The following is a 65,507-nucleotide window of genomic DNA, read 5'->3' on the forward strand; positions in this document are numbered from 1 at the left end:
AAATAATGAACGAAAAATCCCCGTTCCAAGTAGCATTGCTGTCCAAAATGTTGGAAAAGCTTCTGCTATTTTGTTATTGAGAATGCGGGGGCCTTGGGCCAATCTGAATTTCTCCTCCCTTGTGGGATTCTCTGCTTGCATACCACCCACACTCTGCTCTTCTCTGAGAGTCCTTTTGTTTCTGTATGATTTGTGCTGGCAAAATCCAAGGACAAGAGCAGAGTCCTCACAAAATGCAAAACATGTTAATGAATGTGAAAATTACGGATGTTTCCCTGGCTCAATCATTTTCATTATGTCTTATTTCCCCTCTAACTCCTCATCAAAAGTTTTAAATCGAATAGACTATAAGGAAAGTTTTCAATGAGATTGTAATTAGGCATATAAAGCTTAAATAAATTAAACCAATAAAGCGTGATATCTTGAAGTCCACAGAAGATACCCACAGCTGTAGTCTCCTATAGTGATCCAAGTTCTGCCTCTGTTCTAGTTCGACCCTTGAAGTGCAAGGACATAAATTCTTGCTCCCAAAGCAAAGGTGCTAGAATGATATGGTGGTTGATTTTTTTGTGTCAGCTTGGCTTGGTCACAGTCCCAGATATTTAGTCAAACACTAGTTCTAAATGTAGTTGTAAAGTTATTTTTCATAGATGAGATTAACATTTTTTTTTTTTTTTGTATTGGGAATTGAACCCAGAAGTGCTTAACCACTGAGTCAGATCTGCAGCCCTTTTTTATAATTTATTTAGAGACAGGGTCTTGCTAAGTTGCTCAGGACCTCACTAAGTTGCTGAGGTTGACCTTGAACTCAATCCTCCTGCTGAGGCCTCCCAAACTACTGGTATTATAGGTATGCACCATCATGTTCTGCAAGATTAACATTTTGATCAGTAGAATTTGAGTAAAGTGGATCACTCTTCACGATGTGGGTGGGCCTCATGCATGCAGTTGAAGGCCTCTTAAGAGGAACAAAAACTGGAGGGCTCCAAAGAAAGAGGGACTTCTACCTCCAGACTGCCTTCAGACCCAAAGATGCAGAATCGACTCTTCCCTGGGTCTCCAGACTGCCAGCCTACTCTGCAAAGTTTGGACTTGGTTGTTCCCACAATTGCATGAACTAATTCTTAAAAATTACTCTATCTCCCCACTGTGGATACTGTTTCTCTGAAGAACCATGACTAACACAGATGAGTACTCATGTTAATTTTGGAGAGGAAACAATCTCTCCAAAAGAACTTGTCTAAATTTGGAATCACAGAAGGTGCCTTCAGCCTAAGAATGCTACATTTCCCCTGAAATTGTCTATGTACCTTGATGTCAGGCTAAGATTCACTGTAGACTGGGTGATCCACTCTGAAAGTTACATTCTATGTCCAACAGGTCCGAACAAGCTTCTTATCTTGATAGTGTCTGTGTAGCAATAACAGGAGTTTTTTCATGTTGTGAATATAACTTCTCATAAAAAGCCTTCAAAGTAAACTTCAGAAACAGATTAAAAAATGAATGTATCAATTACCTTGCATGAATGATTTTTAAATGTCCAATAATTACTTCCCTATCCTCTCTCATAGTGTCCAACAGAAATATTCCTGGAGCAGTTCTGGATGTCCCCAGAGTCAAATGAAATTCAGAAACTCCTTTATTGTGGGAAACAGGCCCACAGGGAATTAGGGTTGATTTCCAGTGCCCTCAAAGGCTCCACAGGCTGATCTGGACAGCCAACAATCCCTCCACTGCCTCACCCGAGGGGTCCACCCTCACCTCACTCCCCTGTGGCCACTCAGTCTTCCTGGCATGCTGGCCTCCCTCCTCCGCTTCACGTTCTCACTGAGCTACGTTCAGTGCCTTGAATGCGCTGCCCACTCAGCGTGGGCTGTGGACTGGGTCGTCAAACAGCAAAGGAGTATTGTGACCAACTTTGAAAGTCATTCTCCTTGGCAGTTTCTTTTTTTAGGAGGTATCAGTAGCAAGAGAGGCATTTTAATCCCTGAACTGGCTAGCTTCGTTCCTTCCATTGTCATAGTTGAGTTATCACTCAGTTTAAGATGTTCAGCTGTTCTGAGTCAATCAGAACAACGGTGCCAAGAATGTGTGTGTTGTAACCTCTGGCAACACTCTGACCATGTCTGTGTGTGGTGTAATTTCAGGGTTCAAAGCTCAGTGGGCCAAACACATCTGTTTACCATGGCTTGGGGTAATCTATGTCTGTGTTTCCCTAGGTGGTTCAGAACTGTTTGCTTTCTGTTGGTTCAAAGTACTAGCAGATGGTGAAACTGGGTGAGGAAATATGCCCACTGTGATTCTTTAAGTATTTGATAGAGTGAAGACTTTCTATAGACTGGGGTTTAGTACATTCTAGAATCTTAGAATAAAATGATCTGTTTCCATAAAAGCAATTCTTAGGCAGGGTTTTAAAGCAGGAACCTGACTGTTTTAAAAAATGGATTTCTATAATGAGTGGGTGTAGAGTCTTCCTTGATTGCATCCATGTACCAAATGGGATAAAGAAAGGTTTTATTCAGAAAAGTTCATGTCCAATCTAAATGTCGCCATCTAGGGTGATCTTATTTTGTTTTGTGTAAATTATCACCCATGTCTTTTAGCCAAGAAAGTATGCCAGAGACAGTTAATCAACTCACAAGAGATCCTGAGAGCAATCTTAGATAAATATTAATAGTTGGAACTGTAAATGTAGACACTAAAATCTAGCCAGTTGTTAGAGGTAAACCCCTCATTTTGACCCTTTGCTCTAAGCACAAGTGGATAGAAAGAGGGAAAATATTTACATTCTACACACGTTCACAAGTATATTTTACCTTCTCCCTTCCTATGGGGACCTGACCAGATGCAGCCATACAACCTCATGTAAATACTGAGCACAGAGAGGGGTGAGGGGCACTGATGAAGTACCTTTGAAGTTATATGTAGCATCCTTACAAAGTCTTGTGGATTTCTGCATCCTATTCCATAAAATGTCCAAGTTTGTTTTAGTATGAAAATAAAGGTTATGAATATCCACAGAAATAGTGTAGGAAGAACTGTTGAAAATTCCCTCCTCCATAAAAAACAATGAGAAACTGGCAACACTATCAGGACCAACTTTTTCGGAACGCTAGAATTGAACAAATCATGAGTACTTATTCAAGAAAAATGGCTGAATCTTGATAAGAACAATGAATTGTGTGGCATTTTGACTTCTCCTAATCCATTCCTCATTCATCAGTTCTACATTTGCTGTGAAAACCAGGAGTCTAGCAGCAACTGGAGTGAACAGTGAAGCTGGAGCTCTTTAAATGCTCATTCCCAAGAATTGTCATTAGCTGGTTCCCTGGAAGACCTACTTGAAAGGTTGGCTGGATTTGAATTGACTTGGAGCTTGCCTAGTGCAAATAGCTTCCTTGGTGTAATTGCTGGAAAACAATTGCAAACAATTAATTTACTTCACAACTTCCTGAGGTGGTGGATAAAACTTGTGGCAAATACTAGATTGATAAAAATGTTTAAAAAAAAAATTGAGAATGGGATGTCTATAGGGACTTTGGAAAGCTCCTGCAAGACATATTAGGGCTGTGTGCATGGCTGGAGCTGTACACACATTCAGGAAAGACTCAGTCTCTTACCATGGGCTGATCTTAAGGCTTTGCAGAAGCAGGAAGTGAAGGCTTAGACCAAGTTGGAAACTGCCTGCCTGAACACTGAAGGTATGCCCCGGCATGCACCATGAACCCATGGACTTACTGGTTTTGGTGTTTAGGGAAATCTCTGTCTAGTCATTAATTGGCCAAATATAAACAGATACCATAATAGCCACAAGTGACAAAAAATAGAGACTACAGAATTAGTTCAGAAAAGTCACTACACAAACAACATGGAAAACAAGTCTTGGAGAGTCAGAGGTCTCCAAAGTTGCCATATGATACGATTTAAAATACTGAGTATTCAACAAAAATGTATGATACGTGCAAAGAAACAAAAAATTATGATCCATATTCAAGAATAAAAGCAGAAAATAGAGGCCATAGTTGCACATACTAGACAGAAACTTTAAGTCAGTTATTTTTAAAATATTCAAAGAACTGAAGGAAAACTTATAGAGAGAATATTAAAGGAAAGTAAGACTGATGTTTCACCAAATAGAGAATATCAGAAAAAAGACAGAAATTTCACTGTTTGAAACAGAAGCATATAAAAATTCTAGAGTTGGAAAACACAATAAATGAAAGTTAAAAAAAAAATTCTCCAGAGTAGCCAAACAGCAGATTTGAGTAGGCAGAAGAAAGAATTAACAAAATTGAAAAGTCAGTTGAAATGATACATTCTGAGGAACAGAAAGGAAAACTCATGAGGAAAAATAAACAGACCCTCAGAGGCCTGTGGTACCTCCTGAAGCATACCAGATACATGCATAATGAGAATTCTAGGACAGGAGAGAGAAAAGGGCAGAAACACTATTTAAAAACATAATGACTGAAAGCTTTCCAAAGTTCCAAAGATGAAAAATGTTTGCCTACACATTCAAGAAGCTCAACAAAATCCAAGTAGGATAACCTGAAAACCTCAAAGGTGAGATACATTATGATGGAATTGTTGAAAGATAAAGACAAAATTAGAAGACATAAGAGATGAACAATTCATCCCTTACAGGAGATTCTCTATGATGTAGACAGCTGATTTATCATGAGAAACCATGGAGACCAGAAGGTACTGGGAGGACTCAGTCCTGAAAGTACTAAATGCAAAAACCTTCCAATCATTAATTCTATATCTGGAAAACTTACCCTTCATAACTCATGGAGGTCTATGTGGTGCGTGTGTGTATGTGTGTGTGTGTGTCTGTCTGCATTCATATTTCCATACAATAACAATGAACAATTTGGAAGTTAAATTAAGAAAATGATGCAATTTATAATGGTGCCAAAATAAATAAAATATGAAGTAATAACTTTTAACAAATGAAGCACAAAATTTGTACCCTGAAAACTACAAAATTTATTGAAAGAAATTTAAGAGGACCTAAATAGATGGAAGGACATGACATGTTCTTTGGAATTGGAAGTAATTAAAATTGTTAAGATGGCAAGACTTCCAAAATTGATCTACAGATTCAAGTCAATCCCTCTCAAAATTCCAGCTGCTTCCCCTATCATCCACCAGAAATCAACAAGCTGACTCTCAAATCATATGGAAATACAAACAATCCAGAATAGCTGAGCAATTTTGAAGAACAATAACTAAGTGGGAGGACTCAGATTTCTCAATATCAAATTTTATTGCAAAGCTATCATTATTGAGACTGTAGCACAGGAATGGGAGAGAGTTCTGAATGGGTCAGTTGATCTTCCACAAGGGTCTCAAGATAATTTAATGAGAGAAAGAAGAGTCTGTTTTACAAATGGTGCTGGGAAAACTAGATAGCTCCCATTTAAACAAAGTAAATTTGGTTCCCTACCTCACACTATATGTAACAACCCAAAGTGGATCAAAGACCTAAATACAAGAGTTAAAAATATAAAACTCTCAGAACAAAACTTAAGTATAAATCCTTGTGACCTTGCTCAATATTTGCCAAGAGCAGATCTTAAGTGTTCTTGCCACAGAAAAGTAACTCTGTGAAGAGATGGGTATGGTGATTAGTTTGCCTGTAGCATTCAATCCATTGTGTATATACATCAAGATGGGACAATGTACACTTTAAAGATATATAATTTTTATAAAAAATAACAAAGATAAATTAAAAAGATGAAATGTTCTGATTATAAAAACAGTATCTGCTAATTATGAAGTCCTTGAATATTTCTCCAAAGAAGATACACAAATCAATAGGTATATGAAAAGGTGCTCAGCATTACTAATAACCAGAGAAATGCAGATAAAAATAACAAAATAAAATATCACCTCATACCTGTTAGGATAGTTATTACAAAATATTTAAAAGATAAGTGTTGGAGATAATGTGTAGAAATTGAAACCCTTACACACTGTCAGTGGGAATCTAGAATGGTTCAGCCAGTATGGAAAACAGTATGGAAGCTTCTGAAAAAATAAAAATGTAACCACCATGTTATTTAGTCATCCCTCTTTGAGGCATACATTCAGAATATCTGAAATCTGGGTCTTGAAGAGATATCTGTAGTGTTATTCGCAATAACTAAGATATGGAAACAACCTAAATGCCCATCAATGACTGAATGAAGTGTGGTGCATGCATATACTGGAACATTATTCAACCTTTAGAGGGAAATTCTATTTATAACAATATGGATGAAACTAGAGGACATTATGCTAAGTGAAATTAACCAGTGACAAAAATATAAATATTATGATTCCATTTACATGAGGTATTTAAACTAGACTCCCAGGAGGGTACAATGGTGGTTACCAGGGACTAGAATGAGTTAAACAAGGGCAATTGTTGTTTGATGGGTATGAAATTTCAGTCATGCAAGATGGAAAAATTCTAGAGGTATGCTGTACAACATAGTACCTAAGGTTAACAATGTGGTGTTATACACTTTAAAACATGTTAAGATAGGACTCATCTTAGGTATTCTTACCACAAAAGAAACAAAAAGCAAAACAAAGAAAAACTCCACCCACAAAAGAATACAAGACATTTTTTAGAAGTGACAGATATGTTTAGTACCTTGATTCTGGTCATGGTATCATGTGTGTGTGTGTGTGTGTGTGTGTGTGTGTGTGTGTGTACTCATAAAAATGCATGTATTAAACATGTCCAACTTTTCCTATACCAGTTGTACCTTGATAAAGCTAAAAACCTTTCCATAACCATGAATTAGACAATAGATTTTAGATATGCCTTGTGAAGCATAAGCAATCGAAGGAAAATTTGACAAAATTTTATTAAAAATTAAGAAGTTCCAAGCTTCAAAAGGCACTACATTGGTTGATCCCTGATAGGATTAACTGAATGGTAACTGAATCTGGTGGGGTATGCCTGAAGGAGATAGGTCATTGGGGGTGTGTCTTTGGGGTCTATATTTTGTATCTGATAGATGGAGTCTCTCTCTCTCTCTCTGTGCTTTGTGATCATCATGTGAGCAGCTTCCCTCAACCACATTCTTCCACCATGATGTTCTCCCTCACCTTGAGGCCCAAGGAATGGAGTCAGCAGTCTATGACTGAGATCTCTGAAACCAGGAGATCATGAGCTCCCAAATAAACTCTTCCTCCTCTAAAATTGTTCTTGTCAGGTCTATTAATCACAGCAGCAAAAAAAAAAAAAAAAAAAAGCTGACTAAACCAATGGTCACTAAGCACATGGAGAGATACTCAGCATCATCCATCATTAGAGAAATGAAAATCAAAACCACACAATGTCTAAGAAAAGATGATACTTTACGGTAACAATCTGGTCTTTGAATGGTTTTCTGAATTATTGTACAATCTTGCAGTTGGGAGTTGGTCTGTCAGAGATAAAATAAGTGAAAGATTCTGTATGTACAGGAATGTATGCAATTACATAATAAGGAATCTTAATAGGTAAAAACTAAGTTAAATGCAAAAAGATGCTCCCTCTAATATTTGAGTATAGTAGGACAGCAAAGGATTTAAAAAACATTTTTTTTTTTCTTTTCAACCCAGTGCTAACAGTCTGAGTACTACTTCTCAGCCTGCTCCCAGGCACTGCAAATCATCTTGCTGTGACTTAGGGACACCAATCTTGAGATAAAAGAGAAAAACAGAATCCCAGGAAAGCGGCCTGGTCTATGGAGAAATGGGCAAAGAGGGCCTGGCTTCTACCCTGCTTTCCAGCCACTTTTTGCCCATGGGAATAAAATTGGAGTTTGAGAACAGGGCTTAATTTGCTGCTTCTGCAGATAAATGAAACCTATGTGAGCTATAGGACTCACTGATTTTCTTTCTGAATTCTTGTCTCATGGGTTCAAAGAATGAAATCCATGGATGATGACAGAGGACAAAAATAAAAGAAGTAAAATTAGTTTAGAACGAGAAGAAAAAAAGGAGGAACTCCGTGTGATGTGAGGGAGAAACTGGCGGAAAGCTTTTCCACTTGAGTATACTTGTTCAGGGACTTAGGCTTCTGGATAAAGACATCAATCAGATTCCATGCTTAACAGATAATAAAAGCATTAAGGCTAATTAGAATCTATGCAGTACAGATGTTGGGAAGATACCAAGACTTTTGGCTTAGCCTATGACTCTCTATTTGTGTGCTTTTAGTCCTTAAGTATGAATTTTTTGTAACCTCTATATGGGTCCATCCCCATTTCCACTTTCCCTCCACTCTGGGACAAAGACATGAACTGGAATGTTTCACCTCACAGGGTTGCCTTTACATTTGAAAAAACTTTATGGGGGACAGGCATTACACTCATTGTCTGAGGAGCCTATCTTAATGGGGATGAAAGATGAAACCTGCAAATCACAAGGAATGGAGCAATGGGTTCCAGTATTATTAAATTATAAGCTGGGAACAAAATAGTCTCTCCTTGTTAAGATCTACCCTATTTGGCCAGGGAACACTCCTGGGTGCAGCCCTCCTGTTGCTCACAGAGCTAAAATACAAAGTCCTCCTTGAATCCCCTTGAATTCAAGCACCTGTGTCTTGGCCCTGCTGATTTCTGGAGAGAGGTCCCTAACAATCTCTGTATGGTCCACTGACCTTCATTAGACAGAGTGCCCTACACACATAGGTATATAAAGAGTCTCTGGATACAATTGACAATGGAGAACTCAAAGTTGATGGCATTAAGATGATGATAAGGGAGACTGGTCAAAAATAACCTGTGTTCCAACCCCTTGAGTGCAAGGGGTTTATCCTCATATCAGATAAAGTGGACTTCAAACCTAAGTTAGTCAAAAGGAATAAAAAAGAACATTTCATACTGCTTCAGGGAACCATAAACCAGCAGACATAACGATTTAAAATAGTTATGCTCCAAACAGTGGAGCATCTATGTACATCAAACAAACCCTTCTCAATTTTGAGAATTGAATAGACCTCAACACAATAATACTGGGTGACTTTAACACACTGCTCTCACCACTGGATAGATCCTCCAAACAAAAACTGAACAAAGAAACTATAGAATTAAATAATGCAATCAATGATATAGACTTAATGGATATGTATAGAGTATTTCATCCATCATTAAGCAAATACACTTTGTTCTCAGCAGTTCATGATCCTTCTCCAAAATAGAGCACAAAGAAACCATTAGTAAATACAAAAAAAAAAAAGTAGAGATATACCTTGTATTCTATCAGACAATAATGGAATGCAAATAGAAATCAATGATAAAATAAAAAACAAAAACTACTCCAACACCTAGATACTAAATAATATGCTATTGAATGATGCAATGGTAACAGAAGATATCAGGGAGGAAATAAAAATTTTTTTCTCAAACTCTCTGGGACACTCTGAAAGCAGTACTAAGAGAAAAGTGCATTGCATTGAGTTCATACATTAAAAGAATAAAAACCCAACAACTAAATGACCTTGGGGACAAGGACGGAGCTTTCAGTTACACATGTATTAGAAACATAGGAATGACTCCATTAAAAAATATTTTTGTAATCAAATCCTCTCTTTCATCCCCCAAAATGTTGATGATCTATGTTTCATACTTTTAATTATTTCCATTGTCTCTCTCAGCAGACAATTTAACAAAGGATGTAGAGTGGGGCAGGTAGACTGTATGATTTACAGTACATTTTCAAATCAGAGATGGAAGATACCAAGCCGGGGCTGATGACTGAGCTAAGCCTCCCACGAGCCAAATAATGTGCATTTAACATCTTTTCTCTCTGACTATCACTATGCAACTTTAGTAGAGTGGTTCTGGGCTTTTCTCTGGTTTCTGAATGCATTTGGTTAGTAAGTTAGTGACCTAACACAGCCTGTTGTTTCTAGGTAGTTTCTTCCCCATGAACCCCAGGAATAGGAGAAAGGGAGGGAGCCAGGTGTGTTGAGTCAGGTCATCTAGGCCAACAACCCTTTGTAAAGCACATTGGTCCCTTCCTTTTCACAAAGGTTTCCAAACAGCAGGTCAAATAAAAGATCAAAGATCCTGGAGATCAAAGATAAGGATTTCCATACCCTCTCACCTATTATTTCCACAGTTACATAAAGTGGTTTTATGTAAATATTTTGAATGGAAGCTCTCAGACATGCTCAATACTTTCCTTTCCTGCTATTTAGTAGTGTATTTAAAAAAAAAATCAGTCTTTTCTTGAACTTTACTTTTAGCATTAGGCTCTAGTTGAAGATGGAATACATTTAGTAAAATACTGACATGCTGACAAAAGAAAAGTTAAAGAGAAATATATCTATATAGATCTATCTATATCTATGTGCTTTTCTTATAAATTTGTGGGAGAATTGTATTTGTTATATATATATATATATTTGTTATTTATATATAACTTTAAAATGTTAATGGGAATCTGTTTTATATTTTTCTGCATTTTGGTATAATTTTTGGAATAAGAATGTTGTCACTTGTCAGAACACTCAATATAGCTACTCCTTAAAAACTAACAGAGAAATTAAAATAACACAATTAGCCTTAAGAGAGAAAAAGCAAATGCTTTCTTGGCTGATGGCTTAGCAGAGAGATACAACTGTAATAAGAAAAACAATTGACCAGGATAGATGGTTGCCTATCCAACTTATAATTTCAATAAGCTTACCCGTGTCCAAAAATTCTTGCTTTGTCACTTTAGCAGGTGAAAAACTGTACCTCAGTCTGGCTTATAACTGTTATTTATAAGTGAAGTAGAACATATTTTCAAATGCTTCTTGATAAGTTGTACTTCTTCTTTTGTGAAAGCCTGTTGACATCATCTGCTTATTTTCCTATTGATTTGTTTATGTCTTTGACTTTTCTGTTTCAGTACTGGATATTGAACACGGGGGCATTCTACCACTGAGCCCTTTTTACTTTTTGTGACAGGGACTTGGTAATTTGCTGAGGTTGGCCTTGAACTTGCAGTCCTTCTGCCTCAGCCTCCCAAGTAGCTGGAATCATAGGCATGTACCATCATGTCCAGCACATCTTTTACTTTTTAAGAATTTTCAGTATATAGAGGAAATGGGTCCTTCATCTGTCATGTCATACCTGTTAGAGGTATTTTTTTCTAGATTACCGTCTTTTGACTCTGAATTGAATACTGTTTGCCTCGAAGGTTTTTTTTTTTTTTCTTTTATTTGCCACAATGCCACATTTCCTTTATATTTTCTGGGGTGTTAGACATTCTTTGAAAGGTCTCACCCATTCCAAGACCACTAAAAATCATTCATTCAAAATTCGTGAATTTCCTAATGTAAGGTTTCCCTCTCTCCCTTCTTTCCTTCCTTCCTTCCTCCCTTCCTCCTCCTTGAATTTCTCCTCCTTTCTTTCTCCTCCTCTTCCTCTCCCACCCCTTCTTCTTCTCCTTCTTCTTCTTCCTTGTATGTCCATGTATAGAATTGTCTGGTTCATAATTTTTGACTTACAGAAAAGTTGATAAAATAGTACAAAGAATTCTTTATGTGTATTACCCACCTTCCCCAATGTTACCATCATGATTGATTTTAAAAAGAAACTTTGAATATGACATGTGAAATTGTTGGTATTGCTAATTTTTCTGCTACCTTGAGAAGTTATTTTTGTGTTTATTAACCAATTGTATATTTCTCTAAATATTATATCCTGATAATTTCATCATCTTCAGACCTGATTTTCTTGTAAATTTGTATGAGAATTTTATTTAAATATGTTCATTTTTGTCACACATGAATTCAACTTGTTATCTTAAAAAGAGAGAGAGAAATGTTTGGGTCACTTTGATGTATGGATCAAGCTTTTACATTTGCCAGATGTTATCTCAATACTATTGATGGATGACTTAACTTCTCCCTAAAGGTCTGAAGAGGTACTTTTACCCTGTACTACATACTGTGTGCATCTGTGTCTGTCTCTGAATCTCATTTTGTTCCTGAGTTTTATTCTTTCTTCGGTACATTGACTCAGTTTTGTGCCAGTCAGTGCACTGATATTCTGCACTTTGCACATTGCAAGCCTCCCTGAAGGATGCGTGAAGTCACAGGTGGTGCACACTGTAACTGGCACCTCTTGGCTAGTGTTGCATAACCCACCCTACCAGCCTCGATGATGTCACATGACCGCCATTATTGCTCACACCTTTTTGGGCTATGATGGTCTGGTTCAGTGGGTGGCTCTGCTCCATGTGGTTTTCACTCCCTTCTCAGAGAAGCAGGTTGGGTTGGGAATGTGCTCCTCACAGCAGTGACAGAACACAAGAAGGTGATTGTGAGGACAAAGGCCACACAGGGCCCAGGTCTACTGATGTGCTGTCATCTCCACTGCACTTTACTGGTCAAAGACACATTACTGACCTACAATCAAGGGTTGAGTACATCCCCTCTGACCCTGATGAGACACGGCAAGGGTGCAGATGCAGCGAGGGTAAAGATTTGGGGCCATGGTCCCAACCTTCTGCAGAGGGAAAAGTTATTTAAATGAGAATGTTCCCATGGAAAATTCCAGGTCTCATATAATAATAAGGATTGAAGAGAACTGCTAAAATATATGTGAAACATTCAGAACACTGAAGTGCACAGAGAGGTATAAAGAGAACAGAACATCCATGTCTTTGTCTCCAATAATTAACAAATTACTATTTTTCCATATTTGCTTCTAATCTCTTTTCAGAAATAAAATGTTTTAGAGTTTAAATATTCTGTATATTCTCTACAGCTTCATTTCTCTCCCTTTTCAGAGGTGACTACTGTCCTAAAGTTAGTCTGTGAATATTTTTTTATTTACTGTACTTGCAACCTTTGTGAATATTAAAACTTTGTTATTGAAATTTAAATAAATGGCAGAATATAATATGTATATATAATACTAAAGCCACTTTTTAATTCAATTGTACATTTAGAGATAAAACTGTGCTAATAGATATAGATTGTTTTCATTTAAACTGGTACATATATTCCATTATATGACTATACCATAGTTCACGTATCTTTTCTACTACTGATAGATAGTTGGCATGTTGTATCCATCCATTACACAGATGAAATCTAACTGAGCTCATAATAAAAAAAAATAACCCTAAGGAATATACAGAAGAATATGTTATAAAGGGTCATACATTATTAATGATCAATTCTCTTCTGAAATATGTGCTACCCAAGACATGAATAAAAGATCTACAGATGCTAGTAAATAGGCTATTATTCACATATATATTCTCCTACCAACCACAGCCCCAAGACCTGCAATCTGCACCTAGTCTTATCATTTCCTGTTAATATTTAGTCAATATTTCCAATGAAGCTGGCTGCTTCTTCAGATCAAAGACTTTTATATAGGCCCTACGTGTGAGTCAAATCACTATCCATGGGATATTAGAATTTGACTTGTTCCATTCTATTTTCTGTGTCTCACACCAAATTAAAAGAAATGAGAGAGACAAAATTATAAGACTAAAGAGCCAGAAAATACTCTTTCAAACTTGAATATTCTTCAAAGAGAGCGTGGGGGCAATTCTAATTAGAGGAAGAAACATAAGGGAAGCAAAAGCCAGATGTTTTCCACAAGGGTCCTCCTTTCAGCGGCTTTGATTTCCACTGGTAAGTTCAAAGTACAATTTTAGAACCTTGGCTAATTTTTAAAAACTGATTTCCTGGGAAGATTTAAAAGTCATTAGTAGCACAATTGCAAGAGAAACTTGTATATTAGTTATTAAAAGTAGGATAGGAAAGATATGTTTTGGGTAGGGGGTTCTCAATGGTCTCTAATGTTCTGATTCTTTAATGAAGGAAAACAGAAGTGAGAGTGGGAAGATTTCAGAAAAGCGTTTCAGACTTGATCTGTGGTTTAACTGGTACAAAACAGAAAATGAAAAGTTTAAGAACCAGATTTAGAAAATTCCTGATATAAAGACTGGTGTGAATTGGTACAAAAACAATGAACCCTTAATGTTCATAGCAGGAAAGAAAGATGAACAGACTAATAATTGTCTAATATATGTCTCAATTCCCAAGGATAAATACTAGCTGTCAAAGTGATGGTATTATATATCTTGATCAGGGTGTTGAGTTGAAGCTTTAGCTCCAAGGTGGAAAACTTCTGATACCCAGGTTTTTAAAAGCATATATAAGTGGGGGATGGAGAAGAATGAAGGAATTTTGAATTGGGCAGAGGGGAGTAAGGGGAAGGGAGGGGGTTTGGGGGTGGGAAGAATGGTGGAATGAGACAGACATTATTACCCTATATACATGTATGATCACACTACAGTGTGACTCTGCACCATGTACAGCCAGAGGAATGAGAGGCTGTGCTCCATTTGTGTACAATGTGTCAAAATGCATTCTATAGTCATGCATAACTAATTAGAACAAATTTAAAAGGAGATAACATTCAAAGAAAAGTATCTTAAAACATTTATGGAAAGTATTCTGTAGCTTCTTTTCCTAGCACTTATACTAGTGAAAAGTAAAATGTCTTTAAAGAAAAGTCAATCATCAAATTTACAGGTTCTTGTTTTTGCTTCTGCTTCTGTTAGTTTTTCAAAGTGAAAGGCTGAGTTTGCTAACTGTAGCTCTGTGAATGCTAACATTAAAAAATCAGGAAACTTAATTCAATTGGCAATTTATCAAGTGCTTACTAAGAGACAAGTTGCACTTAGAGTTTGCCCAGAGTACACTGAAAGAAAATCCTATGTTTTTCTTTCTCAAAACTTTTCATATAGTTGCTTCTATTCCCACCCCCTCTTCTGACTTTGCTGTAGACAAAATTGATTTGACCTTTTAGATTACTTCTAGAATCTCCTTCTTCCATGTCCACAAATATAAAAGAGATTTATTTAGTGTTGAATAAACTTGGCTTATTTAAGTATGTTTTATCTTTAATTCAATCATTTGCTTGTATTTGATTATTAGAACTAACCATAAAGCAGCATTTCAAAGTTACTTTAGAATTTCCAAAGTTATTTCTTTGAGCTGTGCTATTTGATTACTTAAGTTAAACATAGCTGTCTGCATGCCAGGTAATGAGCAAGGAAAATCTGAAAAGCACAATTTATACCATTTCTTAGTAGATAATCTGAAACAATGTATAATGATGAAAATTAATGCTTATACATAAATAAATACCTTAGGTGCCACATAACAGAATTCTGTGACCAGGGAGAAAGTTAGTTTTACATATAAATCAGCTCACAAAATTCTATAAGGAAGACCCTCCCATAAACCATGGAAAGTCAGGCAAAAACTGTAGTGAAAAAAGACTTCTCAGGATTCCTGGGAGGACATAGGAAAATGAAGGCTGGAGAAGATACCTAAGGCTCTCACGTTTCTCCTTTTTAGCACTGGCTGGGCCATGGGCTAACCTATGTGCAGGCAAGCCTTCCAACGAGATCCGGAAATGTGACAGCCACGGTTGTGGACAGTACTCTGCTCAAAGGTACAAACAGGGTTGCAAACACCCACCAGCCTCTGGCTACTCACCTTATTTCTTAGTGCCCTTGATCCACGTTACCTTGAGGCCTTATGATTATCCCCCTTCAGACAGTGTAAAAACCCAGAGATGTGTGTAATATGACAGTCTCTGGAGCAACTTCTAAGAATTCTGCTTTAAGTAAGTGTTTTGAATTGGGGACAGATCACAATATAAGAAAGAGAGAAAGGAATAAACACAGTATTTCCCTCTCAACCCCTCTACACGTTGATTTTTCTCATCTAGTTTCCCAAGGGTGAAAATCAAACACTATTACTGCATTTTAAAGTTGAGGAAACGGAACTGAGGAACCAAAGGGCTAGTCCCATCAAACCCAGTTGGAGACAGTGAAGGCTCCACCTGCATTCAAGCTTTTGGATTCTTTTCCACCAATCCCATTGTAACTGACTCAGGCTCTGGAATTCGAATGTTAGAGTCTGATCCCAAGCAGGCAAGAAAGCTTCTCAATCCATTCCAGACAACAAGAAATTGAGCTGTGCTGTTTGTGAACTCATGAATGTTCAATAATGCACATCACTTTGGGAGAGGTGTCACTGTTTGAGATAATAGCCATGTGTCCAATTGTATTTGTGATCTCCATCCTAATAGGAGTGGAACTCTTACTTTTCTGGATGCTACTTCCAAAGCAACTTCAAATACCTGAAACAGGACTAAGATGGGAAATATGGAAAAATGGACTCTGGATTGCCAAAATTAAGATTCGGTTAGGTCGTATTCTAAAGTTTAAACACTGACCTACACAATAACTTCTTGGTTCTTCACTTGGATCAGTGTCACTTCACAGATAATTCTAACAATTCTAGTGAATCTGATTGCTTGGCAGTAGTCTTCTGGAAGGAGAAAAGCCTTGAGGGAGCAGGCATAGTGAGAGCAGTGAAAACCAGAGCTGAGAGATTGCTAGAGACAGACTCAGGCAACCTCACAATCTGGAATCATTTTGTGTTTGTGCTCCACACAGTTTAACAAACCCAGGAGGCATCAGTCACAGCACTAAAATACCACGTGCAATAAATGATATTTACAGAGACTTGTCACTGAGAGAAAAATAAGACAAGGGTAACATGTGATACTTTTATGATAGGTTCTCATAAAAAGACAACTCTTTTCTAAATGATCTTGAAGAGGTCAAGTCATAAAACCTACTTACATGTACTATCTCATTTCCCTAAAATGCCATATAACAATAACAGCTAATATTTGTTTAAGGCTCCCCATGCACCAAGTACTATTTTTAATGCTTTAATCTTTACAGCATGGTTATTATGACTTGCAGGGGGAGAGGTTAAAATTTGACTAAACAGAGTAAGGAATCTTGGAACATCCCAACATGTTCTGGCAGCTTCAATTTTTGATACCCTAGACTGAGAACAGTGTGCCGAAACCACGTTCCTGGGCAATAAAGTTTCCCAGGGCAGCTGCTCAATCTGCTCATTCTTCTTTACATCCTAGCAATCAGAGGCCTCACCAAGGTGTGGATGTCCTGTGCACTGATGGATCTACCGTGTATGCACCATTCACTGGAATGATCATGGGTCAGGAGAAACCTTATAAAAACAAAAATGTCATTAACAATGGCGTTCGGCTGTCTGGAAGAGGTAAAAGGGATGACCTGGGACACCTGCTGATGCTTATTTATTTAACGCAGATTTCATATATACAAGTTTTGTACTTCTTTCAAAATTATAAAACCTAGAACGTAAAGATATAACAAACCAAAACAGCTGATGCATTTCAAAGATGTTCTAGCACCTTCCCTGAAGTCTTCTGCCTTATGCACACACTCCACCAAACTCTATAGCTCATTGAAGGGGGGTTCCTTTCTGTGGCTCAAGTAGTTTTGCTTTAAAAAAAATTTATAAAAATCACTTTCAGTAATATTAATCTTAATGAATAGACACTTTCATTTACCAATATTTGTAGAAGTTGACATTTCTGTAAGACTTTAATGTGAAATATTTCCAGAGGTTTTCATGTTCTAGATAAAGTAGGTCTCCTGGTACTCTAGATATTGATTTGTTTTTTATTTTAAATCAAGGTTTAATATACATGCAAAAAAGTGCAAAACGCACAAGCATACAGCCCCATGAATTGTAAAGTCAGCACAGTGGGGAACCAGTGTCCACATCAAGACAGAACTGACCGGTCTCCCAGAAACCCCTGTGTTAGCTATCCTCAGTCACTACTCCCAGCAAAGGCAATTGCTACTCTGGTTTCTAGTTTTGCTATTTTAAAAGATTGCATAAACAGCTACTCAGGAGGTTGAGGTAGAAGGATCCCAAGTTCAAGGCCAGCCTAGACAACTTAGCAAGACATTGTTTCAAAATAAAACATAAATAAAGGGTTGGGATGCAGGTCAGTGGTGGAGGACCCCTGGGTTCAATCCCCAGCACAGTGGTAGGGAGCATTGAATTAAACAGTACGCACTATTTTCTGTGGAATTTCATTCTACATCATGCTTGTGAGATTTGTCTGTTTAAATCCACATTCACTCTTCCTGATGAGTGGCATTTCATTATATGCATATACTGGTAACTTCTCAACCATTCTTCTTTAGATGGGTCTTTGGGTATTTTTCTTTTAGGTGATTGTGAAAATTCTGCTAGAAACTTTCTTGTACCTTTTAATGAATGTACGTATGCATTCCTACTGGAGGTGGGTCCTGAGGGTATTCCCTCACCAAGGCTGTGAGAGAACCATATCTTCAATGAGCTATTTGGTGACTGTCCTCTGCAGGCCCCAAATGACAACAGAAGCAGTTGTCATTCAACTGGGTTCTCTGAAGAGGCGGCACTTAAGAGCCACATTTAAAGCCATCATGGTCACCTAACAGGCAGCAAAGATGAAGTAGTAATTAAGATTTGTCTGAATGTCAGAGATTTGTGGCATTGGCTCATTTATCATGGTGACCTTAGAACTGAATAGATGTGTAGCTTATTGGCTGTTTTGGTATAAGGAGAAAAGCTCTAGGTCTCATGAACAAAATTCTGGCTTTAATCATCACGACAGTGGGTTACAATCTCCAACCAATTCTCAGACTTGAGCCAGTTCAGTCCCAGACCCCCTTCAATGAAAGAGAGTAAGGAAGGGCCCTGCCACAAAGTCAAAGATTTGTTCTATGAACCATGCTTCTAGCCATCCGCAAAGGTAACTAAGCCACTTAGGATTACTGTACAGTGGGGAAGAAGAAATAATTAAGCTTTTTAGAGATTTTTGTATGCTTTCTCAAAAGTGTCGCTAACCCATGGAGATTTAAAAGGCCACTGTGGCCCACCAGTCAGATTGGGGCTTACAGGGCCAGCTAGTCTCTCACTATGATGGGCTCCATCATAGAGTGGGCTCAGTCAATCTCCACAGTTATCCTGTGACTTTCTCCCTGGTTCCAAAATGCACAATTGGAATCAACATACTCAGCAACTGGCAGGATGCTACGGAGTGGAATTGCTGTGTCACAAGGAATATGTGTTTCTTCAGCTACCATACACATTGACAGTTTCCAAAGTGGTTTTACCACTTTACGCTACTGCCACAAGTGTATGAAAGTCCTGGCTGCTCTATACACAATGGTCGGTATACTTATTTTTTTTTTTAATTTCAGTCATTCTGCTGGGTGTGATCTCACTGTGGTTTTAATTTGCATTTTCCTGATAGTTAATGAAATTGGCCCTTTTCTATGTTTATTGATATTAATATTATTATTATTAGTGGTGATGGTGATGGTGGTATTGGGGATTGAATCCAGGGCTGTTCTACCACAGGCCTTTTTATTTTTACTTTGATAGGGTCTTGCTAAGTTGCCCAGGCTGGTCTTGAACTTGTGATCCTCCTGCATTAGCCTCCTCAGGAGTTGGGTTTACAGGCATGTGCCACCATGCCCCCTCCAGATTTATTGAAAACATGGATATCATTTTTTGTAATGTGCCTATTCAAATAGTTTGCCCATTTTTTATTGGCTTGGTATCTCTTATTGATATGTGGGAGCATTTATATATTCTGGATATGAGCTTTCAGTAATGTAGACACACGTAATAACTGTTTTCCCATTTTGTGGACTGTCTTTGTACTTCCTTAATGATATACTTTCAATAGAAATTATTATTTTTTCTTATAGTGGGATATTCTTTTTTTAATTTGAAGGTCATTATAATCATACACAATAGTGGAATTCATTGTTACATAATATTTGTACATGTACATAACATAACAATAAAACTTGGTCAGTTTTGTCCCCCTAGTGCTTCCCTTTTCCCTCTCCATCTCCCTCCTCCTGGTGTCCTTCCTCTATTCTACTGGTCTCCCTTCTTTAGAAGTTCTTATTTTTAATGTAGCAAATTTAGTAAAAATTCCCTTTATTTTAACAGATTTTTGGCCTGTGTAAGACACGTTTGCCAACCCTGAAGACATCATGACAGCCATGTTTTTTTCTACAAGCTTTATGGTTTCATCCTTCATATTTAGATGAGTAATCCAACTACAAGTGACTTGTCTAGGAAATGAGATTTGGATCAGGATTTGTTTTCCCCCATACTGATTTCTAATTGACTCAGTACCATTAACGTAACAGGACTTTTTAATTTTTTCTCTACTTCTCTGAAACATCTTATGTGATAAATCAGGAATCTATGGATCTGTGGATCTCTTTCTGTATTGCTTCATCAAGTTGTTAATCTTGCACAAATATAACACTGTCTTAATTGCAATAGCTTTAAAATACACATTGATATCTGACAGCATAAGTTTTTCCAGTTTGTTCTTTCAGATTGCTTTGACAATTTTTGGCCATCTGCATTTCCAAATAAATTAGAGAACAAGTTTGCTAATTTCCACAAAAATCCTGCTAGCCTTTGATTGGGTTTGCAGTGAAAAATATAGATCAAATAGAAAAGAATGGATATCTTTAAACCTGAGTCTCCCAATCAAAGAACATATTACGTCCTCTGTTTATTTAGGTCTTCTTTCATTGTCACATTAATAACTAGTGATTTTCAGTTTAGAGATCTTTGCACATCTTTTATTTAATAGATGTTAATAAAACCTACCTTGTGGAGTTTAGATCTACAGTACTATTGTCCCATAGAAATATAATACAAGTTATATACATAATTTTAAATTTTTTAGTAGCCTTATTAAAAAACTAAAAAAGGAACATGTGAAACTAATTTAATATTATTTCCAACCCAGTATTTCCAAAATATTATTTTGTTTGTAATTAATATAAACATTATTGGGATGCTTTTAATTTTTTGTATTGAGTCTTCCAAATGTATTGTGTATTTTATCCTGAAGCCCATCTTTTTTTAAATTATGTTTTTATTTTTACAAACTGCATTTTGATTAATTGTACTGGGCTACATTTCCAATGCTAAACAACCAGTGGCTACCATGTTGAATAACAATTATATAGCCTTCTTTTTCCTTGGCCCATTTTGACCCAGTTGCACTTAAGAGTAATATGTTCAAGTCTGCCTTTATTAGTCTATTTCTATTTTTCCTTTCATATCTGCAGTCTTTGCTTCATATAGATGATTTCTGCATTATTTAACACATGGATGGCTGTATCTTACTTAAGAACTGTGGCAGTTACCAATGTTTAACATTCTCTTTAGTCTTGTTTCAGTGCTTCTTGGCCTGAATTCTACTCTCTGGTAGTAGGAACATCATTCTTGCTTGCTTCCATTTGCTTGGCAAAACTTTGTCAAGTTCTTTATTTATAGCTTTTTCAATCCTTGTTTTATTTCACACAGCATAGAATTGGATTTTGCTTTTCAAGCCAGTAGGAAAAGTTTTAAAGCCCATTCATACTTACGGATGACTTATATATTCAATCTCAACACTGTCATATTATTTTATAAATATTGTGTTATACTAATTCTATTTCTCTACTTGGTAGTTCTTTTGTTAAAGTTCTTTTGATATTTAGGAGAGTCTATATTTTTATTCCATAACCATTTTTCTTTATTTTTGAAGTTTAATAGTTTTATCAGACTATGTCTTGGAGTAACATTGTTTGAGATCAATTTCACACTACCTCATGTTCTCCTGCTACTGTTCTTTAATACCTCAATTAAAGTTCATTTGAATCTATTCTCCTTTTTGCTTCTTGTAATGTTAATCTTTTTAACAGAATTGTCATTTTCTTCTATTCCTCCCAAGTTCATTCAACTGTGCTTCTTTTTGAAAGTCATTTGTCCATTTCTGGTCTTATGTTTTAAATTTCTGATTCAAGGCTATTGAAATCCAGATAATAAATAATTATCTTATTTTCTTTTAGGTTTCTGTGTCAAAATTTTCTTCATAAAGCCAATTAAGTATAAAGGTTCTATCAAGAAGGGAGAAAAACTGGGAACTCTTTTGCCCCTGCAGAAAGTTTATCCTGGCATACAGTCACACATACACATTGAAAACTGTGACTTCAGTGATCCTACTGCATACCTGTAAGCAGAAGACAAAGACAGAGCTTCTAAATAGCCATCCTCCAAAAAACTTGGATGCATAACTTTGCTTCTCAAGAAATATGTGTTCAATCAGAAGCATGATAAATGCAAGAAAGAAAACAATTTTGATTTTGACTCAGTTACTTTGATGTTTGAGTGTGAACTAATTTCTGGGGGCTCTCTGATCCTTTCTACAGGATCTGAGGTGGTTTTGTGGTTTAGGCTTCACCATTCTGAAGACCTAGGATAAATAAGTGAATTCAAGCAGGTCTATGTTGGATTTTTTGACAACTTTGAAACTAGCCTCTTTTCTGTGTGAAAAGTGAGAAAGAACCTGAAGGTCTTTCTATGGCATAAGAATGAAGAGTAGTTTATGATGCTACCTGTGGTATATACTTAATAAACATTAGTTGAATAATTCGGAGGCTTCTTTTGAGTTAAGGTAATGAAGATTCTCAGCAATACCCTTAGGTATATCAAACTTGTTGGAGGGAAAGCTGCTTATATGTATAAGAAAGGATTTGCTGGTTCAGGTCCATGATCTCCCATGGCTATGAGTTTCCATTTCCTAGGTAATAAATGATGACACATTCTCGAAAGAAAACTTTCTAGGTGTCAAAGAAGTTGCACTACAGGGGGTACTTACTATACAGACAGAGGACAGCCTTTATCCGAAGCATCTCATGGAACTGGGTTAGTGGCCTTATCTAGTCACATGCATATCACAGCTACGTATTTGCATATGTTACCATATTTAATTATATTATTATATCTATATTATTCTACCTCAGTTATGTTGACAAATATGAAGAGAAAAACAATATCATACAAATGTCCAAAGGACCAAATATAATTCTGGCTCCTTAGAATTGTTAGTCAATAAGAAAGGAAGAATTGAATTAATCACTTTGGAAATTTTCTTCATGGATTTTTGCTAAAATTCTTTTGAAATATAGAAAACTCCAGTAGAATATTTCCAGTCTTACATGTAGATATGTTAGAGAAAAAAAAATAATTAATTGAACTTTATCACTGGAGAAATCACTCCATTTGTGTACCAGATCTACATGTAAGAATGTTCATGATATCACAATTTGTTAGAGCAAAACCTGAGACAGTCTGAATGCCCTTCAACAGTGAGATTTTTTTAAAACTATGATAGCTACAGAATAAAATATTATTTAATAATCATAATAAATGAATCTCAATTAACAAAATAGATGAATTATATAAACAGCAATTCTGAGGAGTCAAATCACAAAGCATGATTTTTTTTTATAAAGTCAAAACAAAATTTCTAAGAACACATAGAGAAGTAACAAAATTAAAAAGGAAAGTAAAAAAGTAATGAACACTAATTACCTTAGGACTAGGTACAGGAGAATCACATAGATTTAAGTGATTAACAATACTGTAATTTTGCAGTTAGGGGTGACTTCATGGGTTTTTACTACTATGAATGAATGATATGTTATAGAGGCAACAGGACACTTCCTGTTCCTTGTTGGCCAGGAAGAAGCATAGATGATGATTCTCAGGTAGTTGAGGATTTATATTACACAATTAGCACTTTCTTGTATCCAGTTAAATACTTTTCTCTAGTGTGTCATAACATTCATAGCCTCTAATATAAGACCAGCAAGTTAATAATTTATTTCTTGCTTAAAAAGAAAAAAAAAAAACTATATCCGGCAGTGGCTGATTTGATATCTCCCTTATTTATTTCCTTGGTACTCAATAACTTTAGGTTGTTTCAGGAAATTAAATTTTTCTTCCAAAATATAAAGATTATGCTCCTATTGGAGATACCAACAAGGAAATGGCACATATGTTTTTAAAGGCAATTTTAAAAGAGCCTCTAAAACGTTTGAACAATGTAATTCATGCTCACCCTTCCAGATAATCAACCTTCTAAAGTGGTTAAGAGGCAAAACATTGCTGGATGTGGGTGTTGCTCTGAAAACCAAGCTCACCTGGAAATAGACAGCTACTCCAAAGTAAAGCAAGAACAGTACCTTTTGCCAGCAGGCACATCTGTTCCGTAGAAATGGAAACTTTGGACCCAAGGACTTTTTTCTTGGAAAGAATTGGAATATAGCGCCCTCTGGTGCATCATATCAAAGTGTTTCTTCCCCCTTATTTTTTGATTTGAATGTCAAAATGTTTATTTAGCTTTAGTTCAAATATTATAAAGTTCAGATGACAGAGGAGTAATAGCACTGAGTAATTTAATTTTCCTTAGTACAGTGATTATAATAAATACTTCAAAACTGGTGCCAAATACTGTCAGGTTTGATAACTACAGATTAATAAAAGTAAATAAGATATATTTTTATTTGAAACTGTTTTGAGTGAGCTGTACAAAACTAATTAAATGGAAGAATAAGATAAGTAACCAATTTATTCAGTTATTTATTTTTGGCATTTAAGCACACTTTTTGTTAAAGTATAATATACATAGAGAAATAGTTGATAGAGAAATAGAAGAATTTTGACACCCATGGATGTACCATATCCCCCATCCAGGAGCCCCTTTTTCTCTTTTCCAGTCACTCCCCATCCAAGAAAGACACTACCCTAATTTCAACACCATATACCAACATCCTGTTTTCTGTTTCCATTTTTTGTTTTTTATTGGTGCATTTTAGCTATACATAATGATGTGATTTTTTTGTTACATATTCATACATGTACACAATATAACAATATAATTTAGCCAATATCACTCACTTCCCATACCTTTCTTTTCCTTTTTCCTTTCCAGTTTCTGCATATGAGAAAAAACATACAACCCATGACTTTCTGAGTTTGGCTTATCTCACTTAACATAATGGTCTCAAGTTCCATCCATTTTCCTGCAAATGACATAATTTCATTTTTCTTTGTGGCTAAATAAAACTCCATTGTGTGTGTGTGTGTGTATCTATCTATATCTATATATATCTATATATATCTATATATATATATACACATCTTTTGTTTACTCTTTCATCTGTTGATGCACACCTAGGCTGGTTCCATAGTTTGGCTATTGTGAACTTTGCTGCTATAAACATGGGTATGCAGAGATGTATCTAGGTGATAAATTTGAAAGGACAGGCCTACAGAGAGACTTCTCACATCCTTTAGATGATGTTTACCATGCTTAGTGGTACAAAAGCAATACAGATACACCTAAACATCTGCTTGCCTACTGACTGATTCCTCCATTTTATTATAAAATACCAATGGAACAAAGGTTCATAAAGTAGGAAAAGAAAACTTACAAAAAGACCTTTTCCCCCATTCTCTTCATTTACTTTTTTGCCCACGAAATTATCCAAGTGCTTCTAAAATCCTCTAACAAGTACAAAGAAATATTTTTAACATGAACAGGTATGCTGACAGGACTAAGTTTTTTCAAAGACTAAAGTATGAAATCTAGTAACAAACATTCATTTATCTAAAATTCTCTAATTTTAGGTAAGCAACTTTTCAGAGACTTCCAGGGCATATGGAAATGCTTTCATTAGGTAAAACATTAAAGTGTATGTTTTCTAATCTTGTTTTGGCTAATTTAAAAAAATGTTCTGTTTGCCATTTATATTCACTCAGTAAATTGGACTAATCAGGGGAATTGATCTGAGCTGATGAACTTAGATGACCCTGAGTTTTGCTCTAAGTTTCATTAGGTTGCTTAGTTAACAAACTCACTAGCAGGTCACTGAAAAACTCTACTTAGAGCAGAACCTCTCATGTGAATAAGCCATTGCCGCTCCTTCTCTCTGTGCTTGACCACTCTTCTCTAGTACCTCTGCTTGCTTCCTTAGCCTCCAGGGTAGACACTACTGGCACTATCACCTTACCATACAGGTACATATGGTATTCTCTCATCCCTTCTCCAGGATAACATGTTAAAGCAGTAACAGGTGAGACCAGAGGCTTAGCTCTGCAGAATTTCTGACATTACTCCAATAACCAACTCCATCCCTTCAAGTCAAGCCCTTCTCTATCAGCTTCCCTCCTTCTCTCCCTCCCTCCTTCCATGTTGGGGATCTCCAATATGCCAGGCAAATGCTATAATAGTGAGCTACATTCCCAGCCCTAAAGTTTTTTTTTTTTTTTTTTTTTTTGTGGTTCTGTTACCCCAATAAGGTTTTAAGTTTCCTATTATTGGCTGCTTTTGTACCTTCCTGAAAACTTAAGTTATAAAAAGATGATCTGCAAAAATAATGTTGTTTCAAGAAATTGGCTTTATTTTTCATATTTTTAGTACCAGGGATTGAACCTGGGAGTATTTGACAACTGAGCCACACCCCCAGATTTTTATTTTTTTTTTATTTTGAGACAGGGTCTTGCTCAGTTTCTTAGGGCCTGACTACTTTGCTAAGGCTGGCTTTGAATTTGGAATCCTGCTCGGCCTCCTGAGCCACTGGGATTATAGGCATGAGCCACCACACCCTGTTTGGTTTTATTTTTTAACCACTAAACTCAGTTCCACTGACATTTATTGATCACTCACTAATGTAGCACCCGCTGTTCTGAGAGTGAGGTGAATATGAGATGCCTACCCTTAGAGAGACAGATTGTGACATAATGGTGAGAATATATGTATAAGAAAAGTACCTAAATTAAGGAATATAAAAATGCTACTTTTAAAACCACCATTTACAAATCACAAATGCATTCTAATTGATAAATAGCCAATAATATTTAAATTTTTGTAATTAAAAGTATTCAAAGCTGGAAAATGATACTTAATTTTATTTTTTTAAGTTTAATTGGTTTCTTAGAAATTTAAGACACTGGGAACAGAAAGCAGGGGAACAAATTTGAAAAAGAAAGTACTGAGGTAAGGTTTATTGAGAACCTACTATGTGCTAACTAGTATGCCAGATGCTGGGGATATAACAATAAGGAAAAAACCCAGTGGTCTTACACTGATGGAGTTTCCAATGCAATGGAATAAATTCACAATAATCAGACAAGTAAATGGTAAATTACACTGATAAATCCTGCTAAGAGCCACAGAGTGTGAGGGTTTGCACAGCCTGGACCTGACACAGGGAATGGGCCAGGTGTTAAGGAAGGCCTCTGTGAGGAAGCAACACTGAAAAAGGCATGGAGGAGCACAGAGTGAAACGGGATGGACAGAAGATTGCAGGTGCCTTGTGTTTGGAAGGCAGAGGACAGTTGAAGGAACTGAGAGAATAGCAGAAGGGCCAGAAGCAGCATGGTGGGAGATGAGGCCAAAGAAGTGGGAAGAGCCATGTGCTGTAGGTTATTTTAAGGTTACATCTTCATCCTAAATTCAAGATAGTGAAGAGTTTTAACTGTGCTGTTAATTAAATTATGAGGTCACTTATGCAAAAGATTTGGCATAATTCCAGATTCATTAATAAGTAGCAGGTCATGCCAATTCCCTCTCTAACACATCCTCCAAAATTTACCTCTTTATCTATGGAATGTATTTAATCAACCAACCATCACAGTGTCTTTTTTCTTTTCGTAGCATCATTATAAAAAGGATCAGAATTATTTAATTTTAATCTAATGCCAATTATTTTCCAAGTTAATATAAAGTAGAATTCAAAGTACACTGGAAATTAGAAGCTGTTTATTGAATCACAAGATAATCTTATGAAGTGCTAAAATTTTTATAAATACAATTAATTAAGCTCCTGTATCTATATTTTGATTTTACTCTAATTTTTAATACTACATATTTTATAAAATGTATTATTATGAAGAGGAACCAGGTACAATAAAAGCAATAAGAATTGTAAAATAAAAGGCACAACTGAAGGGATCCAAGTTTAACATAAATTTACTTACTAAGCTAAAATATACCTTTCAAGGATGGCTAACGAATCTACTTAAAAAAACAACTATAGTTTTTAGCCCTAGCCTATCAACCAGCTAAATCTATACAAAGTCTGTGCTTTATTGACAAAGATTTCTGGTTACTGACATTTCTTATACTTTTTTCAAATAATTCTGCAGCAATCCATTAAGACAGCTTGCAAACAATAAAATATTTAACTAAAATATTTAGGCTATGCATCTTAAAGTTTACATTTGCATAGACAGAAAGCAGCTAATCTTATTGATTTTTCCAAAAGTTCAGAAGCTTTGGTAGTTGGTCACCAGATAGGCATCACATCAGGGAACCACACTCTCCCCAGGTATTTTGAGACTTCAGTATGAATGTCATCGAGGCTGTAATTGTCATCAGGGATCAGAACTTCCTCCATGATACAGAGCTGGTTTAGTCTTCTCCCACAGAGTCTGACAAACTCAACAAATGCACTGCAGCTAACTTCACACTCACTGAGGCCCAAAGCTGTTAAATTTTTACAGTGTTCAGCAATACAAATAAGTTCATTATCAAGAGGCTGAAGACCATTAGCACACACCACTAATTCAATTAGTCGTGGACAATTAAGACCTATCTGTCCTAAAATAGCTTTGCTAACTGAACGACCAAAATAAAGGTGAGTAACTGGGGTTTCTTCTTTGAAGAATGGCTCAAATTCTTCTTCATATAAAAAGAAGTACATAACAACATTAACTGCAGGAGAGTGTTTAATAAGTGCATCCCAACTGTGCTTTTTAATAGGATGAAATTCAATCTGTCCAGGGTTTTCACTTACAACATCAATTCGAAGATGTTCAAGGTTAACATGAGTCTCACTTGAAAGTGCCAGAAGAAGTTCATCACTTAGAATGTAATAATTCAGTGCCAGTTCTTTAAGGCCTTGACAACGGTCAGCTACACAAAGGATTCCTGTGGAGAATGGAGAAAAATTCTTAAGAAAAATAATCATATTTATTATACTAATATAATGCTTGGTAAATTTAAATTTGATAGTATTTACTATTTGCTACAACAGATACCTAACGATTTCTGAGATGGCTGCCAAGAGATAGGATTATATAAGTAATACAAAGTGTATATTTATGTGTTTGAATATATATATGTAACTAAAATATTCTCAGGAAAAGCAATTTAAGCTATATCCAGCTTGCACATTGACTTATTTTGAATAAAATTAATGAATTAGGTTTCATAAGTCTGTAGTTTTCAATAAGAAATTATACTGTTATCATTACTATGATTAAAAAAATCACTTTATCTTTAAAAAATATAAGCTACCATCAGATGAAACATGAGGACAGCTACTCATTTTTAGGAGTCTTAGAGTATCACTATTATTGGCAACAAGAATCTTCAATGAAGGATCATCCACTGGTGTGTCTTCAATTTTGATTGATGATAATGATTTTGAGTTGACAAACACAACTGTAAGTGCTGAGACAAAATGAGCCTGGTGGGACATAAGGAAAAAATTATGAAAACATTTAAAAGTCCACAGCTTCAAATCAAATAATTCATTAAAGCTATGTCAACAAATGCAAACAATAACATAGTAAAATCAACATATTACTGTTTTTCACAGTACCATTAACTAGCAGAAGAAATTTTTATTATAACAAAGTGTAGTTTTATACTTTTATAATTAGTTAATGGAATGGTGAGAAAATTTCATAGAACAGGACTTGCTGTTATTATTCTCAACCTTAAGGATGTGGTGTTCAATATTAAAAAGATACAATTATATTTGTTTCCTAGAATAAGGGTCATCAAATTATGGACCACCAGTCAAATTCAGCCCATGGTCTGTCTATATGATTCACGATTTAAGAATAGTTTTTACATTTTTAAAGGACTGGAAAAAATTTTTAAATAGTCATATTGTGCAATGTGAAAACTACATGAAACTCAGATTTCAGTGTCAGTAAATAAAGTATGACTGGCACACATCCTGCCCCTTCATTATGCACTGCATGTGTTGGTCTTACACTGTAACACACCAGTTGAATATTTGAGGCAGGGCTATATGGCCCTCAGAGCCTGAAATGTTTATTCTTTGGATCTTTTCAACTCCTGCCCTAGAAGAAATAGAAATATTATGTTTTATCCACTTACATATTTCCAGACCTAAAATAGCATGTGACATATAATAAGATACTCGTTAAGAGAATGAATGGTGAGATAGATGACATAATCTTCACTGACATGCTTTGCCAAGCAAATTATCCAAACAGAGTAAATCCAAATCTTTAAATGACTTAAAGATTTACAAACTAAAGTTTATTTATAGTTCGAGCTCGAAATGAGAACAATTCCACAAGGTTTCAGATGCACTATTTTCTGGTAAAGATAGGAAGTCTGCAACTCAAATCTAGGCATGATCACTTTTCCTTTTTAAAATCAATTTTCAACATTAATAGAACCTACTATGGTTCCATTGTTCCCATCAGATTGACCAAACTGGTTAAAAATGCAAATTCATTTATAAGAAAACATTGATTATAAATTGATTCACAAAAGTTTTTAAAGGGTGTGGGGCTAGGCCTCTACTTAATTTTATGGTGTCAAAATTGTTAGAGAAATATAAATATACTACTTTTTCTTTAAGAAATATAAAGTTCATTTTCTCCCTTTAATTAACTTACAATTAGCTACTTTAGTCTTAAAACATTAGAGTCCACATATTACTACAACGACAGTGTATTTTTTTAGCACTTTTTATGCTTAGTAAAATGCTGCAATTTTATCTTATTTTTCTTTAGTTTGCAAGCAAAAGACACCCAAGTCTCAGAGAGATCCTCAACAAGCAACAGCCACAAAACTCACTTTATCCTGAAGTCAATTCTTGGTGCCTGCTCCAGTGACTGCATCAGCTGACCTAGAAGCTGACCCTGGAGGCTGATGCACAACATTAGCCACAGCTTTTAGAATCTAAGCAGCATTTCAGACTAATCTGAAATATAGCTCAGAAACAAGGAAATACCTATACAGAACCAGTAAGTTTTCATCTGATTATTTCTATTATCTTATTGTCCTAATCCCAAATTCCCATTTTTTCAGGGTATCTGAATAGGGTTTCCTGTGTATCTTTTAAAAGTAGGATGAGTCTGTCTTTAGGGAAAGATTCGGTTTTGCCTAGTTTGGCAACTTTTAATAATTTTAGTATATATCACACAAAAAACACAGTATCCTTACCTTTGACACATTCATAAAACTCGGCTTGGCTGTTGAAATCAGTCCCAAGGTCTGGATAGAACAATTTACCAGCTGAGAAAGTATATCACAGGCAGCTTCTGCTGACTCAGTACTACTATCAACCTATAAAGACAATTTTTAAATCTGAATTTCCTAAATATCAAAGTTACTGGAAATATAATTATTTAATAAAATTCAATTGCACAATTTTATTTATTCCTTTAATCAATACAGATGAATATTTCTTTATACAAAATGTCTCAGACTATAAAATAAGAAACAGAAGCGATGACAAATTAACTTGCCAACTATTTCATGCTTTCAAATCTTTTATCATTACCTGAATTTCAGTAATAACATCCAGATGAAGAAAACTGAAGTTTAAGTTAGTCAGTTATAGTTCAAGATCTATACTTCAATCTACTCAGTAACTAGAGAAAAACTGGAAAATTTTTGAGATAAAAATTCTGCAAAACTCAAGAGTACCTCCAGATAAGGATCTAGATATACAAAATGGTTGTTGGTTGTTAACAGGTAGAAGAAAAGATGGCGGATTAGAAGAAGGGTGATTTTCCAGTTGCTCCATGGTTCTGGATTTAAGCAGCGGGAGTACTGCTTCTCATTGAGGTGAGTGATAAAGGGAATTCACTGAAATTCAATATGAGACAGTAAGAGAATCATAGAAACACAGAATTCAGGTGCTTTGAACAAAGGACAATAAAAGTCACTTTGGAGCCAGGCCAGTGGCACCAGTTCACCACTGAGGGAGACAGGACACAGGCAGAGAGACAGAGAGAGAAACACGGTAAACACATTAGGTGTGGGAGAACCAGTAGAATGGAGACGTGGTCTGAACTTAGCTGAACCAGAGCTGCACAGTGAACTGGTGTTTGAAAGGTACTGCATGTTTCTGGGCTGGCAAGTGGAGAGCTGAGGCAGGGAGTCATCCTAAAACAGGCAAGATGGAGAGCTCAGATGACCATGACAAATACTGCCATGCTGCTGTGGTGCCTAGAGTACACCTGGCAGGGCACAACTGAAATGGACACAGAGAGGATTGTGCCCATGGTGATTCAGGCTGGGGATTCTGGGGGAGTGTAGCTCACTTTCCCTCTGGGCCTCGAAGTTCATAGGACCAGCTGGGGAGAGTCCAGAAGCTAGAGACACAGGTACAATTACATGATCTGATCCAGGAAAAACCACCTTTCAAGAGTTGTGGAGGGTTAGTTACCCTGCCCTATGAGTAGAGTTCTTGGGAGGCCCTTGAGGTCCAGATGCCCAGCAGAGATCAGCATCTGTCCAGCCCCAGGGTACGGGGATCCAATTGATCTGGAGCAGGTACTACCTGACAAAGTTCCAAGGGTACGGTCAGAGCTAATCCCCAAACCCCAACACTGGAAATTCCCATTTAGAATTGTGTATCAGCTCTGTCCTGACTTTTTAATTTTGCTTTGATTTTTTAATTTATTTGCTTGTTTTTCCTTTGCTTTTGTTTCTTGTTCCCTCCCTCCTTTCTTCTCTAAAAGTCAATTTCTCTTGTTCATATTTTGCTTCTTTTAGTTATTCTTTACTCCTTCTTTTTAGCTGTCACTTGCTACCTCTTGCCTGCTTTCCCTGTTCACTTTTTGAATATTTTAAACTTTCTATTGCCTTCATACTCATTTTCTTTTGTCTTAATAAACTGCAACTTACCATCTTTTAGAACTTGTTCATATTTAGTATATGCAATTCCTGCCCTGACCATTCACATCATTGCAGGTATTAATACTATGGATAGCCATTTAACACCTGCTGTTTACTTTAATGCTAGGTCTAATTTGTAGCTATTTATTGTTAACTGCTGACCCTATTTCTTCTCTTTTTGTGGTAATTGTTGTTGTAGATGTCATAGTAGGCAACAGACATTTATTTTAATGCTGTATAACATCTCCTGCTTTTTTTGTTTCCTGCATCTCTGGGAGGGGTTGGGAAGTGACTGAGACATGTCTGGGTTCAAGGGGTAGAGACTCTGCGGCTGAACTACACCCACAATCCAGCCAAGTGACAGTGCACCTTGCTTCACATATAAGCTAATCCTACTCAGGATTCGATAATACTTTAACACATGGAAGAGGAGAGACAACAACCCACAATCAACAACCAGGTGCCAAGCAGGAATACACAGACTATAAGACATGCGCTCCTACTGCAAAAACAGAGACGTTTCAAAATAACCACTCAGAGGAATCCAGTGTTACAGCAGCTCTTCAAGAGTGACTTAAATTAGCAGTTTGGTAGAGGCAAAGTGAGAGGCACTGGCAGTTGAAATTAACAATTAACACTTGCAATACACTGAGTCTATGTATTAAAGTTAAGATATACCAACAACCCAGGACTTACTCCAAAAGAGATAACTACCCCCTAAAGGACCCTCTCATAAAAAAGAAGGATGAATTCATCTTAACAGATGTGCAAGTCTAAGATATCTTAAAAATGTGAGGAAACAGGCACACAAGGCTCATTCCAAAATTTATAATCTCCCAACAAAGGAATCCACAGATACTGATGTGGATAAACAAAGAAACATTACAAAAATTGATTATTAAAATGATTAACGAACTAAAAGAAGATCTAAGGAATGAATTTAAAGAGTAAATGCAATAGTAGAAAATCCATTTCAATAAAGAGAAAAAGATTCTAAAATAAAATCAAACAGAACTCCTGGAAACGAAAAATATAATAAATCCACTGAACTTCAGGCCTCAGAGACAGAGTATGTGAACTTGAATACTTAGTATGCAGTAAGAAATAAAAAAGAACATAATCAGAATATACAAGAACTGGGGCTAGGACTATAGCTTACTTAGCATGTGTGAGGCACTGGATTTGATTCTTAGCACCACATAAAAATAAATAAATAAAATAAAGGCATGCTGTCCATCTACAACTATAAAATAAAAATTAAAAAAAAAAAAGAATATACGAGAACTCTAGGATGGCCAGGTTTGGTGGTGCATGCCTGTAATCCCAGTGGCTCGGGAGGCTGAGGCAGAAGATCAAGAGTTAAAGTCAGCCTCAACAACTTAATGAGGCTCTAAGCAACTCAGCGAGACCCTGTCTCTAATGAAATACAAAATAGGGCTGGGGATGTGGCTCAGTGGTTAAGCATCCCTGGGTTCAATCCCTGGTACCAAAAAAAAAAAAAAAAAAAAAAAAGAACTCCAAGACAACATTAAGAGATCAAACTTAAGAGTCACTGAGATTGGGAAGACAGAATAGAGATATAGACTAATGGTATTAAGAACATTTTCAGTGAAATTATAACAGAAAATTCTCCAAATCTTAGGAATGAGATAGACATCCATATATAAGAGGCAAATAGATCCTCAAATAGATATATTTAAAAAACCCTCCAAGGCACATCAAAATCAAAATGCCTAACAGAATAAGGATAAAACATTAAAAGTCATAGGAGGAAAATGTCAAGTCACTCATGTAGAGTTAAACCAATAAGGCTCACTTCTGACTTCTCAGCTCATACTCTAAAATCCAGGAGCACTTGGAATGAGGTAATCTAAGCTCTGAAAGAAAACAATTACCAATCAATATTGTTATATCCAGGAAAGCTATCATTCAGAATTTAAGAATAAAAACTTTTCACAAGGATAAATTAAAATAATTCATAACAACTAAGACAACATTATAGAAATTATTTCAATACTACACTCAGAAGAACTCAAAAACAAAATTCCACAGTCATCAAATGGATGAAGTTTGCTAGTAATTAAGCAAATGAAAATTAAGACCAAATTAAATTTGTGAAACAAATGAAAGTGACAAGAAAATAATAAACATCTTTTCATAATAATTCTGAATGTAAATGGTCTCTATTATCCAACTGAAAGACACAGACTGACAGAATGGATTAAAAAACAGGACATGAAAGTGATGTACAGATTGAATGCAATCCCCATCAAAGTACCTATGACATTCTTCACAGAATTAGAATACCCCAGTTGACAAATGGGCAAATGATCTAAAAAGACATTTTTCAAAAGAGGAAATACAAATGACCAACAAATATAGTAAAAATACATTCAACATCCTCAGCAATTAGGGAAATGCTAATGAAAACTACACTGAGATTTTATCTCAGTCCAAATAGAATGGCAGACATCAAGAGTACAAAGAACAATAATTACTGATGAGGAGGTGGGGAAAAGGTATACTTTGTTGGAGGCAATGCAAATTAGTATGATCACTTTGAAAAGCAGGAAGGAGATTCCTCAAAGTACTAGGAATGGAACCACTCAGGTATCCCACTACTTGGTATTTATCCAGAAGATCTACACACTATAGTGATACATGCACACCAATGTCTACATCAGCACATTTCACAATAACTGAGTTATGGAATTAGCCCAGGTACCTGTAAACAGATGGATTGATAAAAAAAGAATGTGGTATAGATACACAGTGGAGTTTTACTCTGCCATAAAAAAGAAGGAAATCATGCTATTTGTAGGTAAACGAACAGAACTGGAGAACATGTTGAGTGAAATATGCCACACTCAGAAAGTCAAGGTTCAAATGTTTTCTTTCATATGAAGAAGAAAGAGAGAGAATAAAAAAATGAATAAAAAAGGGGAGATAATCTCACAAAAATAGAAGAAAGACCAATAGAGTAGAAGGAGGAAACTGAGATGGAGAGAGGAAGGACAGACGTGGGGAAGTACCAAAGAATAAAATCTACCAATTATGCTATGTCCATGCCACGTATGAATATACCATAATGAATTCTGCATATCTCTATATAATTATAACACACTAACTAAAATACAATAGTAATAATAGACAGGAGATCAGTGAGGTAGAGCAAGTTTTGGGGGGAAGGAAGAGTGGAGGGGAAGGGAAGGTACCTGGGAATGAGATTGATCGAATTATGTTTTATGCATCTACAAATATGGCATAATGATTCCCACTATTATATGCAATTATAAATCACCAAAAACTGAAATATACAGACAAAAAGTTGTTAAAACAAAATATAAGCCCATTTTTCGATAGTGTTTATTTTTCTTACCTTAAAGCTGACATACTGAAGATGTATAGCATGCTTTTTAATGATCTGTTGAATGAGGTCAGGATGAGTAGACCTAAAATATGAAGTAGCTGATTGGTTCAGTTCAAATTCAAACTTCCTCCAAAGGTCAGGAATATGAAACACCTCATTCCATCTCCTACACACAGAAGATGCTCGGGCCCGATCTATTAAAGGAAGATACTGAAAAATTCGTAATACCACGTGGTGAGGCAGACTCCCCCAGTCGAGAACAACAGTGGACACATGAGTCTGTTTTAGAGAAGAGCAGAACCCAAGTTTGGGCTGTTTCACTGCTGGTGAAGACTGGACAATTTTATTCACAACAGAAAAATTGTTCCTCTTCATTCTGTAAACATTAGAAAATGTTAAGTGTTTGATCTTTTTCACATTTCTATTAACTATTTGCACTTTAATTGTACAGAATCATATTATAAAATGAAAACAATTAAATAATAATTTTCATAATAATATTTCACTTTCAAGCATTGATAGGTGCTGCTTTACCCTGGGGATAGAGATATATAAGTGTAAACTTATTCTCAAATATATCATTACATGGAGAAAACCAATGATAAATTAAATGACTGAAGGTGGGACAAGATGCAGTGGAAGAAAAAGAGAATGGCATTTGACTGAGTTTGCACAGGGGAGAAGTGGTTGGAGAAGCTTCCAAGAGAAAATGTGTAAGGAAGCAGCGTATGTCCCAGGTTTTGTTTCTGTTTTTGTTTTTGTTTTTGGTCAATTACTATATCATACCACTCCTACAAAGGAGGAAGCAACACACTGCAATTTTGCTAAGAACTCCTGAGAGGTCTCGAAGACCATAATTGAAAGTATAAGTCTAGGTAAATCTCATCTATGCTACTCACTCAATAATCTTGTCAGAGAAAATTACTCAAAGCATGTGAAAAACAGAGATTACAACCACACCCAGCTAATAAAATTGTTGTGAGGATTAAAGTGCTGCGTGTGGCAGCACATAGTAAGTGCTCAATAAAGGTTGCAGTCTGTATTGCTATATTAAATTGTCCAATGCATTTTTCTGAACTATTTTTACTTCTATGTCAAAGTACAATTCTAAGAAAAAGTCAAATGCTCTGTAACATTTTCAGATGACAGTTGGGACACATGAACTCTAGGGAAGATGGATACAGCAGGGACAGAATCTTCTTTTAAGCAATACATCTGATCCTCTTCAGTCAAAGATAAACAGCAAGGGAACAAGCATTCTTCACTCCCGCAAAAAAGAAATGATGGATCTCTAGGTATTAGCCAGCCTGGGTTGCAACTAACTTACACCAAATTTGAAGTTCAGATATATTCAAATATATATGGTCATCTTCTACATATACTTTATCTGAGAATTCTAAGTATTTCAAGCATACAATTATTTAAAAGGCAAAATAATTGTAAGGGTGGTTATGAATTTCATTTAAGTCTGGTTAACTATTTAATCATTCCTTTTACCCTTCAAAGTTCAATTTCATAACTGAAACATACCTTCAAATCTAATGAAATAGTCATTTAATGTGTAAATATGTCTGTCTTGTGAGCCACTTTATCTGATATGAAACATTTCTTAACTACAACATAGAGGTGGATACCAGAAGCAGGACTGACCTATAAAGTCACAGAACAAAGTGAAGTTATCTTTAGGATTTGGAAAACTGAACAGAGAAAGAAAAATAGTTGCAAAGCTATATCCCAAGCATCATAAAAGCTACTACATATATTTTAGTTTGACTAAACTAGTTATATGCATTAACTTTGAAACTATCCAGCAATTCAATGTAAAATACACAAAACTGCTGATTATCAATAGTTCTAAGTATATGCTATTAATCTCTTTAATGCTATTTAAATACAATAGTAATTAAAGCAAAGTAAAGTAAGTAAAGCAATGGAAGTTGGATTCTAAATTCAGATGCAGAGAATATTTATTAACATTTTGTTTATAACTTTTCATTTGACAACCTACAAAATATATAGTTAAAATTTCACTAATTATTACCAAAGAAATGTTGCCCCCAATAAGAATCCTATCCCAGAAAATCAGTGAAGCCAAACATAAAACAAATACTTCACCCAAATGCCGGGTTAGAAAACCACCTTGTAGTTCTCTAAACAGGATTGTATTATATCTTAAATATAATTCATATAACATGGATGGCTAAAATTATTGGATAAAATCACTAAATTAGCCAGACATAGGGCGCACACCTGTAATCCCAGTGGCTCAGGAGGCTGAGGAGGGAGGATCACAAGTTCAAAGCCAGCCTCAGCAACTTATCAAGGCACTTAGCAACTCCATGAGACCCTCCCTAAACAAAGGGCTGGGGATGTGGCTCAATGGTTAAATTAATAGGTTAAATGCCCCTGGGTTCAATTCCTAGTACCAAAAAAAAAAAAAAAAAAAAAAAAAAAAAAAAAAAAAAAAAACCCAAAAAACAAAAAACACTAAATTGCCCATTTACTGATTAGAAGACTCACAATAAAAAATTAAAAGATATAATATTAATAGCAATAATTTAGTAAAAGTAACATTTTAATTTTCATTTTCCTTGGTATATTAATTTCATCCCAAAGTTATAAACTTCATAAAAATACTATTTTATAGCTATATGCTTCAGTAAGATATATTTTAGAATGTAAGACAAATTAATCTTAATGCCTTGAAAGTCTTGAAATAAAAATCCTAGCCTAAAGATATGGAACCATTTAACAAAAGATCATTTCTTTTTCAAACTAAAGAAATGGATTATTTCTTCTTCCAGCCTTTCTTACCTAAAGAAGGCTTCCAAGTTACAGCTGACTCTGAACCAACAAAGCAAAGCTCCTGCTGTCCCAGAGCACTCACCAACATCCATTTGACTTCACTTCCTGTCTTGGCAAAATACCACAAAAACACATTTGTCATAATATATAAGTCAAAATGAAATAACTTTGCTTAGGTTATTTATATATCATTGTATACCTGGTAGAATTTTGTTAGGAAATTACTAATTCCAAAACAATTTTTTGACCATTGAAAAAAGACCTGGTTAGTGGAAATATCGCAATACTTGCCAGAAATTACACTTTAAGCTCTACTAAGGATATAGATCAAGCAAAGGACTCTGACGATTCACATTTTAATATTAATATCTATGCAGAGATATTACAAAGAGTTTAAGGTAGTTCATGACTATATTTGTTTATTGGTTATGTACATATTTTAATTCCAGTTTTCAGCATCATGTTATAATAATGAAATAGGCAGACATGTAACTTTTTTGTAACTTTATCATTCCCATATAAATACATTTTGTCTGCTGTTAATGGAACATACGCCTCTGAATTTTTTTCAATTTTTCATTTATATTGAAATATGTGGCACTGATCCATTCATACTCTGAGATTTGACCAATTTCAGGCAAATTGACGTGTCAGAGTTAGGATCAAAGTCTATCAAAATTGAAATTAAGAACAGGTCTCTACTAGGATAAAACCTATGGCTTTGGCATCAAGAGTAAATGCTGTAAAGTAAAATAAACCACTGTATCCTACTTTTGTAAATCAAACTCAACTATGTAGAGGAGATAGATGAGGCAATCTATTGATACATTAAAGACTGGTAAATATTTACTTTCTACCACCTTCCATTTCTCAATTTGTCTCTGAACTCTACTACTAAAGTTCAGCTTGGAAAGACAGGGAGAATGAACTTGGGCACAATATTCACAATCTGGTTCCCATTGCCATCAGTTCTGCCATTAGCCAAACCACTCTTTACCAACAATGGCAAGGTGGCTCTCCCTCCTTTACACTCTCTTCAGAAGGGTGAAAGGTGTTATCAGACACACTTACAGAGAAACACCACAAATATGAGCAAGACAAGTTAAGTGACTTGTGTGTCCTGGCACAGATGACACACCATTTTATTTAATGAAGAAACTTTTCTACTGACTTATAAATATGGCTAATTTCTGCGTCTGTAGATCATTCTTTTTAATTTTGTTTTAAATTTATGAATATGTAGTATGAGTGCCTTTTATGGGGTTCAGTGTAATATTTTAACATATATTAAACATGTACCAATCAAGTCAGGGTAATCAGCATTTCTATTTCCTTATTATTTCTTTGTGTTTGGAGTCTTTGAGCTCCTCTCTCTAGTTCTTCTTAAAATGTAACATGTTATTGTGAACTAGAGTCATCCACTGTGCAATGGAAGACCAGAACTTATTCCATCTATCTTACCTGTTATCTAATGCTCCTTCCCCACCCCTCCTAGCCTTCAGCTACCACAAGGAGAGAATGTGGATAATACACAGTATTTGTCCTCCTTTGTCTGACTGTAGGCCATTCTTTAGGCTGGAGAACACCGAAGTAATCTGGCAAGTGTAAATAAATGGGGAATTGCTACCTAAGACTAATGATGCACAAGTACCTTTCTCAGATCAATTCATTGAAGTCTTCAGGACCAGATGAATTACTTCCCTGGTTGCAGAAGGAAGGGTAAGGGGCTGTCTTCGAGTCATTATCTGAAATCATGATGGCTGGTAGAAAACAAAACCAAAATATAAGACTTCATCAAATGATAAGCCACACTTTAAATGAGGGCTGGGGAGATAGCTCAGTTGGTAGGGTGCTTGCCTTACAAGCACAAGGCCCTGGGTTCAATTCCCAGCACTGCAAACTATAAATAAATAAATAAATAAAAATAAAGGGAGAAATGAGTGAGGTGAACAATCATTTCAATATTTCTAGAGTATAAAATGTGTTTATTAGTTTTTAGGAAACTATGATGATAATTCAGAACTAATTTAGTAGCTATGCTTAGCCACCTTAACTCAAATTGTTTTTTGATATGTTTATTAATTTGGTGTATCAGGTAACCATGTGAACTGAATCCTCTAAAAGTATCTAATAAATCTCCCACAGAGATCTAAGGGCAAGATAATCAAAGTCAGATCAGATGGCAGCCTGACAGAACATCTAAAACCAACTTTGTAGCAGCAATGGAAGCAACTGTCTTCAGAACCATTATCAGTCTCTTCCCAAAAAGCTAAAAGAATTCAAAACAGATACTTCAAGAAGTCTCAAGTTTTTAATTGTCATAACAATAGAAATAATATGTAAATATCACAGATAACAGCATAACAATTCAAAACTATCCCCAAACTCTAGACACATTTACAAGAAAGATGAAAATGAACAAAAATAATTATCAAGTCAAGTGCAACAGTTTATGACTGTAATCCCAGCTACTGCAGATGCTGAGGCAGAAAGATCCTGAGTTTGAGGCCAGTCTGGGCAATTTTAGTGAAGCCCTATCTCAAAATAAAAAAATTAAAAGAGCTGGGGTTATAGTTCAGTGATAAAATGCCTCTGGGATCAATAACCAGTACCAAAAGAGAAGAAATAATTATCAAATGTCCTTTACTTAATCTACTTTCTCAAATGGCATGCTGAGAAATCAAAACTGCTGCCACAAGTACCTAGCGCCTGACAAGGGGTCTGAAATACCAATCAATGGTGCAATGAATGACAGGGGAAGAACGTTCTGAGAGAGGGCTGAAGACTTGTTTCAAAATACAGCTTTAAAACGCTTAGCTTTCTAACACAAGAATCACTTGTGCTAAGGAGTGCTCTTTTTACTATATAGAATTCAAGCAGAAGAGGAAACAAAATTCGTTGGGGATGTTGTCACAAATGTTTATGTTCCTGTGGGCCACAAGGCCTCTAAGTTCCCTTCTAAGTCTAAAAGCTACAATTAAAAATATTAAAATTATTAGTGAGACACTGTCTCAAAATAAAAAATAAGAGGGACTGGGGGTGTGGCTTAGTGGTTAAGTACACTGGGTTCAATCTTAAGTACAAAATAATAATAATAATAAAAAGAAAATAGTATCTGATTTCAAGGAGACAAAAGTTAAGAACTGATGTCCAACAACTCTTTCACAAAGCAGTACTTGCCATTTTGTTGATAAGTAATTTTCTATACTTGCAAGCCTATCAATAAATATTTTTATTTTAGAATATGTATGTTTATTCTTAAATAAACCACATGAAGACTTAAGTTTGCAAAATATATTTGGATTGAAATAATTTTTCCAAGTAGAGAGCTGCACAGAACTTGAAGAGGGCAATCTGTTAAAATCCCTGAATGAGGAGTAGCATGAGGCAACTGTTCCCTACTCCACTGTCTTCCCAACCTCTGCTCCCTGACTCTGGAAGAGAAAGAGCAGTGAGAATACCAAGTCAGGTCCTCTGCAGGGAGGTCTTCTGAAATGGGGCAGTCCCATCCTAGTACCAAGGATACTGTGGGTTCTAAGCATTAATGCAAATGATTCCACAAATGATTTTGCAACGTTTTCTGAGAGACAATAATCAGAATTTATGCTTCAATTTCATGTTTTGGGGGGAATTTCTTAAGAGGCATTCTTGTCCAACACAAAAATCAGCATACCTTAAAACATAGATTCTTTCAACCCACAGGAAGGGCCAGAGTCCACCTTTTCTCTTCAACATTTCTTTGAGGTAAATATAAACTTTCTCATACTATAGTCCAATGAACTACAATACTACAAGAAGTCGTGCAAACGCAGCCTCTTGAAAAATTCAGCATTTTTTTGGCGACTACATATATTCAAAACAACAACGCATGCAGGCTTGAAAGAGGAGGTGAAAATGAAATCCTTTCTAGTCTTACCTTCAAAATAATGAACATGTGACTGAATCAGGCTGACCTGGGTCAAGTGCCCAGCATTACAGGGGGAAAAAAAAAAAAAAAAAACCCACAGGATACGAAAACAACCACCTGAGGGTCATACACGCGCAGACCACCTGAGTCGGAGCGGTTCCGCCGCGGGTGAAGTCCCCGCAGGGGGAGGTCCAGCATACCCGGACCTGCCTGATGTAGGCAGCCCTCAGGAGGTGCTCGGACCCTGTTGCGGGCGCCTCCCTCCGCGTGTAGCCACCAACCGCGGCACCTCCGGGCCCGGAACCTACCCAGGCCACCCAGGAGAAAATGTTACCTTTAAACATATAACGGGGGCGTGACGCTGCGCCTGCCAGATTACCGCCGTAGCATCAGTGCCGGCCCAGGTAGCAGCGCCGGGACAGGGGGGCGTGGCCAGGCACTCAGGCTGGAGGGCCCGGGACTTATCTCCCGCCTGCGGACCTCTAGCGCCCCGCAAGCCCGCCCGGAGGCCCGCCCCAGACCTCTGCGCCTGCGTCTAGTTCGCGCCTCAGGGAAGGCGTGGACTTATCTGCTCACGCTGTCCTTTGTTCTTAACTGTTACTTGAAGGTTTCCTGAAGTTCCAGGTCACGCCTAAGGTGACTAGGGGGGAGTTTCCTGTCTGTGTTTTCAGCTAAATTTCTGTGACCACCTACCAGGATATACAGGTGACTGTCCTCTCCAAAAAGCAGTACCCTAACCCCATTCCATTGTCCCCTACTTACACTCACCAAGAAGCGAGCCTCTTTATCAATACACAAATACCCTGAAAGGAAACTTTCTGACATTATCAAAATGACTTTATGATTTTATCAAAAGTGATAGCAGGTCAGTGTTTAACATGTCTATATCACTTCCCTGTCCTGTGCCACACCTCAGTCCCAGAGATAATCACTGCAATGATTCTTTGTGCAAACTACCAACCTTCCAATACACAAGTATATAGTGAGAGTTTCCAGCATGCATAAGAGAAAGCCAGTGTCCTTCGAGATAATATATGCATGGGTGGGCATGGTGGCTCATGCCTGTAATCACAGCAGCTCAGGAGGCTGAAGCAGGAGGATCACAGGTTCCAAGCCAACCTCAGCAACTTAGTGAGGCTGTAAGTAACCTAGTGAGACCCTGTCTCAAAATATAAAGGGCTGAAAATATGTCTCAGTGAGTTAAGCACCCTGGGTTCAATCCCTGGTACAACAAAAAGATAGTATGTGTTTGGACATGCTCTCATTATTCCCTTATGGTTAGATTTTGGGAAACAAGGGAGCATTGAGACATGTGTTTTTTATTGTTCCCCTTTTCTTTAAGGGTGACACATAGGTAGATGTTTGTAACTTTTTAAAAAGACTGTCATTATACTCCCAAGAGTTGGACAACTTTACATTCCCACTGGCCGTGTGTTAAAGTTCCAGTCGCTCCACATTCTCATTTACATTCAATATGCTCAATTTTACAGTCAATCGTTGTAGTTTCATTTTACATTTCCCTAATGAAGAATGATGTTGAACATTCTTCCCATGCTCATTTACCACTGAGCTGTTATCTTAGATAAAGTGCCTATTCAAATACTTTTCCAGTTTTAATTGGGCTATTTGTTTTCTCATTACTGCATTTAGAAAATTCTTTATATACGCCAGATGTATATGATATGAATGTGTGATTTGTAACTATTTTTTTAGTGTGTGACATGACTTTCATTCTCTGTGTATTTTGAAGAACAGAAATTTTAATTTTGATGAAATCTAGCTTATCACTTTGTTCTTTTTTGGATAATCTGTTTGGTGTCAAGTGTAACAAAGTTTGGTCTACTAAGCCAGGATCAGAGAGATTTGTTTTTCCTGTATTTTGACCACATAAATATAGAGGCATATCAATTATATTCATTGGTTAGAAGACTCAATTTTTATGATGTCAGTTCTCCTCAGGTTGATTTCCAGATCAAGGTGAGAACAGAAAAATATTGTCTTGTTACTGATCCAAGAAGGAAAGCACTCAATCTTTAATCATTAATATGACATTCCTAGGTGTTTTTCACAGAGACCCTTTCTTTATAAGGTGAAGGGACGTCTCTTTTATTCCTACTTTGATGAGAGTTTTAAGCAGAAAAGTGGATATTAGTTTTGTCAAGTGTTGTTTTGATGTCTACTTAGATGATCTTATGATTTTGTTAAAGTGGTGAATTACATTGATTGATTTTCAGATGTTAAACCCATCTTGAATTGCTGCCATAAACTTTATTCTGTCATCTTTTATTATCCTTTTTATCTGTTGTTGGAGTTAACCTGCTAAAATTTTCTTTAGAACTTGTGCTTCTGTGTTCCTGGGGTATATTGGTTTGTGCTTTTCTAGTAACTCCTATAAGTTGAGAGGTATTTTCTTCTTTCCAGTGTTCTGGAGAGTTTGTGTAGAAATTGAGTATTATTTTTGTTTGATTGAATTCAACAATGAAGCCACCTGGATCTTTAGTTTATTTTGTGGGAAGGTTTTTAATTAAAATTCTATTACTTGGGTAGACCTGGGGCTACTCGGGTTACCTTTTTCTTCTTGAATGAGCTCTGGGGCTTAACTTATTTAATAGACTGGTATAATATTACTCATAATATTCTCTTATTGTCCTTTTACTATCAGTAGTGTCTGTAATGATGTTATCCCACTCATTGCTAATACTGATAATTTGTTTCTATACTCTCTTTTACCTGTCGGTCTGGTTAAAGGATTGTCAATTTTATTGATCTTTTCTAAGAACAAGTTTTTGGTTTCATTGATTTTTCTCTGCATTTTTTTTCTTCTTTTATATTTCACCAATTTATACTCTGATCTTTATTTCCTTTCTTTTGGGTTTAAATTACTATTCATTTTCTATCTCAGTAGAAACTGAGGTCATTAATTGAGACCTTTCTTCTGGTCTAACGTAGGCATTTAGTGCTATAAACACTCCAGTAAATATTGCTTTACTGGCATATTACTGGTTCCTAAGCTGAGGGAGTCAAGTAAACTCAATCTAGTTATTCAATTCTTGTGTTAAAAGTTTAGAAATTCTTCTAAGGCAGTATGATAGGGCAATCTTAGGACTGACTTATTTATTTCTTGTCTCTTGGAGATCAGTATCTTTTGTTGCCTGATACTTATGTCTTGAAAGTCATTGCTTTACATATTTTATCCATATTTTACTTGTTTTGTGTTGTTCTTTCACACAGAGGGTAAATTTAACCCTTAATGCTTATATTGATTAGAAAGAAAAATCTCCTTATACTGTATAATGGCTGAATAAGAAATCCCCTTATATGGAAACCTCACAATTCCTGTAACTATTCTCCTATTGCTAAACATTTAGTCTTTATCATTATTAAATGTGCTGTGAAGATTGTGTATGTTGATGCATTTCTGTAAATATTATTGAAGAATGTTTCTAGGATGGAATTGCTTCTTCAAGTATTTTATGTTTTGATGAAAACAGTCATATTTAAAATAATGTCAGCCATTTTTTAGTCATTTCCAACTGACTAAAAAATTATGCTAGTAACAAAAACAAAAAGACATCTCTGTATAGTCCTTTTATAGGGAGTCCTTTTGTTAAGCTTTGAGTAAATAGTAATTCTGGTTGTGTCAGGATAGGCTAGGTTATGCTTCAATAACAAACACCTGCAAATCACAGTGATTTAACACAACAAAGATTTATTTCTTAGGCATGCTACATTTCTATCACAATTCTGCTGGGAGCTTTGGTCCCTGTTACTTTCATTCTTGGCCTATGGATGATGGAGTCATTATCTGGAAAATTGTTGGTTGTGACAAAGGGAAAGAGACAGTGAGAAACATGCACTGTATCTTAAACTTCTAACCACATGTTAAGTCCTCTCATTTCATTAGTTAAGGGTGGTCAAAATGACCACCTACTGTGTGCCTGGAACAAGAGACCTGGAATATTTTGGAGCAACTATAGTGAGTGTTACACTAGTAAAATTATGCAACCAAAATTTCAATGAAATATTTTTAAGCACACAAAGATGTTTTTATTTGGGGGAAATATAAAGTTCTGGAGTGAGCAATCCCCAAGACCACTCTCATCTGTGATGCCAATTGCAGAGTTTGGAGGTTCTCAAAACCATCCTCACATTTGATAATTCACTAGAAAGTTTCACGGAACTCACTGAAAGCTGTCATATTTGTGATAATGGTTTATTACAGTGAAATGATACACAGTAAAATCAGAATTTAGAAGAGATCCATGGACACTGTCAACCACATTACCTACATAAAAATATACTTCAAGATTTCCCTTTGTTATAATTTGTCCAATTTGAACCTGCAATGAATTTAATTATGTCTTGAAGATATAGTTTCCTTATGAATTTTTGGATTCTATTTAAGAGGATGTTTAATTTGTTTTCTAAATAGGTCAAGAAGTTTTGTCTGGGCAAACATCTCTCCAAGTTTTTTGAGATACAGCTTTCACATCATATTCCTTTAGATTAAGTTTTCCCTGAAGGAAACTAGTAAAGGAACTATGTAACCTGCCCAATGATTGGGCTATTTGTTTTAAAACTCATAATGCCTTGCTAGTATGTCTCTAAAGTAAAGAAGAACTTGCTGCTGTTTGTGTCTTATTCACAGTGTGAAGCCCCTACAAATGGGGAATTACGAAATAAGCATTTCTAAATGGGTCAGGTTTAGTCATCATTGACAACATTGATTCAAAGCCATTATACTGCTTTGAAGAGTGAAGAAAGCCAAGGGCATTGCATGGAGCTCACGAATTCATTAACTCCGGGTTCTTCTGGTGTATAGTAACCTTGTCCTGCACAGTCTGAACTTACTACTTTTTAAACAAGGAAGAAAAATGATTTTTAACTTGTTGCTTTTCACTAGTGCTTTTCTGGTTAAGATTTTATACTGTGAAGTCTTTCAAATAAAATGTAGCATTGAATCATGTTTTCCGTCTTTGTAGATTATATGGCTTTAAAACTGCAATTCAAGGAAAATAATTCTGCAAATATGTTTCATTTGAAAAGGAACAATGATTCTATTGCCATGATTATCTAAAACTTTCATAGGAATACTTTGTTAATCTAGAGATAATTTTCTGTGGTCACTTTATGAAATATGAGACCCTGAGTTATTACTTTGATTTTCAGCACAAATCTGGGATTCACTGAGAGAAACAGGGTCAGTCATTCAAAACCACTTAATAAAAGTAAGTTAATTACTAGGTCATGTTTTATGGTTGTCTTGGTGATCAACCTTTTAAAGGATGGTTTAAAAAGTAATTGCTATCAAAAGTGAACATTTCTTAGATTTTTGAACAAAAGGAAAATGTTAACACTGAGACATTTTTCCTTATAAAGAATAATGAACTCCACTCAAATTTCTAAATTTTAATTTCTTGATTTATGACAAGTTCCCCTATGGTAATTCATAATCTTTGAAATAGGCATATCTTAAAATTGAAAATTAAGTGCATAGTACATTAATTTGATTTGCTAGTTTTAAAAAGAAAATGCTCCAAGATGTTTTTTTAAATGATCAGTATTTTTTAGTAGAAGTTCTATATTGTCTTGTCAGTCACATTGAAACCATGAAGCAGAATAATTATCAAAGAAAGTAGAAAAATACTATAATGTTTAGTGGAAATGATATTTGAAACACCACATCACTGTAGGGGCAGTAGCCTGCCAACGAATACACCAATCAAGTAACAACAGAAATAGGGCAACTCCTTGGAGCCAAGTTAGCAAGAAGGCTTTGAAAAAACAGACTCACGGACATCAGCAAATTTACCAATCAAGAACTGTGTAACAGATGCAGGACAGAGAACAGAGCAAAAGAACCAACTATGAACCACACACCTATTTGTACAACACAGCTAGGTCCTAACATCTCTGATCCTATACAATTGCTACTAAGTCTCCTAGATTGTGGGTAGTTTGTGTTTGTTTGTTTGTTTGTTTGTTTGTTTTTTTCAATTCTGGAGATTGAAACCAGGACTTTGTACAAACTGGGCAAGCACAATTACCATGGGGCCATGCCCCCAGCCCATGATGGTAATATTATTAGAATAATCATTAAAGGTATCTCAAAATAGAAATTAAAATAGAGCCCTAAATGTCTGATGTCCACAGTTCCCTGTATGGACTTCCTATTTCGAATAAAACAAAAAGAACAACACTTAAAGGGAGAGTTACATCTTCAAATCTTTCACAAATGTTCTTACTTGAACCTTACAAAAATGTGGTGAGGCATGTAGAACATGTACAAATAAAAATTTAAATGAAACCACCTGCTTGGACTATATGCATGTCTGGCACTTGAAGTAGGGTGGCTCTTATGCAGGCTCCCAGAGGAAGTCCAGCCTTTTGAGAATTCACAAAAATGTAGGGGAAAGATTTTTCTCCTTGGAGGGGAGAGACCTCAGGTGTCAGAGTTGAACTATTTTCTTCCCAGAATGATCATTCTCATTATATTTATTCAGTTTGGAGTAAATCATAGTTTTAGATGTCCCAATTCTTGTTGAGTATTTTTGCCCTTATATTTAATAAAGGAGATTTTTGTCTTCCAAGAATATTTTATTATCCATTTCCTTTTATCAACAGCTATCACATATTCTTACCTTTAGGGAACTTTTCAAATCTTTAAAAGGAAATCACAATAAAATCCACTATTGAATGAGATGTGTTTCATTAAAAGCAAATTGCAATTGAGTCATATCCTGAAGTGTGTTGTTAATTTTAGTAACATAATTATACAGGTGCTTTAGATGAGCATCCAACTAAACTCTTATTATATTGATGCATTTCCCTTTGAAACAGAGTTTTCATTTTCAAGCCAGGGAAATTTACAAATAATAAACTTGTAGAACTATATATCTGTTGTCTTTAGCAAGTAGTGGTTACCATGTGCAAATACTTCATTGACCTCTAAGTATAATATTTCAGTTGTATTTCTTTGGATTACCCAGTTAGAAACTTAATTAATTAATTATAGTATTGCTCATACAACATTCATAGCTTCCCTAGCATTTTTTCTAATTGTTCCCAGGTTGATGTTAGAGCATTATCCAATCACAAAGGTAATGAATTTGAGCAAATGACCCTTTACGCAAATTCAGACTTTTTTAAATTCTGAAATTCATATGAAACCTATTTTTAAGTAAACTAAATTTAATTTAGACTGCTTTTGGCATCATTCCATAGATACAGATTGAGAATTCTAAGTATTATGTTGTTGAGTTAAGCAGAAAAACTTCCAAATAGTTTTTTTTTTTTTTTAAGTCAGGTAACTTCAGTTTTAAACTGGTGTTTCTTTCAGAGTAGAAAAGAGTAATGAGAAGCATACCCTATTATCTTTCTGTGACTGAATGACATAGTATAATATTCTCTTAGTTTTAGTTTATCTGACTCTCAGGCCAAATCATAGACATCCTTTTTAATATAATACAATTAATGTAAAGTTTTTTGGGGTATGCTACTTAATTTTGTCCTATTCAAGGACAACTTCTTGCACTCTGTCAATGACTTTCTGTACCTGATCCAGCCAGTCTTCTCTTGGCTGGCCCCACTCCCCAACCTCGACCTACTGTGGTATCCCCCAGCTCAGTCCTGGTACCCTCCCTATCTGCACTCTCTTGGTGGTGGCTTCCCTTTTCATGCCTTTAGACTCAGTTTATATGTGACTGATTCCCAATTCTTAATTTCCAACCCCTACATCTTCCTTGAACTGTGGACTTTTATGTCCAATTCCTTACTTGATTTTTATTAGATTTCCAATATTTACCTCATACTTCTGTTTTCCAATAGTTACCTCATACTTTTGTCCAAAGTAAATTCCAGATTGTCTCCAAAACTTGGTCCCTTGTGCTCTTCTCATCTCAGTGATAGCAATTCCATATATTCAATGGCTTATACCCAAACCTTTGAGATGATCTTTGATTCTTCTGTTTTCTTTCATATTCTCCATTTCCATCTGTCAGCAAATCCTCTCAGCTCCACAACACTGCCTTCAAAACACATCCAGGATCCAAATGTTTCTTACCACCCTGCCTACCACTAGAGTGATCCAAGTCAGCATCTTCTCTCACCTGGGGAGTGCAGTAGGCTTCTAACTGGCGTCTTTACCTCTGCTCTTGTCCACCAGTGTGTCTTAATACAGTAGCTAGAGCAGTACTGTTAAAACGTCAGCTCATGTCACTCTGCTCAAAACCCTCCGATGTCTTCCTCTCACTCAGAGTAAAAGCCAAGTCCATTATCAGGACAGGACCTACGACTTTCCCCAATCTTCCCCCCATCTCTTTAATTTCATCTTTTGTTACCCCTCCCTCTGCTCCAGTCACAGGGCCCTTTTCCTCCATGTTGCTCAAATCCTGCAGCTGCACTCCTGTTCCATGGTCTTTGCACCCACTTTCCTCTCTACCTAGAAGGCTCTTTCCATAGATATCTGTAAGGTTCACTCCCTCTCCTCTTTCAGGACTTTGTTCAAATGACACCTGCTTCATTTTCTTCTTAGTACTAACCACTATATAATATACTACATATTGTGCTCACTTTTCTCTCTTTACCTTACCTGCTCTCTACATTTGACTAGAATGTAAGCTCCAGGCAGGCAGGGATTGGAATTTTTATCTGTTTTGTTCTCTTAGGAATTCTTACTACTTAGAGTAGTGCTTGGCACGTGGTGGGCACTTGACGCACAAATAGAGAAGAGATGAATAAATGAATGTCTTGTCATCTCATGAAATTGTTCCAGTAGTTTTTATATAGGGAAACTATAGATAGGGAGACAGAAGAAAGACAGACAGACAGACAGATGATAGACACATAATAGATATAGATCCTACAGATAGGTTGGCATAACCTGTCACTACCACTCCCTGCAACGTCTTCTAGGAAAAGCAGTACAAGTACCAATATGCAATTATAGATATAATGCTCCCATTTTAGGCTAAAGACAGCATGTAATCATACATTTTATATTTCTCAGAAATTAAGTATTAAATAATGACTTTCATTTGAGCATCTTAGAATATGTTACAAAAAAAGAGTACTGTAATTACCTGTAGTTATACATCACTATTATACATCAAGTAGCAATAGAAAGCTTAATGGATTCAAGATCTCAGTGGCTTGACACATTTGGTTTGGAACAGAAAAGGCTAGATAAGCCCAAGTGGCAGTCTGACATTTACACTATGCCATTTAAGCTGTGGAAAGTCTATTATTGCATGGCTTATTAGCATAAGAAAAAAGTGAAATGACTCGTAGACTATCAACAGAGTCCCATGGTGACCTTGGGCCAGCTAGTTACCTCAGTTAACTGTTCTTCCTGTCTCCGTGGGTATAGCATGGTTGAACGATTACTCAGGGAGGGCTTGAGAGGAAGTGGGGCTCGATCTTGGTGGTTAACCAAAAGTGTTTCCCTGAGGTCAAAGTATGAGTGACATGTGGGCTCAGGTGTTGACCACACATGTGTTAAGACAGGTGTTTTTCAGAACACTGAGCGCTTACAAACTTTCCCAATGTTTCAATTGTGGCTTTGGGGCCCTGGTCTCCCGATGGCATGACCCTTAGTACCTAAAACGCCTCCTCCAGTTGCCCAGAACTCTCCTTCTTCTTTCTTTCAAAACTAGCACAAAGGAAAGCCTCCAGTCACAGCTCAAACACCTGTTTCTTCTAAGGTTTTTACGTGCTTCTTTGGAGAGATCAAAAGCAGAAGCAAAACTAATGAAGTGTCTATAAGCCAGGTCCAGCCTCTGTGTTGCGGGACAGGATTTTGACTGCCAATGTCCTGGAGATAAAGTCCAGTAGGACAGATAACAACTCCTACACCGCAAACAACACAGCCAACATGAAACTGCTCACCTGTTACAATAAACTTTGCCCCACGGGTCTGCTGTCTGAAAGAAATGCCAGCAGGCTTTCCTCAATCATGTTCAGACTGCTGGGGAACCTTAGAAGTTGCTAAACCTAATCTTCTCATTGCATAGCTGAGCTCCTCAGATTCTATGCTGTAACTTTTGTGTAGCTCAGAAATGATCAGAATGAAGCTCTTATAAAAAGCCCTATAATTTAGTATGGTCATTCTATACTTCTTCTTAGTCTAAAGTTGTAACTGAATTTATTAGCCAGAATGCTTTAAAATAAAAATGCCCATGATCTAAGAATACAAATCATATAGAATAATAATGAGGTTTTTTAGTTGGGCCCAGGAAGAAACTAATTTTTCATCTGTCTCTACACTGAACTAGCCAATGACCACAGGCAACAAGGTGGTAAATTACTATTGTCTGCATGAACAAAGAAGAATCCTGGCGGTCTGGAGAGGGCCCTGAATGGGAGATGACCAGTTTGAACTTAAACCCAGACTTTGTCATAGTCCAGCCATTTCACTTTGAGCAAGTATATCATGCCTTTGGGAGTAGAAACTTTGGGAGTAGAATTAACAGAAAGTACTGCCACCTATATGTAGGGCAGGGCAGATAGATGAGCAAAGTACACGGGCAGTAATTCTGCCCCAAGGATGAACTACCTCTTTAGTTCTGTCTCAGACTATCAAAAGCACGGATAAATAGGTTATCTGCAAAGGCTCAGTGCTAACTTGTGCCATCCCAACTCTTTCTAATTCCTTCCTGTAGCCAGAAAATGAACATCTTAACTAGTTTGAGCTGGGTTTCTGTCATTTTTGATTCAAAAGATTCTGATAAATACATTCTCTCCTTTTTCAAATGTGTCTCATTTGAATGGAGTGACTGACAAGGTTACACAGCATGTTGGAAACAAAACCTGGATTTGAAATTGGGTCTACTGATTTGCACTCCAGTGCATTTTCTACCACACTGTGCTTTACATACTCCCGTACTGTAAATTGCTTCAGACTTTGTGAATGATAGTACAAGTCCTTTTCCCTACCATACTACATCACAGTAAAATCCATTCATCCCAGCAAAAGATGGAGGACCATTTATTAAGGATTCTAAGATATGAGAAGAGAGCTTAGACGAGTTGGTGTGTGTTTAAGTCAGTCCACATAAAAGATGGAGTGATGTCAGCACTGAAGGCGGAAACCATGTGCTTGATTCTATTTTCCCTCCTGGAATATCTGTAAAGTTCTAGGGACAGAAATAGGGTTTTTCATAATTGCATTCATAGGTAGTTGTCTCACCTTGAGCTTCCTCCATGGTTGAAACTCAGTAGGTATTTGAAGGATGGAAAGAAGGAAGGAAACACAAAAGGAAGACAAGGGAGAGAAAAAGGGAAGAAGGAAAGAAGAAAGAAAAGTAGAATGGGTTTCAAGTAAACTTTTTTTTTTTTTACAGTTTAGCAGAGTTTGTATTTCATAACTAGTATCTTCTAGTCATCTCAAAAGATGTCATGAAAACTAGTCCATGATGCACAACTGCTTTTCCTAAACTGAGCAGAAGAAATGATGGCAAGAGAAACTTCAAGTCAGAGTCTCAGACCACAAGGCTGTCTTGGGAGGGCTGAAGATTAGAAGCAAATGAGGTAACAAAAGATGATGACACTTGATAGCAGCCCTGGTAGTTCTGTGAACTGCTCAGTCATGACCAGTAATATTCATTTACAAAGACTGGATGTTGAAGTCAATTGTGTGAAAATGGGCAGTTCTTGGACTTAGTAACACAATGAATCATGTTTTAGTAAACTTGAACACTTAAGGATGAATAGACTGGATGATGATTCTATTGTTTAGTATGTGTTGTATCAATCTTTGTGATCGATTTTGTAGACCACAAACAGGATGCCATAAATGGTGAACAAAAAAAAAAAAAAAGTGGTTTCAGAGTGAAGAAAAAAAATGTTCATCAAAAGAATTTGTTTTGCCTGCCTTTGTAAAAATATTCAACTACTTTAAAACTTTTGCTGTTCTCTAGTTTTCATTTTGGTAATGACGGGCAAAACCCCAAAAGATTCTTTAGTATCATAATCAGAGTATTGACAGGCATCTTATACCACCCTACTTTTAGTTAATATGTAGACATTACAAAAAAGAAAGGGGAAACTATTACACTATCGTCTTCATCAGATTATCAAAATGGAATATACTATGTAACTTCTATTAAAATAAGTTTTCTTAGGAATAGACCTAACACTACTATAGATTAACCCAAGCAGCAAATACATATTCTTGTAAGTGCAATCAGTATTCTTCACTGTAAGCCATGAACCATTCAACAAACATGCCTCAATAAATTTTGAAATATTGAAATAAAAAAAAGTTTTGTAGGTAAGATGCCTTTAGCCTAACTTAGAAGATAATCTAGGAGATCTAGATTCAGTTATAAATGGGTTTTTTTTTTTTTTGATGCTTTTACCAAAAGTTTACATTCCAAGTGTAATACCTTATAGTAAACATCTTCAAACTTTTGAAATGTTTAGAAAACTTAAGTATGAAATTAAGGTACACTCATACATTGCTGGTGGGACTGCACATTGGTGCAATCATTCTGGAAAGCAGTGTGGATAGTCTTAAGAAAAGTTGGAATGGAACCACCATTTGACCCAGCTATCCCACTCCTCAGTTTATGCCCCAAGGACTTAAAATCAGCATATTACAGTGACACAGCCACATCAATATTTATAGCAACTCAACTCACAATATGGAACCAACCTAGATGCCCTTCAATAGATGAATGGATAAAGAAAATGTGGTATATATGCACAATGAAATATTACTCAGCCTTTAAAAAGAATGAAATTATGGCATTTGCTGGAAAATGGATGGAGTTGGAGACTATCATGCTAAGCAAAATAAGCCAATCCCAAAAAGCCAAAGGCCAAATGTTTTCTCTTGCAGATGCTAACTCACAATAAGGGCAGGGGGACTAGGGAAGAATGGAGTTACTTTAGATTAGGTAGAGGGGAGTGAAGGGAGGGGAGGGGGTATGAGGGTAGGAAGGACAGTAGGATGAATCAGGTGTTATTACCTTATGTACATATATGACTACATGACTGGTGGGATTCTACATCATGTACAATTAGAAAAATGAGAAATTGCACTTCATTTATGTATGAAGAAAAAAAAGAAATCTGTTAGGATTGACCAATGGATTGACATCAACCTACTAGTTACTTAATGTTGGAAGTTTTTATAACATGAATGCATGGTTCATCATCCAGCAAATTGTTTGTTGGTTTCTTGCACTTATTTTTCCATCTGTGTCTCTAGGTGCACGTCACTGTCTCTCTAAGAAATTCTTAAGACTTGGCTTTGCTGGTTAGCCACGTACAGTCTTTATTATGAGATGTGTACAATAGCACCACATGTCATTTTAACCACTGATTCTTTAATTCAAGTGTTCATTCAACAAATGTGTGCCATTCACTATTTAAGACTCTTAAAATAGAGGTGAACCAGACAGAAGAAATGTTCCCTGACTTTGGAGTTTTTATTATTGTGGGAGAGAAAGAGGAAGCAATAAGACATAAACAAGTGAATAAAGAAAAAAAAAAAAGCTTTTAGAGGTTGGTAACAGGTAATAAGATAGAGGGTGTAAGAGGACAGAACAGGTAATAAGATAGAGGGTGTAAGAGGAGGGTTATATGAATAGGGTCACTGAAGAAAATCCTTACTGACCCCACAGCATCTGAGCTCTAACCTGGATGACAAGAAAGTAGTAGCCTGAGTATTCCAGTTCCACAGGCTGGAAAAAGCAAAAGGAGCAGACTGGCATTATGTAGGAAGCTGAGAGAAGGAGAGTGATTGTGGGGATGGGTGCTTAGGCTGGAGAAGGACACCACAGGCTGTGGTGGGAAGTTGAAACTGTCCTAAGAGGGTTGGGAGGACATTGAGGGTCTTCACCAGAACAGTGTGCTCTGATTCTGACTAGTGGCTAATGCAGCCTCAGGAGCATCCACTGCAGTGAGGAAAACTGCTGGCTGTTTTTGTAGGTTGGATCCTACCCAAGGGTACCAGGCACAACAGGTGAGTAGGGGTTGAAATCCAGCTCTTTCCCACTCTCCATGTCAAGTGTTCAGATGGGGCTACAAACACCTGTAGAAAGACATTATTTTCTACCACATACAAAGCACCTTCAGGAAACAGCTTCAGGAGTGAGAGGAATATTGCAATAATCTTTGCAAGGCTAATAATTACAGTGGAGGATGAGAAAAGCATGTGGATTCAGGATGTGTTCACATCTAGAGCTGACTGATGGATGACATGTGGGGGTGAAGGGAAAGGAATAATCAATGATGAGCCTTAAGTTCATGGGGTATGGTGCTGTCACTGACTGAAGTAGGGAATATTGGGAGTGGACTGGGAATTTTTGATGAGGGAAAGGGTAAAATATTTATTTGGGACTGGCTTTAGACTAAGATACATGCTAGATGTTAAACAAGCAGAATTGAGAAAGTTTGCAATTCCATGAAGTGTAATTCAGAAGTGCAAGTTCAAAGGTCTGTGATGAGATTTCTCAGATCTTCCCATGATTCCTGACCCACTGGGGAGTGGAGGCAGGGCAGAGGAGGGAACTAAAGTAAGTTCAGTCTAGGGTTATTCAACTACAAGAAGGATTTAAACAGGCACAACCTCAAATGTTCAGCCCATTGACCTTTCTCTTCCCCATTATGGTGGGAGCCCACTAAGCACTCCAGCAGTGCCTGGAGCAGGCATTTTTGCATTTTGTGTCTTCTATATCCTCTGTACACTATGGTAATGCACTTTATTCACATGGTCCATATTCACTGCTCACCCTGCTGGCATTCCTTGCAGAAATTGTCAGCAGTGTGATTTGGGGAGGACTCCCGGAGCCCCTGGAACTCCTTGGCTGACTTAGCTTCACACTAGCTGGCTCTGTGTACCTGTTGGGTGTCAGCCATATACTTTCCCAGATCCTATCTCCAGATGCTGCCTCATACCTCATGGCAGATGTCCGCTATCTCTCCACCCAGTCATGGCCCATGTTCCTTTGTTAACAAGGAGATATTTAAGCCCTCTCCTCACTGCAGGGGAACTAAGGGAACTTTATAGGAAGAACCACAATCCCTCCTTGCCTCTGCCTGACCATGCCAGGCCAATGATTGTACTCTATATTATCACCTCTTCCGCACTGGTGGCATAAGGGCCAGATAGGTAATAATCTCATCTCAGGGCTACAGAGGTAAACCAGGCAAAAACTCTCCTCTCAGCATTCCCCTCAAGAGCAGTAACACATCTCCCTGCCTGAGCTCCAGCATGCTTCCTTCTGCTCCACTTTTACTTTCCATGATTCCTTGGTACCAAAAGAGGTGGATTTCCAACTTGAATTCCTCACTGTCCATTCTTCTCCTGCCCTGGGGCAACTAGCATCACATCACATCCATCAGAGTCAGAAGGGCAATCTTCTCTTTATATAGTGTATCCTAAACATATTGAAGGAATATTAAAATTTTTTCCAGTCTCACTGCTACACCTGATGGCCAAGGGGGTGTACAGAAGAGTGATTTGATATTTTTATAAAGGAAAGAAAATTTGTTCCTGGTTAAACAGAGTACTTCATAACCTGAGTTTGTAGTTCAGTGAAGCTGTCAAGGCTAGAGATATCATTTGAAAGTCATTGGCATGTGGTTGATTAAAGCCAGGTTACCAAACAAGGACATCTATCCAAATCATGATAGAGAAAAACATAAAGCTCAAGACTGAGTCTGGGGACAATCTAGAATGAAGAAGTCTATAAACCACATAAAAGAGACTTGAAGAAGACTGAGAGGGAGTAGTGCATGACATTGGAAGAAATTTAATAGTGCGTGGTGCTGCTGGGACTGCGATCTGAGCAGGTTTCCAGAAGGAGGAACTCAACTGAATCAAATGTTGCTGGAGGCCAAACCTGTAGCAGGACCTTAACCAATACTCTGTTTCTAACCCTGACCCTGATTCAGATTCTCAATTCTTCCTTAAAATGATACTGGAGATAAATATTTAAAATCATAAATCAATGAATGATTCATCTAAGAGGACCATTGGAAACTAAACTTCATAAAATCATCTCAAATTTTTAAATTAAAGAATACTCTATTCAGTAAATGCTGGTCTCTTTGAGCCAAACTGAAACCATATCAGATGACTACAGTGGTGAACATTGGCCATTGGAGATCCCCCACTATTACTGAGAATTTTTAGAGGTACCCCATGGAGCTGGGTGACTATTTTTCTTTCCTTATCTACTTTTGAAATCAACTTGGAAAACACTTTAATTTTTTGCTCTTTCAGGCAGATATTAAAGCGCATGGTTGTGGAATAAGGTCTCTACTGGCTTCTTTGCTTGGTGTTCCAAGTGTACTGTTACCAGAGATAGAGCCTCTTTTCCACCAAAAGACAAGTGAAAAAATCATTCAGGTGTACAAGCTTGCCCTGTCCTGTTTGCTCTGAGTTCCTGGTGCTCATCACTCCTACCCTGACGTTCGCTCCTGACTGTGGCCATTGCAGGAATGTTCTTCATTTCTATAATTCCACCTTACCTATTTAAACAATTTGAGATTAAATAGGCTGTACAGAGAATAATCAGAAAATAGTGTTCGAGTTCAGAGTTTGAGTGTAGTTTAACAGTCAACCTAAGAGGCAGAATGACAGAATACAGAGAACTTGGGTAGAATCCTGGCTCTGTCTCCCATTAGGTAAGTGAGGTTCCAGTGGTGGGTAGTGAGAAACCTGTACTTTGATGTGAACTGGACTTCTGGAACCTGTTCCTAGTCATGGAGGAGGAACAGTGTTGTTATGTGTGCTAGGCAACTTTTCATCACTGTGCCCAAAATATCTAACAAGAACAAATTTGAGGAGGAAAAGTTTATATTGGGCTTATGGTGTCATAAGTCTCAGTTCAGAGTTGACTGACTCCATTACTCTCCGCCTGAGATGAGGCAGAAAATCATGGTGGAAAGGCATGACAGAGGAAAGCTGCTGAGCTCATGGCAGCCTGAAAACAGAAACAGTGTAGAGCCAAAGACAAGATAAGTCAAAGGTCATGCCTCCAGTGACCTACTTCCTCCTGCCTACAGTTCCCACCTAGTAGTCCATTCCAATCAAACCATCAAGTGGATCAATCTACTGATGAGGTTACAGGTCTCATAATCTAGTCTTTTCACCTCTGAACATTGCTACTTTGGGGATTACTTTTCTAATACCTGAGTATTTAGGGAACATTTCATATCCAAACCATAACATTATGATTTCAGGGAGAAAGATTGAATCAATAACCAAGGATAGAGTTGACATGATGTATCCTATTCAAAGGAGTAGGTAAAAGAGGGGGAAACTGAGACAGAGGTCAATAGTTTGAAGTAAGGGCCAACCCAGAGAGAGTTAGCAGACCTAAGGAGATACATAGAAAGTAGAACCTACTACTGTCCCTAAAGTATTGATAAACAGGTCCCTGAACCCTTTGAGATGAAGACTGCATTTGAATGAGTGAGACAATTAATGGAAATGTGGGGGAGCTGCTTAGGATACTGAGGAGCATAGACCCTGCAAAGTTACTAAATTTTCTATAACTTGGTTTCCTTATCTAAAAATTTCAGGCAATAAAGCCTTTCTTATAGAATTTATGTGAGCTTTAAAATGGGATATTGCAAATAAAATACCTAAGGTGAGGACTGCCTTATAGGAAAGATTAAGAAAACTATTAGTGAACAACCATAGATTGAAAATTTTTACCTGAAGCTCCTTCCCTATTTTCAAATTCAGCATATTAAAAAATAAGTTCATGGTATCAAGATGAATTAGTAAGCTTTTCGACACTGTGACAAAATGCCTGAGAAAAACAATTTAAAGGAGGAAAGACTTATTTTAGCTAACAGTTTCAGAGGTTTTAGTCCATGGTTGACTGACTCCATTGTTTTTGGACCTGTGGTGAGATGGTACATCATGGAAGAAGAGGGTGGCAAAGCAAAGCTGTTCACCTCATTGTGGCCAGGAGAGGGGGAGACACCAAGGAATGGGGCTAGGTACAAGATCCCTTTCTCAAGGCATGCCCCAAGTGACCCACTTCCTTGAACTAGGCCCCACCTCCTAAAGTTTCTACCACCTTCCAATAATCCATTCATACTATGAATCCATAAATGGATTAATCCACTGATGAAGTGAGAAACCTCATGACCCAATCATTTTCTAGAAGTCCCGCCTCTGAACATTGCTGCACTGGGGACTAAACCTCAGCACATGATCCTTTGGGGGATATTCTAGATCCATACCATAACACAGGGCTAAGATGGTGTGCTAAACCCATTGGTTTTACACACATTATTTACCAGTATCCCACAGAAACAACCCAGCCCAGACCAAATGGAAAATCATGAATCCCCTACAGAAACCAGTAGTAGGCAGATTTCTAGGATGGCTCCTGATAAACCCTACCTCCTGGTACTCATTCTTTTATATAATCCTTTCCTCTTCAGTATGAACTGGATTTATTGACAGGATATCATTTTTGTGACTAGGTTATATAAGAAAATTTTATCTTAGTAACATGTTCTCCACTGCTTTCTCAACTTGCACACTGTGGTAAAACCAGTTGCCACATTAAAGAGGCCCATGTGACAGGAACTGAGAGTTTCCTTGAGTCGACATCCAGAGAGGAACCAGTGTCTCCAGATTAACTACCCATGAGGAACTACATCTCACCAAAATCACATGTGGGTTTGTAAGTAGATCTTCCCCCAGTGGAGCCTTAAAATGAGACCACACCTGCTTTTTCAACACATCTACTGCAAGCTTGTGAGAGGTTTTGAAGAGGAACACCCACCTAGGTCATGCTTGACTTCTGACAGACCAACAGTGTGATAATATGTATATGTTATTTTAGGCTGCTAGGTTTTGGAGTAGTCTGTTATATTGCCATATGTAACCTTGTCACTTTATGAGGCTTCAGTGTGACTGACACTGGTAGGAGTAGAGTAAAAGTGTTGGTCAATCATGAAACTGAACCATTGTTGCTGCATTCCACACCTCAGGAAGCTAGAGACAGAGAAGGTTCCAAGGAATAGGATGAGCAGAGACAAAGTCCAACTGTTACTGAGTCTTCCACTTCAAGTACCTAAAGCCAGTGCTGGAGACTGAGCAGAGTAGGATCCAGCAAGATTGCTTATAATCTGCATCCTTGAGGCTACAGAGAGAGGAACTGTACTCAAGAGAAGGACTCTGTGAGGTCAGCAATGGGCAAGATGTCACCTCGAGAGAGGTACCATGTTAACTAACTTCCAGCTGCCAAGAGAAAAAGGTAAAATGGTATCCATCCCTGTCATGAACAGATCATTTGGGTCTCTAAGTTGCTAAATAAAAGGTATACATCTAAGTTTGGGTTTTTTTGTTTGTTTTGTTTTAAGGACCGAAAGAAATAACATTAGCTTTCAGAGTCTCAGTTGGAAACCATCTCATCTTTCTGAACATCTATTCATTTGCATCAGTAGAACAACAAAAAAAAAAGTTAGATACATAAAAATACTCAGCAGTTTAAATGGTGTACCCAGAGCAAATGAACGCCCATTGAAAAGTCACTTAATAAAGAACTTTTCCTTCCATCCCTATTTCCTGTGTTAACTATAATTCCTATTCTTACATTGCATCAATAAAGTAAGGGCAGGTTGTTACAGAAAGGAAGTGATATTTGAACAAGATAAAAAATATGATTGTACAACCAAAAAATCTCAGTGGAACACCAGCAGCAATAAACTCACCTGGCTATTTTCTTAGTTTCTAATGCCTTTCCCCAGGAAATGGAACTAGGACTCTGGAAAAAAAATGGTTACTTCCTGGGGCAGGAAATAGGCAAAATGAGCCTGGAGTATCTTGTAGCACCAGAAAATGAAAAAGAAAAAGAAAAGAAGAAAAAAATGAAGAATAGAAAACCCTCTAAAAACCCTCAATTAAAAAAAAAAAATTGTGGGATCAAAGGGGATTCAGGAACCAACTTGAAGGGACTCCTGATGGATGAAGCTGGAACAAATTTGGACAAAGTTTGAACAACAAGACAAATAAAGCTGCTTTGGATTATAAAACAAAGTACAAATAAATATCTATGAATCTATACTAAAAATAAATAATTTCATAATACATAAAATATAGGAATGCATACAAATAAATAATACAATAAATAAATAAATTGGAGAGACAAATACACCAAGTATAAGAATTCCAAATAATTTATATCGATCCTCAGCCTTCTAGGAGATAGAGTATACCTCTCTACGACTTAAGTGAGACCTGTGCAAAGTGACTTTCTGCCAAAGAACACAGTATAGAAAGAAGAGAGAAAAGACTAATCTTACAGTGAAGAATCCTAATAAAAACTATCATGGCCATATGACTAAGGTAACACCAACAGTGATAAATCATACTGACAGCATGTACCTTTGTTAGGATGTAGCCAAAATAGCATTTAATTCCTATTGCCTTCCTCCCAAGACACATAAGCTCAGTTTAATCATGAGAAAAATGTCAGGCCAATCCCAACTGACAGATGTTCTACAAGATGCTGTACCAGTGTTCCCCCAAACTATCAAGGTATCAAAAACAAGGAAAGTCCAAGAGGAGCTTGAGGAACCTGAAGGTCATGTGGTATCCTAGATGCTATCCTGGGACAGGAAGAAGGGCATTGGATAAAACTAAGGAAGCCCAAATAAAGTATGGTCTTCAATTAATAATAATACATCAACCCTGGTTCATAAATTGTAACAAATGTACCACATTAATGTAAAATAGGAATATAAGGGCAACTGGACATGAGGTACATGGTAGATGAGAACTCTCTGTGCTATCTTAATAATTTTTTTTAAATCTGAAATTCTCCTAAACTGAAAAAAAAAAAAGGTTTATTAAAGAACAAAAAATATGAGAAATATGCTGGGGGAAGGTATGAGAAGTGCAGGATGAAGCCCCAAATCAGTTTTATGGTCTGTCAGTGGCCATCAGAACTTAGGTATAAGAGAGGTTGGATAGCTATATCCAGGGTAAAATGGCTTTAGTGGAAATGAAAGTTTTAATGGAATTTAAAATTAATTTAATCTCTAGAAAATTTGGGCATGATAGGAGAAAAATAAGATTAGAGAGCAAAGAATTAAATTTTTTAACTAGAGAAGATGATCTATGGTCAAATGTGCCAAATTCCACATTTATGTTTATCTAAAAAGCACCAATTAAAAAAACAAAACAAAACAGTACATATATAGAAGGGAGACCAGTATACTAGAGGAGGAAGAACAGAGGGAGGGAAAAGGGAGGAAAAGAGGAAGTACTAGGTACTGAGGTGGAGCAAATTATATTCCATGCATGTATGATTATGTCAAATGAACTCCACTATTATATGCAACTATAATGCACTAATAAAATGTTTTTAAAAAGACCAAATGGGCCAACTACATGCTGGTTAAGAACAGTTAAAGAATTTCCACTACTAGAAATACCAGGTAAAATTCCTGAGTTTCAGTATTGAAGATTGTACAGATAGGAAGAATCAAAAGGGTTTCCTACAAAAAGGAAAGAGAGAGCACAAATCAGGGGTCATTTTCTATAAAAATGCACATCACAATTAAGACTCAGAAAACATAAAATAGCAATAAAAACAGAAGAAACATAAAATACAAAAGAATTAGTCTCCAAAAGTTATCAGTTACCAGAAAGCTGTATTGTGTTCTTGGCTCTAGTGTCTTCATGAGAGAAGATTTCAAGAGAGATATGTGTTAAAATATAGCAAAGTTTATTGTAAGAGAAAGAAGAAGCAGGGAAGACACTCTCAAGGCACAGTGTGGGTTGTCTGAGAGAGGAGGTTGACAACTCACTTCTTTGCTTTTATTGGGATTTTTAGGGAAAATTTCTGGAGAATCCTACCGGAGAACCACTTCCTGGATCTTGATTGACAGATTGTATCGGATTTCTAAATCCCGATTGCGTGTCTTACTTCTTACTTATGAGTATCTCAGTGAAATCCACAAGGCTAAAAATTTATAATTACAAGAAGATTAAATAATATGCCAAGGACATAAAGACAACTTTGGTCATCTTAGCTTGCACAGGCCAATTTTATCTGGAACTTGATTTCACAGACCTTGAGTCACTGAGCTCTCCAACCTGGTCAGGGCAATCTGTCATCCTCTTATCAACAGAAGAGTCTTGGGCAAATGCTCATCAGCTTTGTGGATAATAAATATAGTGTTACAGGGCTATTATGGTAAATCAGAACAGGGCCAGGAATGGACTTTGTGTAAGTTGTTTCTTTGTGCAAATTGTTCCTGTTGAGAATTAGATTAGAGGTGCAAGCTGTAGAATTAACCCCTAATTTTCTATGTTCCTACCATTCATGTCTACCTGTTCTTATCCTTGCCCTCTCAAGAACTGTAGACCCTAACATCTTTGGGGAAAGTAGATGTCAGGTCTTTGACTACTTCCTGCTGATGAAGATCATAAGCCTAGGGATTAGGAGTCTTTTGTCCTTGCTCTCCATCAGTAGGACATGCACAATTGAGGGGATTCAGCATCAGGGCAATCAAGAAGACCATGGTAAAAGTCAGGAGTATCTGTACAAGCATGGGAGGTGAGTCTTGATAGTCTGTGCTGATTGAGAGAAGCATAATGACCAGAAAGGTGGAATCATAATTGCACAACAATATGTTCTAAGACAATAGGGTATTTTCCCCACAAATAATAATTATCAGAAAGATTAGTAACTTTAGAAAAACAAGATGTTTTAGAGAACTAAGAGATTAGAAATTATTTTAGATGGGACTCTGATTCAGGACA

The 65,507-nt window shown here is 36.6% G+C and overlaps 2 protein-coding genes across 2 annotated transcripts; one reads left to right on the forward strand and one right to left on the reverse strand.

Annotated features, from left to right (window-relative positions):
- The first annotated feature begins 13,365 nt into the window (after positions 1-13,365).
- Lect2 (leukocyte cell derived chemotaxin 2) lies at positions 13,366-22,089 on the forward strand. The gene is made up of 4 exons (XM_047556300.1): positions 13,366-13,627; positions 15,365-15,461; positions 16,965-17,110; positions 21,784-22,089. The coding sequence occupies exons 1-4, from the start codon at positions 13,582-13,584 to the stop codon at positions 21,948-21,950; spliced, it is 456 nt and encodes a 151-aa protein (XP_047412256.1). The 5' UTR covers positions 13,366-13,581; the 3' UTR covers positions 21,951-22,089.
- A 5,640-nt stretch (positions 22,090-27,729) lies between these two features.
- LOC124987453 (F-box/LRR-repeat protein 21-like) lies at positions 27,730-40,555 on the reverse strand. Its single transcript, XM_047556699.1, has 6 exons — positions 40,505-40,555; positions 38,863-38,958; positions 36,058-36,424; positions 30,996-31,118; positions 29,082-29,253; positions 27,730-28,712 (listed from the first exon to the last, which is right to left on the reverse strand). Exons 2-6 carry the CDS (start codon positions 38,943-38,945, stop codon positions 28,069-28,071), a joined length of 1,389 nt encoding a protein of 462 aa, XP_047412655.1. The 5' UTR covers positions 38,946-38,958; positions 40,505-40,555; the 3' UTR covers positions 27,730-28,068.
- Between the last annotated feature and the right edge of the window lie 24,952 nt (positions 40,556-65,507).

Source organism: Sciurus carolinensis, chromosome 6 (genome assembly GCF_902686445.1).
Source record: "Sciurus carolinensis chromosome 6, mSciCar1.2, whole genome shotgun sequence".
Lineage (NCBI taxonomy): Eukaryota > Metazoa > Chordata > Mammalia > Rodentia > Sciuridae > Sciurus > Sciurus carolinensis.

Excerpts from the sequence above, each read along its gene's own strand:
- Lect2 (XM_047556300.1), top strand. The coding sequence starts at position 13,582 with ATGTTTTCCACAAGGGTCCTCCTTTCAGCGGCTTTGATTTCCACTG. Across the intron at positions 15,462-16,964 it reads GGACAGTACTCTGCTCAAAG|CAATCAGAGGCCTCACCAAG; the intron begins GTACAAACAGGG and ends TTTACATCCTAG. Across the intron at positions 17,111-21,783 it reads CGTTCGGCTGTCTGGAAGAG|GTTTCTGTGTCAAAATTTTC; the intron begins GTAAAAGGGATG and ends ATTTTCTTTTAG.
- LOC124987453 (XM_047556699.1), bottom strand. The coding sequence starts at position 38,945 with ATGGATGTTGGTGAGTGCTCTGGGACAGCAGGAGCTTTGCTTTGTTGG. Across the intron at positions 29,254-30,995 it reads GTTTTATGAATGTGTCAAAG|GCTCATTTTGTCTCAGCACT; the intron begins GTAAGGATACTG and ends ATGTCCCACCAG. Across the intron at positions 28,713-29,081 it reads TCCTCATGTTTCATCTGATG|GAATCCTTTGTGTAGCTGAC; the intron begins GTAGCTTATATT and ends CATTCTCCACAG.